Source organism: Eutrigla gurnardus, assembly GCF_963514095.1.
Source record: "Eutrigla gurnardus genome assembly, chromosome: 16".
Taxonomy (NCBI): Eukaryota; Metazoa; Chordata; class Actinopteri; order Perciformes; family Triglidae; genus Eutrigla; species Eutrigla gurnardus.
This window is the reverse complement of record NC_139927.1, coordinates 7,610,257-7,671,204: the sequence shown is the minus strand read 5'-3', so window position 1 is coordinate 7,671,204 and position 60,948 is coordinate 7,610,257. Positions and strand designations below refer to the sequence as shown.

Below are 60,948 nucleotides of genomic sequence, written 5' to 3'. Positions count from 1 at the left end.
TGGATGGAGACAGAACTGCAACCAGCAATATAAAAATGCTGCTTACGTTCATGATCATTAACGTACTTTTACTTCACATTTTCACAGCACTTTGACTCTTTATTTGTCGTGTCTTATAGACTTAAACCACCGCCATCAGTTCAGGTTTCTGTTCTCTTGTCACTCCAGCCCTGAACTGATAAATCCTCATATAAAGTTTCTATCAGGGTATAAAACACAACGCCGTAGCTCGATATTGCTCGAATCATTTTCATTCCATCATCGCGTTATACACCCGCGACGATGACAGGATGACTAGAATAACAGGGAATCATATTATTAGCTCCTTTGCTGCCACAACATATCTGATACGTGTCCCTCAACACCTCCGACTCCCCGGAGAAGAGACATTCTGCATGCCCCACAGCCACCTGTGTGCCACGAGTTTATGTTTCTAAATAGTGGCACAGCTCAGTGCAGGGTGGCATACATGTAGGAGGAGGAGGAGGAGGAGGAGGAGGAGGAAGGGGGGTTATGGTGGATTTAGGCGATTCGGGGCTCTCAAAACGTCAGTGTTAATGACCACATGGAGTCCAGGGAACAGTGAAACCATTGTAACTGCTGAAGCGTAGCATTGCAGAGCCCGTGCCCATGCTACCGTCTGAATGCATACAAATCCGGGGCTTGACGGGGCACCTGTTGCAGATTCTTGCCCTTGACACCGCTCCGGGTCTGCTGGGTTGGTGGGTGTTGTTTGGTCTCGTTCTGACCCAGACGTGAACTCCCTCACAGCTGTCCCTGCTGCACACTGCTATTCCAAACTCCTCTGGCACAGAAAGCAGGACTGGCTGCCACAACGAGGGAGAGGGAAGGGGAGCGAGTGAAAGATGTCTAGAAATCAGTGCATTTTCAACGTGGAGATGACCTTTATTAATGAATATGTTTCTTCCTTTATGCTGTTCCTCATACAGGATGCATGTTTATTAAAATAAATGCATTTCAGTGACAAATAACTTTTTGGGGGGCAAGTTCATTTGTTGAAAGTTCTAAAGTACATTTACTTACTTGTACTTTTCTGACGCCACTTTCTTTATTTTGACAGCTGTAGTAACTGGAATAACACAGAGGATCAGTTAAAGCTACTAATATACCAGATTGGGAGCTAGATGGTGGCTGTAACGCCGTGTGAGAGTGGTGCTGAGACAGTGGGGCTCACTCACATGCATGAACAGGCCGTTAAAATCACACGCAGCCGGCCCGGCTATGTCAACAATGGGAGAAGCTCAGATTAAACACACACAGACGGAGAGGGGCTTTATTGCTAACAGTTAACTGCTGCTACATTAATGCGCTGAATCCCGTGTATTGCACCTTTAATAAAATATGATGCAAGTTAAATGACCCAGCACTTTGATATATAATAATATACATGTATGTACATTTTGGTAATGATACTTTTCTTGAGTAGCATACGAATGCAGGACTTTAGCGTAATAAACATTTACACTACCTTACTGCCACTTTTACTCATGGATTTGAATACTTTTCTGATGACTTTTACTTGTGTCTTCAAGGGCTCGCAGAGTTTTAAAATGTGGGCTACATCGCAGCTGGTGGTTCTGTTGCAATGATGCTGGAAATGTCAACAAAGGGGAGCCATGCCTGCCAAATTCCAAAAGCAAAGCCGCTCATGATCTGCATTCATACAAGAGATTTCTCAGACCAAAAACCAAACTTCACTGTCTTCAACAACTCTTTTATTATATATCTGGAACTTGGATGTCAGAACTGATGGCCATTAAAAACTGTATAAGTTCATAAGTTTATCATTGATTCATTATTTGTGGCACACACACAAACATGTTTTGTTATTAATATTTATGAATCTACCTTTAAAGTAAAAACAAGGCTGGGCTTTTTAAAGTCAGTTTACAGTGATATGAACTGTTTTTTTAATTAGCTTGTGGTGCCATCTGCTGGTCAGACGGTGTAAGTGCACCACTACACCGCCAGATAACAGTTGAGTGAAGACGCCTGAAAAATAGTGGGACAATATCGTGCAAGGTAAGACTCATATAATAAAATATATGTAATATATATATATATAATATAATATATAATAAAATACCCACATTTAAGTGAAACGCACACAAAATGCCATAGGCTACCAAGTGTGTATATTAAAGTAAAAATACTCGTTATTTTAAACTAAAAACTTAAATTACACGACGAATTTAAGCGTTTTGCTATTAGCAAGATTTGGAAATTAACTTTTTGCCTGTTTCTGAAAGGTAACAGAACTCTCGCGAGACTGGCCACACAGACGCAAGAAACGGGGCACGACGCTTCCCCCCCTCTGCATTGCAAACGTTTGAAGTTTGCGGGGAAAAATCAGGAGGCCGTCCGCCATGTTGCTGGTTTATGAGGTCCGACATGAGGAAGTGGGCCCACCTGACGGCAAGCTGCACAGGTGAGGGAGTGGCCTCCTGCCACCTCCTGCTTACTGGAGTGAAACTGTCAGGCCCGGACTCTCCCGGAGGAATTACACGCTCTGTCAGGCTTTTATTCTTCGAGGAATCACACCAGAATCAGGTAAGACACGAAGCTCAATAGATAATCATGTTGTTTTTTATCAGCAGAGGGACTTTACAACTTCTGCGTAGGAGAGTCGTTACAACTAACAGTGCTCGCTTGCAAAGAGGCCCACCTTCATAGAGGATAAACAAGCATTCAAACCACCACACGAGCTTTAACGTTCACATTTTATGTTTAAGTGGTTATAAAAGTCACATTTTTTCCTTTTTAATAATGTTTTCCTATTTGTCTTTGAAGCTTTAATGGCTACTTTTATTGTCAAGGTGATAATATTGACTATAAAGGCACAATGTGGAGAAGTAGCTGGCTAGGGAGAGAGAGAGCAGAGAGAGAACTTTGTTCATTATCAAAGCAAGTCTGTGCAGGTGAGGAAGCAGCCTGCCACATTCCAGCGCCCGGGGGTCATGACAGTGCGGTGTGCAGACCCTCTACTGTACAGACAGCAGGGCCTGCTGTGTGCATGCATACCTGCCCCTGTTGACAAGCAGCACAAAAGAGGCTTCACTGCAACCACTGTCCTTTTATAAGTTCACACCGTTTAATTCAGGCATCAGATTTTCATTTCCTTGTCTAAAATAAGCCGCTCCAGTTGGAGGGAGCATGGGTGTGTTGTGATTCCTGACGGTTTTCACACAATGTCCACACAAAAAAAACCCCATCTGATGACACTTCTTGATGGAATGGATACTCATGTCAAGTGTACAAGTCATGACAGATTCTGGCAAAGGCAGTGTGTGTTGTTGCGCCACATGCAGCCTACTTTGAGAGAGACGGCAGAGAAACAGTCAAAGGTTCCACCTGGTTTACAACTACGACCCCACAGATCCTTATTCACATTAATCCAATAATGATATGCAGTATCGGCCTGCTGCGATATATTTTATGGAAACATTAATTTATTTTAAGGTTGCGAACAAGATGTATGCTGAGTGGGACACGACTCAGTCATTTTTCTTGCGGTGGACAAACTTATTAAAAGTAAAAAAGTTTGTTGTCAACTAATCGGCCATTTGGGTCGAATCCATGTTTCCATAGTCGATCAATGATTTTTAATTTGTCTTTTTCATGCTCTTTCACATCTCTGGTAAACACAAGATTTAAAGTAGTGCTTTTGTTTGTTTGTGTCTTTATGGAGGTGCTCAGGTTTTCTTTATCTGTCGATTAAGTCAACCATTAGTCAGCAAAATTGTAGACGACTAAGAATTTATTTGGCTGAGGACACCACACATTTTACGTATAATTAATAAATATTAATTAGTAACTGGTAACTATGATATAAAGTGTGATATAAAACAGAAAAGCGACGAACATAAAAATGAAATCTTTGTGTTTTTGCTGAAATGAATCTTAAATAATTGACTATAAAATAGTAACCTTTGCCCCAAATGTCTCCCGCGACCCTTAACAGGATAAGTGGTGATGGATGATGGACATAATAGCAGAATATTATCTTTTAATCCACTATTATTCAACCAATTGCTCTAGACAAAGACACGACACTGATTTATCTGCAGATAATGAGCGATTTTATTGGTCTCCTGTGCAGCCTGGTTCAAGGTCGTAGCTTCTCTGCTGTGGAATTTAATTCTAATTTGTCACAATCCGTCAGCCTGAATCGTCCCCCGTCACTCACCTTCTGTACATCTCCAACAAAACACAAGAGTTCAGATAAACAAAAATGTGGCAGCAGGAATCCTTAGCTTGATAAATGTCTGGGTACTGGATATTATGAGTGTTCAATCCACCTTGTTTTCAATCTCCCTCTGGGGCAGTTGTTACCATAACAACTCAAGTGCCTGCATGACAGCGTGTGAGAGGCAACAAAACTTACGTGGCCGAGAAAGTGTCGCTTTTGTTCGAGAGCTTTTACAAACGCGTAGAAGGAAGCACTTCGTGGCCGTCAGTGAGTTTACATTACAAATTACAACACAAGCATGACTTCCAATACCTGAATGAGATCGGCATGGATGCTTTCACGAGAAGAAATCAAATGAACTCGTTAAAAACAGAAGAGCTCAAATGTTAAAGCCTTTAAAATGCAAAATTAGACAGAAGAGGACAGATGGTAACTTTGACATTTTCTTTCTGTGACGCAATAAAATATTTGTTTCTTAACAAAGGTAAAGTGATTCCAGTATGTTTACATTATTAGACTAGAGATTTGCTTTAATCATATTTGATAATTATCTATTATCGTGCATCGCGATTATTTTGGTCAGGATAATCGTGAAATGAGCTTTACATATCGTCGCATGCCTAACCGTGATATTTACAAAGCGTATAAGAATAACACTTAATAAAAGACACTCATATGTTCGCTGTTTTTACATTTTTATGTTCATGTGTCTGTAAAATCTCCAGTAGCAAATAACATGAAATGAAAATGTATAAATGAGGATGAAATAATAGGAAATTAGCTTAAATTGAAACTTATTTTCGAGCATTTCTCAGAGGAGTCTTCTATGCTCCATTGTTCAGTGTTTTAACGTTTAAGTGTTAAAAAGTAAAACTAGACAAAGTCTCGCACACTTGTTAACTGAAGTCGACTGGAGGTCACAGACGACAGGTCCAAAGCTTCACCATTCATCAGTCGGGCCAGACTCCTTTCCTTGTTTTGCCCACAAATACCTGTAGCGATCTGTGATGTCGCCGTGTTGACTCATTGTTTCTTCCCCGCCGTGAGGCGAGGGTTGTATTTCTGCGTCCGCATACTTCAACTCAGTGGAAGTTTAGTTTATCTTCCAAGAAGTAATCTTAAACTTCACCCTCTGCCTCCTCAATCCCCTCTTGTCAGGCCTCCCACACCCAGGTGATGGTGCAACACGCCGGCCACGCTGCACACTCATCTTCTCCTTCCCTTTCTCCCTGCACACACACACACACACACACACACACACACTTGCACACAAACACACCCACACAGCCCTGCTGGGGAATTCATGGCCTCAGGCTAACAAAACACCACCTCGTCCAACAGCGACGGAAAAGCCCTGAGAGAACCGAACTCGGCTCCGTCGCAGCGTCCAGACAGCAACTTTCTGAGCAAATGTACGTTATGACGGTTGGGAGGTGGGTACCGGACACAAATCTCTACCGTAGCTCCGTGTGTTGTCACGGGTTCTTGTTTAAAAAGTGTTTAGCTCACTCTTCTGTTTGCTGAGTCAACACGCACTCAGATGTTTGATTGACAAGGAGGAATGTGAGGGGGGGAGAATCAGACTTATGTTCGGATGCTGAAGGTGAGGTGATTTTTTTGTATTATTTTTTATGCTGCATCAGTTGGCTGCCCTTCTCTGCCGTTGATGTAACCTGAAAATTAAATCAAAGCTCGTGCAGGCTTCCAGCCTTTTTTGTCAGCCAGGGAAAAGATTTGACGGTTGACTGTTTCCAGGTGTGGAGTTGTGGCTGCAGGTTTTTCTGATGTTTAGTAACCGCCCGTCACCATGTTTGTTTAAAGCAAAGTGGTGAGAGCAGGATCTCTGGTGCCCCGGGGTCGATTTTGTTGTTGTTGAGGGATTCCTGTCTTAAAGGAATAGTTACACATGTTGGGGAAAAAAACCACTCACTATGAGAAAGTCAATGCCACCATCATTTCTGTCTGTACTGTAAATACATAGCTGGAGCTAACAGCCTGTTACTGTTAAGACTGGAAACAAGGGGAAGCAGCTAGCTGTGCAGAGTTGGGTCAGTCATCCGATTTTGAAGAGTAATCCATAAGTTAGATGGATTTTCTCCATAAAGAATCACACGAAAGCACCTCTTTAAATATTCTTATTATCATACTTGTATTGGAAATGATGCATCCAGCATGAAAAAGCATTTAAAAAAATGACTAGAAAATAAATCCACCAGCAGCTACCAGCTAACTAGTCGAATTGTAAATGAAGAAGTCACTGCACCTGTACAAGAAATGTATAACCCTCCTTTACACTGCAAAACGTTTTAATGTGTCCTGAAGCCTGGAGATGAGTTCACATGTTTGCACTTCCAGTTCCCTCGTCTCAATGAGTTTTTATTTTCTGCAATAATCCAAATCCAATGGAAAAATCCCGTTGGCCTTTTGTCGAGGTAACTAATGGGATGCTAACGGGGTCGGCCTACATAATTCGTCATCCCTGCACCACTCTATTGTCATATTTACTTTCCAGGTTTTTGTACTTATTAAAAACAAGATATAGTGTGTTAATAAATAAGTGAGCTTTAGGGGCGTTTGTAGGAAGATGGCGTGCTGCAGGAATGAGTACTGAAATCTGGAAAGGATTTGTATTTGTATTCACTCTTCTCTAAATCAATGGGGTTTTTTAATAGTATATTTAAAAGTATTTTATTAATTTATTTTACAGCATAAAATACGTCAGTAAATCTCGTTTACATGCGTTAAGTTTGAAGCATTCACGCGTGTCGACTAAACGTCATCACGATGAACGCTAGTCCGCCTTTAGCTTGGCGGCGGTGACGTGAAGTCATGTGACTGGGAACGTTGGCTTATTACTTGCAATAACATCCATGCTTCGAAGAAATCCACAGAGTTTAACTGCAATAATCCAAAATCCCATTGACTTTTTGCCGATGGTTGCAGAAATACATCATTTGTTACCTTCAGGCAGAGCCAGGCTAGCGGTTTCCCTGTTTTGCAGTCTACATGCTAAGCTAAGCTAAGCTAACCATCTCCTGGCTTGAACAGACAGATATGAAAGTGGTGTCAACATCAAATTATTCCCTAGAGAAAGACAGAAGAGCTGCTTCCTTGCTTCATCTACCTCAGGTTTTTGCACAGACAAATCAACACGGGTTTCATAACCGCAGAAAGCTACGAGTCGGTTAGTCATTACTAGACGGATTTAGGTGTCATTTCCGTCGTCATGTTGACCCACTTCAGCCTCTAGAGGGGTGGTTTCCTCCCTTCCACGCTGCACGTAACCACATAAACGCCCACGAAATGTTAAGTCACGTTTTGCATTTGGGGGAGAAGACTTTCTTCTAGAATTTTCAAGGGGTTTTTATAGATGATACAAGTCTCCACACTCTCACAGTTTTGATTCATGAATCACACAGGCCCTCACTTGAAGTCGCGGTGAGGAAGGAATGTAATCAGCCGATCTCAGAATCAAACGGTGTGAGTCACAGACACCACATGGTACAGGAACACAGCATGAAACATAGTAGTACTGTAGTACTACTATGAAGCAAGTCACAGGACAGTGTGCACACTTAAGACTATATCTACATCCTTGCTGAAACAGGCTTTTCCTTCGATTTCACCACCATCAAATTAAAGTCTTTTTTTCCCTTTTGTCTGTCAAAAGCATGATGGTATGATGGTCCCAACCCAACCGTGAGAATGTACGAGGTGATGTCCGGTGACACCCTGTCCTGGAAGGTGCCCAGTCCAAGGACCAACAGCACAGACTCCAACCCCGAATCCTTCTTCGCTGGGGACGGAGGGCCCATCAAGATCCTCAAAGTGTGCTTCTGCACCAACAACAACCTGGGCAAGAACTTCAAGCTGGTTAAATGTGACAGCTCCTGGCAAATTAGGGTGAGAGCAAATCATTGTGGAGAAATCTAAGCTTTTATCTAACTTTAGATTACAAATCGAAAGAAGAGCTGTCAAGATTGAGGGAGGCGTTTTGTATTTTGAGCCAGAGACATGTTTTATTTGGCCTCCTTAAAAAGTTTATCAGTGTACAAATAAGAAATTCTCTCACAGTGTTTCAGCAACGTTTACAGCTAATCTTTTAGCTCGTTAAGGTGAAGCATGCATCAACCATAAAGTGCAATAAATTGAAAGGCTGAGCACAGATTCATGATATGTAAAAGTTGTTGGTTCTCCTTCAGGCCATCATCCGTTCGATACTGATCTGTGGTCGACTGGGGCCGAACATCGAGCACGCCGGATGCTACGGTCTCCTGCTGAAGCACCTGAAGTCAGAAGAACTTCACTGGCTGCATCCGGACCTGACCGTCGGGGAGGTGGAGCAACGCTACGAGAGCCACCACGTAGAAGCCGAGTGGAGGTACCGATGAGCCACATCTTGGGTATTTTTCATTAAAAGCGTGGCCTTTGATAAACTTGCATGGGTTGTGTTCTCCTTTCCAATCCAGGTATGACCTTCGTATCAGATACGTTCCCGTCAATTTCTTGGAAAAATTCAAAGATGACAGATCTACGTTGTTGTATTTTTACCAACAGGTAAGAAGCTACAGATGATTTTATTGTTGATTTAATTTTTTATTTCAATGTATTTTTTCTGTCAATGGATATTTGCCAATAACAGGTGTTGTTTTCACACATAAATGTGTCCAGCATTGTAATAACTTTTTCCTTCGCTGGTTTCTTTTGAATTTAATCTACATACAAGAACGTCAAACTGTCAGTTCTGTAAAACCATGGTTACCATGGATCTGTGGACACAAACTGCATTCATTTACTTGAACTTGGTCTGTTTTGCTGCATTTTTCCTCACCACTGTTTAAAACTAAAGTAGGTTATGGATACACAGGTAAGCAGTCTGTCATCACCTCCTTTCAGCGTTAAGCAGTACATAAAATATATGCTCTTGACCAGTATTGTCAACATAACGATGGTCCGTCATGGGAAGTGGGAATATAAAAATGTATATTTATTTTGCCATTTGTATTTATTGATATATCTGGTTTGATGTTGCAGGTCCGTAGTGATTACATGCAGTATCATGCCTGTAAGGTCAGCGATGGGATGGCGCTGCAGCTCGGTTGTTTGGAGATCAGGTGAGTCACTGCAGTCCTCGCATTCTTTAGCTCTAGCTTTTTTAGTTTGTTTGTTTTAACTTCATTTGTTTAATTGAGCGCGGTGATAACTGTGGTATGTTGGAGTTGGTTAGAGCGTGTACGTTTCATGTTAATGACTTGGGTTTATAATAGATGATATCCAGAGGATGACTGTGGGATAAACTAACATGTTGTTAAGGATGAAGATGTGTTTTTCTGTTCACAGGAGGTTCTACAAAGACATGAACGCCAAAGGGCTGGAGAAGAAGTCCAACTTTGAGCTGCTAGAGTACGTTTTGATCTTCTGTTTTCTTGTAAAGTTTAATTTCTCAGTAATTTCTCTGTATGGGTTGATAGTGAAGCTGGAGATGATGCTACCCATGAAAACCCCATAAAAGCCCCACTGCAAATACCTTGTGGCAGTCGCTGACTGACATTATTGTAGTTTTTAAAAGATGACATTTAGAAGTTTTTATCTGGTAGCAGTATTTTGTTCTTTTTTAATATTCCTACTATTTGTCTGGATTTTCTTTTACAAATGCAGGAAAGAAGTGGGCCTGGACCTCTTCTTCCCTCCACAGCTGATTAACAGCATGAAGGTAAACTCTCCTCGCCACAAATGTATTTTTCATATTCATCAGAGTGTACATGAAATAATATTTAAAATCTCCCCGCTTGCGGTCCAGGCGAAGCAGCTACGGAAGTTGATCCAGCAGACGTTCCAACAGTACGCGACGCTCAAGGAGGACGACTGCATGGTCAGGTTCTTTGAGACCCTCAAAGAGTTCAACAGCTATGACGAGGAGGTTTTCCCATGTGAGCTAGTGGTGAGTAAAATCCTACAGTTACGAACATCAGGAGCGTCCGAGCCTTAATCTGCGAGCCTTTAATCACTCTCGCTTGTCAACAGCAAGGTTGGAGTCTGGCAGTGGAGCTGGTCATCGGTGGGAGGGGCATCCGCCAACGCACACAGAAGGATTCAGCGGTAATTGTGTTGTGTTTTACATCAAATCTGTCTCGTTTGGTTCCGTTGTTTTATTGTGTTTCATGAACGCCTTGAGCAAATATCTTATAAATTTGAATTAATGAACTGGTTAGAATTTTGGGGTCAAAGGTCACTATGACTTCACAAACCTGTTTTTTAATTTTTTTTGCTGTTGCAACTCGAGGAATTCATATGCTAATAAAGACAATTTCACACCAATGTGTCATAGGATGAAATGATTTTGGATATGTGTTGATGTAAACGTCACTCGACTGTGAGGTGGTCATTCTAGCTGCTAACGGAATAGTTTGCATTTTGGGAACGTTTTTCCAGTCCAGACATGACCATCAGTACATCAGTACAGTTTATCTAACACGGCTTGTCAAATGAAATCAGTCCCATCATAATTTAACTCCCTGCATTCCTCTCTTTTGTGCCTCAGCCTGTTTTTCTAGCCGACTTCAAACAGATCAAGAAAATCCAATGCTTATCACAGGGCGACGGCAAGGCTCTCTTAGATCTCAACATAGAGGGGGCCAGACAAGTAAGTACCACAGCACCATCTACCTATTATACAATATTACCTCATGCTAAGGATCAGATAAGTAAATACATTTACGACAGAGAGCGTTTGCACAGGAAATTTAAGGCGGTACGTGTCCTTACATCGGCCCTTTTATGTTTCCGATAGTGTCTATCGATCAATGTGGCCACGGTCCCAATGGCGGAGAACATGATGGACCTTATTGACGGGTACTGCCGCTTGGAAAATGACACAGACGATAGTGTTATCCATCGAACAAATAAAGGTGTGTATGACTCCGCCACTTCCCCCCCTGTTGCAACATAATTTTGGTTCATGCTTACAAAACATCTGTTGTTTTTAAGTATGGAGATGGATGCCTTAGGAGATGCATGGCTTTTAAAATGTATTATCTTAATGTCGTTGTGACGATAAGTGATCTCTCTCCTAGATGCCAATGCGCGGTCTGCCCTACCTGAGATTCCTACAGCGTGAGTAGACGTTGAATGGTTTGGTTCTCTCTCTCCGCTGTAGTCGTTTCCCCCTGTGGTTGTAATATGAAATGGAAAGTTAGAGTTATTGATGAGAAACGCTCTTTTATTGAATCGTTCTGTCGGCGCTCTGAGGAGTCTTAAGGAGAAAATTTATGAGCGGGGTTTTTTTTCTTCTCTTTTCTCCGGAGCAGCAGAGACACCAGCTCAGTCAGACACAGTATGGGTGAGCTGAGAGATTTCCTACTTTCACATCAGCTCAATGTATAATCCAATACAAAGCATCTTCAAAGCCAACAAGTCCAATCATACCGATCTTTATTTCGCATTTTCAGGATCGGATATCTACTGTGAGATTCTCGATGAAAGGCCGACGTCAGGTTCGTTCAGCGTTCGTCTTCATGTCTTTTGCTGAATGATCGCTGTGTGAACTTTGCTTTTAATCCATTTAAATCTTTTTCTGTAGTTATTAAGTACGGGATCGACCGGGATGACATTGTTCTCGGCCGAATCCTCGGTGAGGGTTTTTTTGGGGAAGTCTACGATGGAGTTTACAAAAAAAATGTGAGTGGAACCCGAGTCGAAGTTTATCAATACTAACGGCAAAAACAATTTAAAAATGAAAGTTAAACTATCTATAAACTGACTATAAACACACTTTATTGATGGGAAGCCTGTTGGGGAAATAGAAAGTACTGTATATGTAGTTATAGAGTCCAAAAAATACTAGTTTACTTTCACATAAGACAAAGAAATGCAACAAATTGAGACGCTGGACCCAGAGAATGTTTGATGTTTTTGCTAGAAAAATAAGTTAAACTGTTAATCAATTATCAAAATAGTCTTTTCAAGCTTTATCGTAGGCAACTGGACCTTCTAGTTGCAGATTAACTTCCTGTCGGCCACATTCTGTTTGCCTAAATGCTCTGTCTAGTTGTCATTCCCATGTTCACAGCATGACCAAGTGTTTGATTTCAACAGAACGGCGAAAGGGTTAATGTGGCAGTGAAGACCTGCAAAGACTGTTCACCCGATGTGATGGAGAAGTTCATGAGTGAAGCAGGTAATTAGAGGAAATGTGTTTATTTTTATTTTATTGAACCTTTATTTAACCTTGCCTTGAAGAAACTTTCTGTGAGCCAGTTATGGAGCCTATTCAGTTAAAACATTTACATCTTATGGAATCTTCTTCTTTAACTCTTGATTTAAAAGCTGCTAAAGAGACAAGCTCCTTTATATTCAGATTTTTCTGCAATAAATTCCAGGCCGAGGGAGTAGAATACCAAAAAGCTCTTTTCCCAATTTTTGTCCGAGCATTTGGGACCGAGAGCATGAAAAAGTCCTGGGAGTGCAATTTATATTATCCAGTATTTTTTGGATTGATAAAATCACAAACACAAGAATTTCCTTATATATAAAGGTGTACCAATGTGTGAGCCTACGGGCTGCCAGAGATCCTACCCGGGAGTACAATGATGAGTCAGAGGCTTAGAGTTGGTGATGAACCGTCATGCTGCATTGTAAGGTGTATCCACCGTATGAAGACATTGAGCAGAGGCGTGCGTGTGCAACAGATCACCATAATCTAACATGGGGATAAAAGTTGCTGCAACAAGATGCTTTTTTTTTACATTAAAAGAAAAGCACAACTTTTAGCCTCAGCTTTTTCACAAGGTGTAGTATATGTGGTTTGAAAGTAAGGGAGCTCTATGTCCTTTCCATTCAGGGTGAAATGTGTTGAATATAACAAATTCAATGTGAGAACAATAACGTTTGGCAATGACTTTGTGAACTTTGCGTGTTTGCCAGTGATCATGAAGAACCTCGATAATCAGCACATCGTCAAACTGATCGGCATCATCGAGGACGATCCTGTGTGGATCGTCATGGAGCTTTATCAGCATGGAGAGGTCGGTGCCGAGCTTTAATTTCCTGAGTTCAGTTTAAATTAACAAGTCGTCTTTATTTGTCCAGCACCTTTCGTACGGGTTAGTGCCGTTCGAAGTGCTTCACAGATGACTGACATGAGAACAAAATGGTGAAAACAGAACAATGCAACAAACAAACTGAGTAATTAGATGTTGTTGCAGCTCGGGACCTACCTAGCTGAGAACCAGACTACGTTGACCAGGACGACTCTGGTGCTGTTCAGCCTGCAGATCTGCAAAGCTCTCGTCTACCTCGAAGGGGTCAACATGGTGCACAGGTGAGAGGCGCCTTTTTATTTTGGTGTCGTTATCCTGGAAATGCAGATCTTTTTGTTTGTTTGATTATTTTTCTCTGTTTTTTTTTTAATCACTGGGAAAATTGCTATCACATAGATCATATTTTATTATAATCATGACTCCATTTGTCCGTCCATTTGTCCGTATGGCGCATTATTGCAACATATCAGTTCCCCTTAAAGAGTAAATACCACTTCCTCATACCTCTAGTGACAAGTGACACAAAAAAAAACATGTTTGCTGCTGCCCTGGTGAAAGGGGACAACCTGTGATGTTGTGTCATATAAGGTGATGGCAGTTTTAAACTTTTAGAAATCCTAAGACAACATTATAGAATGACAATGTGAGATGACAGAAAAAAAACATGTCTGCCTCAGTTGTTTCTGCAAAAGGTTATTAACAGATTTCAGGCAGCGAAGCAGCAACTCAGGATTCAATCTCCTGTGAAGAAAAAACACAGAAAAAGGAAATGACTCTCTCCGCCTGTGTGGAAAATGCAAAGATTCCTCTTGAAATATTTTCTGCTCCAGCTGCAGCTACGTTCAGGGCAATCGGAGAGAAGGCTTACTCTGCTCGAGTTCATCTACATTTATATCATCTCCATCTGTATCTGCATGAAGCATAACTTTCCATTCTTCTGCGTGTTTCGTCACAGAGACATTGCTGTGCGAAACGTGTTGGTCGCCAGTCCCGACTGCGTGAAGCTCGGAGACTTCGGCCTGTCGAGATACATCGAGGATGAAGAATACTACAAAGGTAAGAGATTTGCCTGTGGCTCCTTTTATTCTTGACCACTTTATTGTCTAAATTGTAATGCATTTATAAATATATATACTTCCCACATTTGGGAAATGCACCTCTTTATGTCCCTGTTTTTAAAATTGTTGACCACATAAAAGCGACGTCTCCCATTTCTTTCCAGCGTCTGTTACTCGGTTACCAATCAAGTGGATGGCCCCAGAATCAATCAACTTCAGACGTTTCACCACAGCCAGTGACGTCTGGATGTTTGGTGAGCTTGCGATACACTAACACAGGGGTTCCCAAACTTTTCAGCCCACGACCCCCAAAATAACGGTGCCAGAGACTGGAGACCCCCACTATCCCCGGAGGTGATGGAAACACAAGAATGCATGCATACAGGACGCACGCACTAATAGGCGTAACTACAAAACGATCATAACGACAACACAAAAGAACAGAACAGCCTGACAACCATGATATGATTTTACATAAACAATTTACTAGATAAAAGCAGAATATCGCATGTTCCTTATGAGTGAACATTGTTACAACTCAGTTTCGAAACCAGTAAATCCTTTTTTGAGATATTGAATTTTATTCTGTGATACACCGCAGTCGCTCCTACTTCCCTTTGCGGATTTTTCCTTTTTTCACTTCCCTTTTGCTGACATTTTCTTTTTTCACTTCCCCTCTGGTGATATGCATAAATAGCAGTGAGCACAGGTCTAATCACTTCTTTTTCCTGCTCTTTCTTTTGCGGCGCTCCATAGCTGTATGTATGTGGGAGATAATGAGTTTTGGACAGCAGCCGTTTTTCTGGCTGGAGAACAGAGACGTGATCAACCAACTGGAGCAGGGAATCAGGCTGCCCAAGCCAGACAACTGCCCTCCTGCCCTCTACTCGCTAATGACCCGCTGCTGGTCCTACGACCCCAGAGAGAGACCCACCTTCACCGAGCTGGTGGTCAAGATCAGGTAATTCTTCTTTATTCAATATAAAGAGAGCTCGAATGAGGTCCTTCTCATTCATCTACGGCGTAACCCTTTCTGTAATTCAATTAAAAAATCACACACTAAGTGACTTTTCTTGTGAGTTAATGTTTTTGCAACTCTCAAATTGGCTTTTTCAGTTAATGCATGAACAACAAGGACAAAGTGTTATTTGAGCCTTTACAGAGAGGCAGACATTGTCAAATGTAATCAATCCAGTTACCTTCTCAAAGTAAATTAAATATATAGAAGACATGATCCATTGATCGCTGGTTAGTTTTTAAATTGTAAAAATGAATTTAGGAGAAGTAGATTTCCATTCATCCTTGCATTAGAAATGATTGAGCGCGCTGTGTAGCCCAGTAGAATTGGTTTTGGACCACTACTGAGACCTGATATACCGTAACTCGTTGTCTAACATCTGTCAGTGACGTCCACAAGATGGAGAAGGAGCAGGAAGTGGAGAGAGAGAGGGACAGAGCGCGCTCCACGAAATGTTTCGATTCCAAGTTCAACTTCCACGAGCCTCCTCCCAAGGTACAAATCATTATTATTATGTCAGAAAACGGCCCCTTATTCAAATTGAACGTTTAAATTGAGTGTTTAAAATTCATCTTTTTGTTTATTTCCCTGTAGCCTTCGAGGATGAAACCAGGGCGGTTCGGGAACACGCTCAGTATTGGTCTACACATTCAGGTACAGTAGCATATCCAAGTAACCTCCGACCTTTTCCCTCCAAGATTTACTCCTAAAATATAACAACAATGCGTGCACGCGTTTGTGTATCCGTGCAGCTGAACGAGGCTTTGTGTGCCAGCTCGCCCGACCTGGCCAGCCCATGTGACTACCAGTCTCCCGTCGACTCCATGAGCAATCTCGCGTTGCCGGCCATCAGGTCCCCTCGGCGTCGCAGCATGGCGGTAAGAAAGACTTCTTTTGAAGTCGTATATTCAAGCACAGATGAGTTAAAACTAAAAATAAATTAAAAAAAACTTCCACCGAATCTAGGAGGGCGAGCTTTTCCGCGTGGAACCAAACAGCAGGGAGGACGCGGCTCGCCTGTGGCAGACGGAGAGGCAGCACATGCAGCACACTCTCCGCCGGCAGAAAGAGCAGATGATGGAGGACGAGAAGTGGCTGGAGAAGGAGGAGAGACTCCTGGTGGGGAACAGAGCATCATTAGGTTTTGTCAACCCCCTCTCTGTGTCTCTGTGCCCCCCCGCTCAGTTGAACGTGGCCCTGGAGGCTACGTGGAACGAGGCCTCGTTAAACAGTATCGACCCACTCGTTCACTCCCGACGCCCCGCTAGCCGTAAAATAAATGTTCCCCTGATAACCGTTACAAAGGGGGGGTCCATGTCCATACTGTGTAAAATGAACCTGCCTGTTCTTTTGCAGGACCCCATGGGACCAGAGGACACTACCAACCCAGCGGTAGGTGAACGCCTGCACAAGCTGGTTTCACTGTTGACAAATGGTTTTTTGAAGCGTATCTCACATTAGTGTCTGTTCTTTTTGTTTTTTTTTAAGTGTAAATGCAATCACCGGAAGTAAAAAGCTAATGTTAGGCGAGAAATGAACTGCAACACAGCCAGGCTTTGAGGCGGGCTAGTCGCCATGACGACGTTTTGTAGTCCCATTGTTAGAAGTTGCCTTTCTTGAAGACATAAAACTCACAAGAGGGTTGTTTACTGACATATTTTATACCGTAGAACCAAAATCTTTAACCTTAGACCTCGTTTAATGTATCTCACCAAAAACCCTCTGACTTGGAGACGAGGGAACCTATTATTCCTGCTTTTTTAGAAGTTCTCGTATTTCCCAGGATCGCCTCGGCACACTTTTATCTGGGGCGGCCCAAACTTCAGCCCACAGGCCAAATATTGAGAATATTTCATTATGTACATTGCACATCCATTAAATGTCGACTGAATATTGGACTAACACCTTTTACATTTGCAGTATTTTAAGTGGGCCCTCAGGCCAAACACCGAGACTTTAAACGTATTGAATTCATTTAAATTAAACTGGACAGCAGCAGCTACAGAAATCCTCTTTTATAATATGTGACGATGTTTTTCTGAATACGACCCACATTGAAATGGTTTTGGTCACCCCCGGTCTACGGCATCCTACTGTTGATAGTATAAACAGCACTGTTTTATTTTCTAGTCCCCATGAGTTTCTTCTTTTTCTTGTTCTTTTTAGTTCCCTGACACAGAAAATGGTAAGTACTGAAATGAACTTTTATCTCTCTCTTAACCCTCCTTGCTCTTTTCTCATCTCTGTGTCTCATATTGTTAATTTTTCTGGCTTGCAGCAGCTCCAGACAAACCCCCAAGGCTCACAGCAAAGGTAATCTCGGGATAATTTCATTGTATTTGATTGGAGATAAAGAGAATGCATAATGTCTCACTCAAAAAGTAAAAATGACCCTTCAGTTGAAAGGGAATTGATGCCACTGTGCATTAAAAATAGTGCCCGGTGATCCTTGACGGATATTTCCATTATTAAAACACACCATTCCTCTTACTTAGGCTGCGCCCACAGCTGAGCTGGACCGCTCTGACGACAAAGTGTACCACTACGTCATGGACCTGGTCAAAGTTGTCGTCCAGCTCAAGAACGACATCACGGATGCACCACCGGAGAAGTACATCACCATCGTCAAGGTACGCAGAGACACAGTTCTGCCTTTCGCCCCCGTTTTACAGTTTGTTGCTGCTTGAGAGGGAAATGTATGAATTGTAATGGCAAACAAACTTCTTGAGCCTTGCAGACGATTAATCATCTGCGTTGCTCTCTGCCCACAGTCTGTTGGGCTGGCTTTACGAGATCTGATCCGCAGTGTGGATGACATACTGCCCACCTTACACGAGTCTATCAGGACTGAGGTACAGTAAATTCTCTGTCGCCTCTTTGTCTTTTCTCATCTCCGTGCTCCCTTTCTTTATTGATTGTGTTTCCCCCTCCGAAGCTTCTTCTTTGTCCCTGAAATAAAACACACTTCTTCAAACACAGAGAAGCAAAGAGGATATGACCATTAATTACATGTTTTCTATTCTGCCTGAGGACGAGATCCAGAATTTGCATATTTATCAAATAGAGTACAAAGATTTATTCGTATTTAATGCATTTCTTGCTTTCCTGAAACAACCGATATGCACACAGGGGTCAACACAACGTCTGAAACGGACCATACATGTACAAAATATATGGACAAAATAACATGAACGTTTCCAGCAGTGGAGATAAATCAACACATCTCTGTAGTATTTTCAACCAAAACGTGCACACGCTTCACAAAAACTGTGTCTATATATGTGCATTACATGATATTGTACAGGTTTGTTTATAAGCAGAGCTTTTGACCTGTCATGGTAAGAAAAGCACAGGTGTAACTAATACCATTATTAATGGCTCTTTTATATTCACGTGTCCCAGTCAGCCAGCTTGCACAGTACCAGTCTATACATGTGCTTTTCCCTCCTGACATGTCAAAATGCCCTCCATGGAAAAAGGCCAACAGTGCCCATGCATTATGTCTGTCCCCCCCCCCCACACACACACAGATCGAGGGCACCCAGAAGCTGCTGAACAACGACATGGCGGAGCTGATCAGCAAAATGCGGCTGGCCCAGCAGAACGCCATCACCACTTTGAAGGAGGAGTGTAAGAAGCAGATGCTGGCTGCAGCGCACACTCTGGCGATGGACAGCAAGAACATCTTGGATGCCGTGGACCAGGCCAGAGTCCGAGCTAACTTAGCCAAGCCAGTGCTCCCCTAGAGGGCCGTTAGCTTCAGTTTACACATCAAAGCCACATTCTCATCCATCATGTTGGTAATACCGTTAACGTTTGCACACAGTTGAGCGTCTTTTTCCCCGTCGTGATCGAACCGACCGCAGCAGTTCATCAGACCTGTAAGTGTGCGTTGTCAGAGCTGGAGTGCGGAACATTTGTCTCCCCCTTCTGGCACCGAGAGTAATTACACAAACACAGATGATGATGCTACTTATGTTTGCCAGCAGGTGAGCTCGCTGAATCTCACCCACCTTCAGGATTTTTTTTAATCCTCGCTGTCGTTCGCGTTCTTTCTTTTTAAATTTCATCCTTCCTGTGAATGCTGAGTTTACCTGGGGCATCCATTCCAGAAACTTTATTGTGGACACTTCATAGGATAGCCACCAAACCTAGCTCCTGTTCCGTCACTATAGTATCTCTGCCACATTCCCGCCCCCTTTAGCTCTGACTGCTCAACATAAAAAGCACACTGAAGGGGTGGATTTTAACCCCAAAATGATCTTTTAACCCCCCCCAAAATATTTTGCTAATCCTAACTAAGTAGGTTTGTTGGACATTTCCTCTTTTCCCATGTGCACAAAAACACATCACCAGTGTTCCAGCACAGGAGAATCGCCATAGCTACCGGATCACGGCCACCAGGAAGGATGGTGGGAGATCTGGTTCATTTTATCTGAATTTTAATTCTTTTTTTTTTTTACTTCACGCGCCACTCGGCAGCTTTCATGGGAGCGAACAGGGCCCCGCCTCCTACGCTGTATCCACTTCTCTTGATACAGCCGTGCACCAGACCACCAAGACGATGCTTAATCAGCATCGTGTGAACCTGAATGACTCGACGGTCATTTATATGTAAAAGTCCCGCACTCCAGCTTTAAGTTAAACTCGGAAGAAAAGTGGACGTGCATCATATTTACAATGTCGCCACTCCAGACAAACTGTTCTTTTGTGTTCACTGGTTGTGATTGGCACGTTTTAATTGGATTATCCTTGTAAATATAAAATGTGTCTTATGACTAGTACAATTCACGGCAGATAAAAAGATAAAATCATGTAATTCAAATGAAAACGCGTGTAAATGGTTGACTCTTTCAAACGGTAACCTGAGTGAAATGTAAAGAAAGCCGGTTATTCAGCCAAGTGTTTTACAGTACATGACTATAATAATGCTTTATGTTATAATCATGAGGTGAAGACTACTAAGGTATGTCAGGTACTCGTGAACGAAAAAAAGGGTTTGTATTAAGTTCATTATCATTATTATAAAGTATGAGATTCTAGCAATAGATCAAGTGATTTTAAAAATAAATATGTCTACTATTGTACTGTAATGCCTGTTCATTGAAGATTGCATTTAATATTTAAATCTGGGTGTTCTGCGTTAGGTCTCATTTACACACCACTCAATGAATGCTATGTAGAAGAGCTTTTAACGGTTTCATGAGGGCATTTATTACATAGTATGATCATTCAAAAATCATCATGGCAGCCTGGGCAGGAATTAGAAACAATAAGAAGAAGAAAAAGAAGGGAATTCTTTCCAAACCAGTGTATAATAGTCTCCCAGTACAGCATGCTATTGACATTTTAGATGTAATGAAGTTTCTGACATCAGCAGCGTTACCCGGGCCAAGACATCGGAGGTATTTAGCTTCTGTTAACAGCTAGAACCAGTTCCATTACTGATCTCTAGATCACTAGAAAATAATCCAGTAATAATTAGTAAAATTATAATTCTCCAAAACAAAGAAATGAATCATATTACTGTAACTCCTTATCCGACAAAGACGCTGGCTCCGTGCTATTTAACTAGCATGTTGCACTAACTGTCATGCTAAAAGTGACGACATTATAATTGGCTCACATGTCGTTATCTTATGCAACATTTGCATGTTAACAAATGCCAACTCTGGGTGTGTTCACATGCTAATGTTAGCATTGGGGTCGAACTCAACCTCGGTAAGATTACAGGTGAGGGGCGAGGGAGAACACCTGAGGACGTTCAGCTTAAATGGATCAACGCTGAGTCAAGCTGAATCTGAGATATCCTATCCTTCTGGGGAGTCATATGCTTCAAAAAATTAGCTAAATTTGGGTTTGGGGTGCATTATGAGCCTCATGAGGCTAAAACAGCGTCGCATAAACTTGTCTTGAAGGAGAGTTTGGCTACATTTTGAATGTCGGACTGAATAGTGGTGGTTATGGATTCCTCACACCAGTTAGATCATGCCGGCCAGCCAGGGGGGTAGGAAGAGTCCAATGGTCCCAAGCAGGCACACAATGATGAACATCCACAGGAAGATGCGGTCAATCACCATGGCGACATACTTCCAATCCTCTTTCACCTGTGCAGGATTGAGATCAACAGGAATTAAAAGATGAAAGTTGTGCATAAATAGTTGCTCATTTACACATTTAGCATTTAACGGAGCAATATTAATTTGAAATCGTGTTTCAGGCCGCCGGGATAAGGCAAGTTAAATATTCTCTTTCATTTAGCTTTGTTATTGATCTCTACCAACGCATTAGTTGTTCTTTAAGAGCTAAATCACCAGCGAGTTGCTAACTGAGTCTCTTAAATTAAAGAAATCTTAAACGGGGCTGGAGGGAATGACTTGACATTTGTATTCGTGCATCTTATTCTCATTGGCACATAATCCATACATGGTGAGGAAGTGTGCGCAGGCCAACGGTGATGTAATGACCTGTTAAGTGTCATTCTGATAATAGTGCATGTGCTATTTTATTGATACTCACACTGAAGTCGGCATCCTCGGCCCTCAGGTGGTCTGCGATGTAGTGCACCCCCTCCAGAGCTCGTATCACACTTGGCGAGAGCAGGAATGTTGGATCTGATACTGTGTTATCCACTTTAGTGGGCCTCTGACTGGGATTGGCCCTGGCCCCCGTTAAATGTCTGTTTGTCCCCGTGGGCCCCTCCTGTTGCTTCTGGCTGTGGGGGGTTTTCTGTTGCGGTGGGGGAGTCGACCCCGGAGGTCTGGGCGAAGGTGGGCGGAAGGAGAAATATGACGTCAGTGTCCCCAGCTCTAAATCCTCATACGAGCTTCTCTCCGGGTCTGACGTGGTCCCGTCTCTCAACCAGGTCGCCGAGGTGCTGAGGCAGTTGCCAGATTTGTACCCGGCCGGCCGGCCCTGCCGCCGCTCCACCGCCGCCTCCTGCTGCAGAAACAGCAGCCTGCGACGCCGGCCGTCCGGGGCGGGCCGCCGCATGAACAGCCAGCGCGGGATCAGGTCCAGGAACACGGAGTGGACCCAGCGGGGCATCTTGTGGGTGCTGGGAGAGCGATGGTGCACGTTGAGCACGAAGACGGTGATGACGATGGAGAGGGTGACAAAAATCATGGTGAAGAGGAGGTACTCGCCGATGAGCGGGATGACGAGGGACGTGGACGGTATGATCTCGGTGATGAGGAGGAGGAAAACGGTGAGGGACAACAGCACGGAGATGCACAGGGTGATCTTCTCGCCGCAGTCCGAGGGCAGATAGAAGACCAGGACGGTGAGGCAGGAGATCAGCAAGCAGGGGATGATGAGGTTGATGGTGTAAAACAAGGGCAGCCTTCGGATGATGAAGAAGTAGGTGATGTCCGGGTAGATCTCGTGGCAGCAGTCGTATTTCTTCGTATTGTAGGTCCCCACGGCGTTGATGATGGCCCACTCGCCACTCTCCCAGTAGTTGTTCAGGTCCACCGTGTTCTCCGTCCGCTCCAGGTCGATCTTGGCCTTGTCGTACGTCCAGGAGCCAAACTTCATTTTACAGTTCTGCTGATCGAAGGGGAAGAAGGTGACGTCGATGCTGCAGGAGCTCTTGTAAATGGCGGGAGGGACCCAGCGGACTTTACCCGTGTGGAATAGGTGGGCTTTCGTCATGTGGGTCACGGCAAACTCTCCATCAGCGCTGGAAAACAGAAGATATCACACGATGAGAGTTTGAGACCTCGGGTTTTTTCACTATCTGGCAACAAGGGCTGGAATATCTGATCATCATATCCTGCTTCAACTACCCCGTGGGCAGAGAAAAGTCCCTTCTTACTTTAGTTAGTGTAAAAGTATTGATTTCCCCATAGTAATCTTCTCCAGTAATCTCCCCCTCCATTCATCGCATTAATGGCGATAATAGCTTCTGCTGAAATGATGAGTCGTTATCGTTCGATCGGTTTCACACCTTTTTTTTTTTTTTCACATACAGAACGTGATCACTCCGGCTCGACGGAGCAGAACTCCATCATCTACTCTCGGCTTTTTAATCTCCATGAGGCGGATTTAGGAGAATGGAGAGGTTTTCTCAATTTCCTACTAAAGCAAATTTGACGGCATCAACATAGATTAACAGAGATTGACGATACAGAGGTTGTTTATAGAAATGTCTAAGTTTGATCCTAATTTGACTAAAAGTTATTTTCCAATGTGACGGTTTAGACAGTTTATCAACACTAGATGGCGCCATTTCACACCTTACACCACCCAGTGAGGAGACATCAATTAAAACCAGCATGCAGCAGACAGAAATAATTTGCTTGACCTGATCACCGGATTGATTAAATAACATGCTTATGTTAAATAGATTTGTCAATAAATCGCTTTTCTGATTGCCAGAGCATTTTAATAATCAATTTATCATTTAAACCACGGAAATGCAAAAAAGCATGATGTGGTTGAATCATGCTTGGATTTATTTATCCTTTTCAGGTTATTTTAGTCTCATATCACTCTTACTTGTTGTAGAGGACAATGTCTGGTACCCATATGAGCTCCGACGGCACTCGTATGGACGTCACATTGTCATAGTCGGATGGTTTCCAGCGAAGTTTGTAGTCGTTCCACTCCTGAGAGATTCAAACAAAAACAAAAATATGTTTCCAGTCTTAATTGTCATTCAGTTCCTCCTAAACTCCAAACTATAGAGGTAGGTTTTAATATCCTTAAATTTTAATATCACCAGATCTCCTCTGAGAAAAAAAAAATCTGAATAATAAATCAGCGGTGACACATTTTTCTAACCTGTTTAAGCCACACGTTGGTTGTCATCATTTGGTTCTTCTCATCCTAGCAGACAAACGAGAGAGAGACTGAGTTAAGGCTGTCAACTAAGGCCAGAGGAATATATGACAGTTCTTGGAGGTTTGTCAAAGTAGACCCAAATATAGCTCGCAGCAACTTTACTTCAACTACTTGATGGAAGGGTTCTGTCACGCGTTTCCGTCACAGGGCCGAGGGTGCACGATGTAGTTGAGTTTTTTTTTTTTTTTTCCTACAATATATACAAATGTCAAAACATTCTGTTGAAAGACCACATATGCTGTAAAACTGACGAGGACGCAGAGTTTAGCAGCCTGGAGGCTTTTTGTCGATGTGGCCTTCAACTTTTCAATTTTTATAATACAATCGAGGAAATACGGTAGTACTGCATGTTTCCCCAGTGGGATTGTTGCCAAGAACACCCAGTTTGTAATAACGTAAATATATAAAAATACTTTCCAGCATTGAGCATTAGGCTCAATCACCATTGTGTCACTCTTGTGTAAGTGACATTTCATTATTATTAGTATTAATAATACTACTTAAATATAGGGATATGTTTTTCTCAAAGTGAAATCTATCTTCTACTGAAACTTGTCACATTTTGGTCACAAGTAATTAATTTAAATAAACGTTATCTGACGGCCAACGCCGTTCCCTGACAGGATGCAATCTGCAACCTCACCACTAGATGCCAGCACATCTCCCGCCCTGCTCCTTTAAAAGCAGCCGCTGCCATGCCGCCAACAATGGCTTGAGTTTAAACATCTCTACGACTGCTCTGGGGAAGACGTGCGCGGCGACTCACCACGTCGATGAGCTGTGCTATGGACAGCCCGAACTTGACGATGACCACGTCGGAGATGTTCGGCACGGGTCTCGACCACTTGTTGTAACCAGCGAACAGCGTCTTGAAGAGCTCATCCTCGGCGTGCGAGTGGGTCTTCTCGTGACAAAGCACTGCGGATACATTTTGAAAAAAGCAAGTTAAATGAGTGTCTTCTCCCTTTTTCAGCACCAAACGCACGCATTTATATATGCATTTTGATAGTACTTACTTTTTCAACATTTAAAGAAATGGAAACCATCATTTAGGCAGTTTTCTTTGTTTCGTTGGCATTCAACAGCTCATATTTGATGGTATACTAACAAATGCATGGAAGGTGAGGGCTGTGGCTGAGCACACAGTGAGTTTGCACAGTGTGGATCCACGTTCTCTCATCCTCTAATCCTCGCTTAACAAACAGCGGTAAATCAGGCCGGCGCGATACTGTGGCTTTTGGGAGTGAAGGTGAGTGCGAACAACTCATGTTTCAGCCAAGAAGCCTCCTCTAAACATCTAAGACCTTTCTCGGTAAAGTCTATCGACTTTTCCCACATCCTAGCAAATCTTTTGATCTCTTGATCGGCGCTCCCCATGTGGGTCGTCTGCTAAAAACCTCTTAAGGTGAGCGGGTGGAGACGGGGGGGAAGTGTTTCCGTCGGCTGCTGCAACACCATTTCAGCCGCATCCTCTCCCTTCATCGCTCCAAACATTATTATTGTGTACGTGTTGCTCCGCCATGAGAAGTGGCTTAATCAAATTGATTTTGAATATGCAGTCTAGACAGATTTGCGTACAAGCTCAGGCTGAATCGCTGCAGTATTTCTCCCGCAGAATGAATTGCATGGAAGTAGACGGTAAATCCCCCCTCTCGGGGATTACCGCTTCCACCTTCATCAACGTAGTCAGAGTCAATTACACACATCATTGCTTGCTTGTGTTAAGTGGAGGTGAGCTAATTTCTCACCAGAGAAGGGTGTTTATTGTGGAGCTGCCTGCCACTCTGTGTTACAGATTCATAAAACGATTAACGCAGCTTTCACTTGAGGCGGAGGGCCATGACGGCGTGTTTGCATCTCTGTGAACCATATCCTGACCAATACTGGATTTTTGAAAACCATATTTGATATTTAACACTTAAAAAAAAAAAAAATCAGATGATCATGTTGGATAAGGTTGTTTTTCTAAAGAATTGCAACCAGATACATACTGGGCCAACTTACATTTAACTGAAGTAGAGGTCGATGTTTTACAAAACTATTGGTAGAACTGGGCTCAAATAGTGGCTGACGGCTGCAGAAAGTAATTCTCCACTTTATTATTTAAGAATTATGCTTCCGACAGAGAAAAAGTGGCTAAAACTTTGTGGTCAGGAACAGCTGATGTCAAGCAAACCGGTCCAAACTATCGGAAATTATACTATCTTTGAAAACCCTCTATCACTCAAACTCTAAACTAAACTGTGTATTGGCACCACTGTTTATTACTGGGTTTACTGTGGTGTATTTCTTCTTACCTATAGACTCTAGACATCACCGATAACTGCAGTAAGCCAAATTATCTGCCAAAATATCGGTCCTGCTCTCGTGTGTGAACCTGCATTAGTCATTCAATCATGCAGGAAATGTATTCATTGTTTAACGTACAGAAAGGGAACTTAATATAAAACAAATACATCATGGCAGCTTCTCGTTAGTGATTAATGAAAGGGATTGTTGAAGTACAGCATCACACAAGAAATCAATTTTTAAAAGAAATTAAGAGACGCCATTGGGTTTACATGCCATTAACGCCCATTCCCTCTGGATCTCTGTTTGAATGCAACCCAAGGAAGTGTGCTTCCATCAAAGACCCTAAGACGAGACCTTGGACCATCTGCGCCAGGCAGCAGTCTAATGGTTGCTCAGCCAAGGCTGAATTATTACCCAACGATGGATGAGTTGTAGTTCTGGTGACCACATTGACAAGTATTCACAACCCACATGGAGTTACCCTGAGGGCGACATGCAAATGTGTTTACATGATTTATTGCCCATGGTAATTCCTTGGCCTGAGGCCACCTCTACGTAACATGGCAGTGTTACAACGGGGTCTTCAGGTATCATATGAGGTGACAATGTAGGCAAAATAATTGTTTAAGCAGTAGTTTATGAAGGAAGAAAGAAAGAAGGAAAGAAAGAAAGAAAGACGGCATTAGAGATGGATGAATTCAGAGTTAATTTGCCCATGGTGCACTTGGGCCCATCTCCTGCCATCACGGACTAATTTCATTCTGGCAAACAAGCATGCACCAGAGACTTCTTATCTTGACAGTCGGGGCGGTGCACGCTCATCTGTCCGTGCATCTGGGAAGGACCAGATGTGGAGGCGGTAAAAAAAAGAAAAAAAAGGCTCTTGGGTGCCATAGATCAAAGGCTCATCCTGCTAGAGGAGACTTGAAATGAAATGACACCTCCGACACCCAGCAACACTGGGGCGTGCGTGTTTGGGACCGTGGCCAACCCCCTTGGCGAGGTGGGCGAAACACTGACCAGTTCAGATGATCGAGTCAGCAGGATCTCAAGCCAGAGGTGCTCTTGTGAAATTGGGCTGTCAAATATTTAAAAAAAGTTCATTCCAAAAAAAAAAAAAAACACAACAACAAAAATTGCAGGACATAATGAGATTGGCACGGCATCAAACGGCTGCACAAGAGGACCACCTCACCTCTTAAAGCCTCTCACGTATGCCACAATTAGACACATATTACCTTGGACCTCTTATTGAGCACATACAACCATTACTTACATTTGAGGGAACTCATAAATTCCCACGTAGAAGCTCATGAATCGATAAATAGAGCGGCCCTTAGTTCTACTGTCAAGCTTGATGGATTTACAGTCAAATGGCTCCTTAGACACTGTTTCTACAAAAAAAAAGGCTCTAATTCTCTTGAAAAAATGTGCACAATGTATGCAGCATAAGAGTGAAGAGAATTACACATTTCAGCTCCCACTTAAGTAAGGATTAATTTTTTGGTCTCGTCATTACTGTTTTTCTGGAAAAAGAATTATGACTGAATTTTTTAACATTTTCTCCCATTTTTTTTTAGGTTTGTACTTTTTGTGTGTGTGAAGTGACCAATTACCATTACCGGTATACACCTGCTTTGGTCTCTAATGGGAACCGGAAGCTAACTGGTCCATTCGCCTCACGTGCTCGTTAAAGCTAGTGTTGCATGTTTCAATTAAACTAAAAAAAATAAAAATTTAAAAAAATTGCTGAAAGTTGGAGGAGTCCCTACATCTACACAGTAGTTAATGTAATAAACTAGCGAAATAAATAAATAATATAAATCAATAAACGAGCTGTTACGTTAACCTGGGACACAGGCGCGAGGCGTAATTAAATAGGAGAGAGGCATTGTAGGAGTTTTGGTTAAAAAGCAAGCAAGCAAGCAGGTGTTTTCAAAGGTAAGTTTATGTTTAGCTACTTTTAAGCTTGTATTAACTCGAAGCTTATCAATTAAAAGCGTGCAAACGTGCTTTTTTAACAGTCTGTTAGTGGAAAAGTGAACACATTTCTGTGTTAAAGTGAAATTAAACACGACATTTTTCACCCATATCGACTTCTCCGTTCGCGAATGGAGCCACTTAAAAAGATAAAAGTGCTTACCCGACGTACAGAAGAGCAGCGAGCAGAGGACCGCCGTCCTCGCGGAGAACAGGTGGTCGCGTCCCATTTTGCACTCTTCCGACTTCACCGGAGCGTTTCCCGTCCGCCGTCAAAGCGTTACCTTGAGACGGAGACCCGGGAGCCAACTCTGTCATCTTCGCGGCTGGGAGGCATCTCAGGGGGGGGGCAACTTCACTGTACTGTCTTCTCTCGAAAGCTTCGCGTCGACGTGTAAATGTGCGTCACACTCGAGCCTCGCGCCTAGAGAGCGAGTGCCGTACCTCCTTTCTTGGCGCGCTCCAAAAGGCTGTCCGCGCACCGGCGAGCCATCCGGTGCCGAGTCGGGGAGCGGCTCACCTCTGGTGTACTTGCAGATTTAACAACCAGTTCACATTACGGACCAAATCAGATCGCAAGAAATTAATTTAGTGGAAAAAAGTCCGATGTGTTTTCCATCTTTTTTTTTTTTTTTTTACGCACGGTGCCAAGAATTTACGCGTCCTTGGTGGCTAATCTAAGATTCCATATCCGTTTTGAACAGACTCCTTTTCCTTTCCACGATGGGAAGCATCATCACCCACCAGAACCGCATCATCCACTGTGAGAAGACAGGAGACATCTGAGTACTTCACGTCTTTCATGTGGGACCCAAAACAGTCCCTCCTCCCCTCTCTCTCTCTCTCTCTCCCTCTCTCTCTCTCGTTCTCACACACACACACACGCACACACACACACACACACACACACACAGAAGTCCCTGTAAAAGTGGCGACTTGTTATGTGTGGGACATTAATCGAACAATAACTCAACTTACTTCCCGTTTGCTCCAAAATAGTTGGGACAGATTCTTTTTATTAGTTCTGTTAGACAGGTTTGTGTAACAAAGTGCCAGATCCAACTGAAAGATCCGTGGGATATTTCTGTGGGAGACAGCTAGAGGGCAGACTAGGTGAATAAATATGCCTTGAGGAAGTTTCACTCTCATGATATGAGATCTGAGCACACGGCAAAACGCATGCAGAGAACAAAATAAATAAATAAAAACAGGTTTCATACCATGCACAGTACAAATTGATGTTATTGCACATTTTGTGATTCCAGACATGAAAGCGTTCTCCATCGCGAGTCCTGGCAGGGTTGAAGAGAGAATAGCACAATGGAGCTGGATGCACAACAAAAGCCTGCTTCTCACAGTTGAATGGTTAAATCCAGACCTACAAATAGTTTCTCTTTTATGGATTTCGGCTTCACCTTCTGTGTAAAATCTCGCTTGCATTCCTTATAATCACTGTGCAGATAGAGAGGTTCTATGTTTTAAGAGCTTCATCACGTTTTTTTACGGTGTGTTTCCTGCTTATTTCTTCCTAATCACAGGAATATTTTGCTTTTAATATATTCATCCACAAGTTATTGCAACATCGCTTCAACAATGCTTTCCAGGATGTGTTCTTCTCTTTTGCTTTTCTTTTTTTTGTTGCAAAAACAAATCGTCTGCAGGAACACACCAGTCACCCTAAGCGTGTCCCGGTCTCCATCCTCACCCTGGAACCAGATGGCCGATCCATAGCTTCTCCTGGAGAAGACTAACAGAGCCATTACATTTGGTCTCTGACGGCCAATCTAGGCTGAGCCATAAACACTCACACTTGGCTTAGACCTGCACCACATACTGTTACCACATTTGGCTTCACACGATTCCACAAATAATGCCTGGTTACAAAATATTATTATATGGATTATTTTTTTTTGTATTGTTTTTTTGCATTTTCGCTGTGTTCTCTCATCTCAGCTCAACATTCCTGTCACCTTTTAGCCACATTGATTTCTACAGTAACGGCTGACCTTGATGCTTTGTTATATCTCAGTGCTCTCAAGCATGCACAGATAAACACATTAGAAATATAGAATTGCAGGAATGTTTATTTCCTCGTTTTGAGTCTCGCCCAAGACTCCAAACATCCTCAACCTTGCTGGAAGACGACACGAGAGCAAAAACACATCCTTAGCGATGCATTTTGGCGATGTCTTTCAGCTGCTTGGCGAAGGAAGCATGCAGGGCCTGCGATGAGGTCTCCAGCCTGTTGGCGATGTCCGCTGCAGCGCGGAGCATGTCTTCGAAGGCCACGGACTCTTCTCTGATTCTGCTTCGGAAAAGAAGAACAATCTAGGTCACCAGGTGGAGCGCCGAGTGGAGGAAACGGGGGCAGATGTGGAGTAAGAGTGAGTGAAAGCAGAGCTGTGGATGTTAAATACAATATAAGGGGGGTACTGCATATGGTTCCTGTTAAAGTTGGTTATGTAATAGGAAATACTGTGTAATGGGGAATGCATATGACAGAGAAAACAAGAGGATAAAATAGCCACTATACCATATATAGCAATATCTGTATGTGTAGACATCCTCTTTAGTATTCATGTGGTAAACAGAAACCTTGATACCAATCTAGACCGCAAGCAGAGACACAATGAGGGAGCTCTGCATCATGATATTAATACTCTTTGCTCATTTCTTTTGATTGACATGTAACGAAAGACGGGATGCAACGGTTGACATCAACAAAGTCGTCTTTACTCCAATAAGAGGTAAAATATTCCTCGTCTCGGCCATCATTTGAACACTGATCTGAACACAATCCGTTGCCAGTTTTGTTTACGTCTTCAGGACGCCAGCTAAACAAGAACGGACCTTTTCTTAGCTGCCCTCATTACATTTCAGCCTTGACCTCTCACCTTCCATGAAAAACAGATTAATTGCACTCACTTCTGCATTCCAACGCTCAACACTTCCCCTTCCAGCTGCTTTTCCATATCTTCTTCAGCTTTCTCCACCACCTCGTGGCAAATCTTGTTGTCCTCTTGGATGCCGATGAGGTTCTCCTTTATCACGTTCTCGTAGCTCTGGTCTTCCAGCTCTGCCCCCACAAACTGCACCAGGTTCTCTATCACGGCCTTGTTTCCTTGCTGGATGGCCTGCAGATAGGCCACCTCCTCCTTCTCGGCCTTCAGCCTCCGAGCCAAAGCGGCGTTGGTGCTGAAGTGGACCGAGCACTTGTCTGGTTGAGGCTCGTGCTGCAGCGTAGGTGAGGCCGACGGAGAGAAAGCGGCCGACGTGATCCAGTCTTGTTTGTTTCCCATCCTCACAGGCTCATCGCCAACGGTCTGAGATGTGTCATTGGTGGTTATCGGAGAGTAGACGTCAAAGCCTGAACCCCAATCTCCACTTTGGCAGAGCGTCGGAGTTGCCATGGATACCCAGGCCAAGATAAAGGACATCCAACAACGCCACATGGTAACCTGGAAAGAGGAGGAGGAGGAGGTGAGTGATGCTGAAACACTTCTGTCAACTTGATCAATAGGAGCCTTAAAAGAGTGGTCGGACATGTTGGGAAATATTCGTATTCGCTTTCTTGTCGAAAAAAAGATTGACCTCTGCTCTCATGTCGTTACGGTAATTGGGAGGCTCCAGCCAGCAGCAGCTTATCTTATCTTAGCATGAAGACTGGAAACAGCTAGCCTGTCTTTGTCCAAAGATATTAAAGATCAAAATCCGCCTCCCAGCACCATGAAGCTCAATAACTAAAAAACGGCACCCAGACAAGTAATGGTACAAAATGTCATTTTTATTCTTTGGATTTGTCAAACAGCATGCTCGTCTGTAACCTGTTTATATACATATATAGGGAATGAACTCATTCACTGAATGGCTCCGGTGGTAATCACCAAAAAAGGTCAAGGTGCTAAGATAAATAAATTTAAATTCATGTTTAAAGACATCTTTAAAAAAGTCAATATCTCTGCAGAACTTTGGAGCAGCGAGGGAATATTAAGTGTGGACCCTCATTTGTACACTGTCACCTCCTTTAAATCAAAGCTTCTCCCCTCTGCCCCCTTTAGTAATCAGGGATAAACACTTTAATTCAAACATGATTATACTGTGAATCCAAAGAACCACGGGCTGTTTTTTAATAGGTATTAGCACAGCTTAAACGCTAATCTTATGCCGCTTTCACACTACAAACAACAAAAGCGACAAATCAGCCAAGCGTGGGTCGCTTGTTTGAGAGCTCATTGATATGTTGTTAAAAAGCACTGAGAAGTGGCTAAATGAAATCACACAAACACAGGGGAGAGTTATTATGCCAATAGAAAGGTGCTCTGGTGGCCTTCAAGGCTGAACCACATTAATGGGACTCAACTCTGACCTCTCATGACCTTTAGACATTTATTGCATTTCCCCCATCGTCTTTCTGACACACTGTACCTTTAAGTCACATAGAAATGGCTTCTATTTAATATTGCAGTGGCTCAAAAGTACGACATCATTTCATACCAATATGGACTTTTTCACTTTTGGCACTGACTCCTTTTGTATAATGGTATAAAATAATAATAAATATTTAAAAGAAAAATTACATTTGGTCAGAGAAGCAGGCTGCTGTACTTTTTGTTTAAATTAAGGAACCAAACTTGAGAAAACAAGATGACAAATTCAAACTTGGTGCTTAAATTTCATCCAATTTAAGAAACTTGAGTTTTTGACCTGGATTTTTAGATCTGAATTTGACGAATTGGAGTCATTGAATATTGTTTAAATAACAGACTTTTGAATAAATCAAGCTTTTTAAATGATTTAAACAAAGTAAGGAGTTCAAATCACATAAACTCAATAGAGTTTTTTTTTTATATTATCATTAAGTGTTGGTATTAATTATGAAGTCATTTTTCTTTTGCAGTTAAATATTTCTCATAAGATTCTTATTATTACAGCAATAACTTGCTCCCATGTAAATCCACATGACAACTTTAATTGTGCTTTTGAAGAATAAATACACAACTTTCCTAGAGAAGTTTAATTTATTCATGCTCTTCATGTTTTCCTGTGTTGTGTTTGAATACTGGAGATCGCCTCGCATGTTGTGGTTTGGCCACGGCTTAGCAGATGCATGAGGCGTGTAGCGCTAGCTCCCTCAAAGCTGACATAACCCTTTTGCAGCAGGGTGTTTGTTGTTTTTGGTAACTAGCGGCTGTCTGGGGATCTTTCATAACATCCATTCACCTCGTAAAGCCTTAGAACTCATGAGCACAGAACAGGAAGGGAGCTGCTTTTTGCAAAGCACAAAAAATTGTCACAAATGGGGTTTTGTTTTCTCAAACTGCCCCTCCAGCATGTCTTACAGCCAACAGTGTCACTTCGCCATTTTGCAGACTGCCAGTCTGTTTTTCGGTCTTGTGCATCTGGAAATCTATTTAAAACCCCAACCAGGCCTGTGAGGTAAGAGGCTTTGCAGAGCACAATAGTTTCAGCTGCAGATGACCTTTTACAGCAGCGTTCAACTTCTAATTGCTGGAGTGAGAATTTAAGTTGGTACATAATGCAATGTTTTGTTTGTAGTCATGCTTGCTAGAACAGACACCATAAGTGTTTTATTTATTTTAAGATGAGTTGGGGTGTGTCACAGAGCCATAAAACAACCAACTGTTGGCCTCCCTCCCTCCCTCTCTCTCTTTCTGATTACTTTCCATGGTGACCTCACATATGTTACAGCAGCTATAAGACAAGTAGCAAGCCTGAAACCTTCAACCCATCCTGACTGCAAGTAGAGACACAGTCAAAGAGCTTTGCATCATGACGTTGGAGTAATAAATATGCTAATTCATCTTGATTGACATATGCATTGTAAGTGACGGGCTGATATGACCAACTTCAAAGAAAAACTATTTAATGAGTTATTTCCAGAGGTGACACGTGTCACGAGGAATTGGACAGATTGAATATTTCGGGTATTATTTCCTCCATGAGCATTTACAACTCTAATAGATGTAGCTTAATCATTCTTTGTCCATTTGAAAAGTCTACATTTTGTGTAACTCTAATTGCAGATCTGGAGAAACGGCATCTCCCAAACCTTTTATTCCTCTGAACTTTTGCTGCACTTCTGTTGTACGTATATAAATCAACACCATATGTGACAACACGTTCAAGCCTTATGACAGAATGCAACCAATGGAAATATAATTAATCCTAAAATATAACTTTAAGAGTGTCTGGTTTCAATTACACTTGCAGCAGCAAAAGGCAAGTCAAAAGGACATTTGGTGACATTACTCAGTTCCTTCAAGGCCTGCCGACTGGAAGCACACATGCTGCTCTCTATGTCACAGATTGGCAGGAGCGGTGGCCTTTGTCTTCGGAAAGTAGCTGCACAATTTCCACAATGGTTTAGTTAAAGCTGTGTTTGTGTTGCTCTTTGTGGCCTGTAGTGGCCCTTTTTTTTTTTTTTTTGGCTTTGCGGTGAAGGATCTGTCATTGTAACGTGACTTTTATAGGCTGACTTTTCTTTTGGCTTAAAATAGCGAAAGCACGCCTGTGGAGGGAAAGAAGTCCACTGCCAACAGCTCAGAACAGGATTTGGCAATTTCAGATCTGGTTAGTAATCTTGAAAGAAATGCACTTTGTTTAGTGGTTCTTAATTCAAATACATTCTTCCATTCTGTTGTTGTTCATATTTGTTAATCAGTTCTTTCTCAATCGATCGTTTAATCCTAAAAATGCTCAAGTTTTCAAATTGTTTGTTTATTTTTACCAACAACTCAAAAGTGAAAGCTATTCAATTTATGACAAAAAAACCAGCAACTCGACGTGATTCTGGAACAAGGGAACGTTGGACATATTTGCCTGAAAATAGTTGTTAAAAGTGCATTCATAATTTGATACTCATCCCTGGAAACATCCTTAGCTGCGGTTCAGAGCTAATCTGAGTGTTTGTGTTGTAGCGGCAGCTCAACCCTGTGGCCACTCTTGTCAAAGCCCAAACAGGTGGGTTTCACAGGTGTCGCAACACTCCACCGATCCAATGTTGTTATAACAACTAGGCCTTACAGGTTCTGTGTTGCTATACAGTTAAAACGTAGGTAATCATGTAAATCTGGAGAGATATTTGGCATCATAAACACACACATGTATATCTCAACGCACAGAAAAAAGGTCACTTCTCTAGTTCTCTTACCTGCATTTCTGTTCAACCATCCACATCAATACCAGTATTCCACAAGCAAACGCCAACTTAATTATCTGTATATAATACATACACATGCCATATAACTTCAAGTTATACTTCTCTCCTTCTACCAGTGGAGTGCCACGTGAGAAAACCCCAGCTTCCCATTCTACAAATAAAGTTTTAAAAAACCCCAAAACCAAACTTACCAATCTCCAGTTATTTTTTTTTCACAGCTAAATTCTGCCACCTCCACTTTTTCAGTCAAGCAAACCGATCGAAAAAGGCTCGGGACGACCATTCACAGGCACAGAGAACAAATACTCACTTGGTTTCCTTCTTCATGTCAGGGAAAAAAATGCAGACACACGCACACACAATTAGGGTTTGGCTGGAGAGTGTGGTCGTCTGTGTGCCCCCGTCTGCCGTTGGAGGGGAAGGTAGGGGAGGTTTTCTTTTTTTTTTCTTTTCTTTTTTTTTTAGGAAAGGCTGAAAGTGAATGATTTCTTTCTTTGCAGTGGAAAGAGGGGCTGGCAAAAGGAGGGGTAACGAGGGGGAGTAATCTACTTCACATCTGGTGGGGGACAGAGGAAGCAGGAGGGTTCTTTGGTATGGGGGGAAACGTCTTTTATAACCAAGACGGATATACATTGTATTTGTCCTAGGAAGTATGTACCGGTAATTTTAAAAATATGACAAAAAATACCAGAATACCTTTTTTAAAATACCGTCATCCCAGCAGATGACTTCCAAACAAAGACAATGCGCTGTAGGGATGGATTAAAAATGCACTGACAAGTTGAGTTGTGATTTTTAAAAAAAGAGAGAGAAATTACTTGTGATACTAAAAAACTATTCCTTTAAACTTCATAGTTTTGCGTTAAATTCCCTAAACCAACCTGTCGATTTTATGAATGGCCATATGCAAAGGTATACGGGTGTCTTATTGGAAGTTACACAACATGCAGTCAACTTTCATCACATTAACATGGCGGTATTACACGGTCATTTTATGCCTTCATTACATACATTACCTATGCCACTTATTTTACTGATAATCGCATGATTTTCTTCTGTTTTTGTGGTTTAATATTGTTATTTAAATGTTTCCCTTAATTCCTTCTCTCTTTGTCATGGCTTCAGATCCAGGTCATTACAGTTTGGGGGGGTCGTCCATCCTTTTTGGTCCATTTTGCGCTCCCTTATGTAGCTTTGATGGTCTATTGGAGCGGCTCCTGCATGTGTTTGTGATGGTTTGGTCATAGTTTGTTCCACTTTGTTGGTAGCATGTTTTGCTTAATGATTTTGGGATGGTTTCCCTGAGGATTCCCTATAGTGCTGTCCTCCCTTTTGAAGAGCAGAGTTTGCGTCCTAATTATAAATCTGCAATGAACGTGTATTTTTGTAAGTGTTTAACAGAATTTGACCAACAATTTCCATATCGTACCAAAGTTTAGTTGTCAAATCCATTCCCTGTCCTTGTCTTTGTAGAGTCGTTTCACTAGCATCGTAAATGGAGAAGCTGTCACAGTTCCCAGCAGCTGCACAACACATTTGGATAAAATAACCACGATTACAGAAGAGCAATAAAAGACGATACTTACCATTTAGATTAAAATAGAAATGGAACGGTTTCTCATCTAATGATGGAGCCGTGTTTGTTTTGTTGACAATTCTCCATCCACATTGTTTTTTTTAACGCCAGGTATGAATGAGAATCTTTTTCATTTCCTCTCCCCCTCGCTGCACAGATGTTTTTGTCTCTCCGATGCAGAATAATAGACAGCCCAAATGCTAGAAGAGGTTATGCACATGTTTCTGGAATAGTGCCACAGGCAGGTGGGTTAACTGAAAAATAAAAATAAATTAAGTTTTTAATCTCGGAGATACATGACAGCTGCTCATGGCAACCAGTAATCCAGATCAGCAGTGATTTGAATGATTCATGATACCTACTGCAGAACAATGTATCACCAGAGGCTGAATTTTAAAAGGGCGTGGATGAGATCTATGATTTTTATCGACTTCTAATCGGCAACCGAGACGTAACGAAATTGACAGGTCTCTGGCACATGTAAGATATCTAAGAAGAGGATTAAAAGCATTTAATTCATATCCGATAAAGGCACGTGGCATCTGAGCGACTGGTTGTTGCTTTTATAATATAAAATAAATAAATTATTGAATGCAAATTTGATACATTGTCATATTTTTTACTCTAACATTTCAAAGAATCTTGAAAAATCACTCGACACCAACACGTTTGAGTCACATGTTACCGTCCTATAGCAGAAGACCAGATGGTCTTGTCAAACATCGCAGTGTTAAAAGCCCTCAGCCATGTTTAGACATGCATGTAGCATGTCCAGGTTCAGGAGGCACCATATGGGAGCTGTTTTTCATTCTCAATGCAAACCATGTACTTCTATTCTCAATGCGGCAGCTTCCATTACGTGGGTAAAATGTTTTAGAGGCACGTTTTTGAATTCTACAACAGGTAGAAAATGCTGCATTTCATAGCCGAGTGAGGATTTCTTTGGAGGGGAAATGAATTACCGAACTAAATGTCCTTAAATCCTCAAAGTGATCTGCTTTTTCTGAGACATAGAGGATTTGTCTTATGTGACATGTTTTGACGATTAAAGCTTAACAATGGTAATTTCTTTAAAAAAAAGTAATCACTGCACTGCAAAACAGAGTAAATTCATCTGATGCAAATCTCTAAAATATGTATGCTCATGTTCAGGAAAATTGTTTTGTCTTTCTCAATATATTGCAATAGGATTTGTCCACATTTGTTCCAACACTATCTACTATACCATCTTTAATTTCAAATGATGCATTAAATATGGATTCACACACAGCATTCCACTGGAGTGTTTACAGAATACATAGATTGACTATGACCTTGAATATGTTTGACCGAGAAACCGTTTCAGCGTTTTCTAATTGACCAGCACCGTGTGTGCCCCGAGGGCTGTTATTGACCAAGGCCGAGGACTCGGCGCTCTCTGCAGCCACTTAGCCACAGCGGTGCACAAGCAATGAGTGCAACAGTGTGCTGGTGCTGATAAACTGCTAATCCACTGTGGGAGCTCCTCTCAGCGCTCAGAACCAGTGTGCTCTGCCACTTTATCCATGTTCCATTCTACAGCTCAGATTGGGGAGCTTTGGGGACTAACAGGCGGGGATTTTTGCCCGTGTTCATATCTAAAACGTGTCAAATTGTGTGCAACAATTAATAAATCTATCACTGGAAATGTTCTGTGAAATTTAGAGGTGTTGCCAGTGGATATTCTGTAACAGTGACATATGACATTCCTGAGGGCGCTGACACACCAGACTGACCTCATATAACAAGCAGCAACAAAGGCCTGATAATGGAGTAGCACTCGAAACGCTTCGCAGTGACATGCGTGTATATCCTGACATGAGCAAACGCATGAGAGGAAATGCAGAAAGCAACAAAGCAACATTTGAATCCAAAAAGCAAAAATAAACACGATAATCTGCCTCGTTGTATGTTGACTGTATGAATCGAGGATATTTCTAATGAAAAGTTGCATTTGGAGGTTTAGAGTGATACCTTTTTTGTATAAAATAAAGCAAAAAAAGGAATTTAAATTATATTTAACTACTATTTCCAGTTCCTTTTGGACATTTCTCGATAGACAGCCATCAAAATGGCTAAATACATTTTTACTATACCAGTAAATCAGGTTACACTGTAACTCTTACTGGCATCTCTCCGCTTGCATGCTTAATGAAAGCCTTCAGTACATTGACTCCTTACTGTAAAGCTGCACAGTTCCACTGCCTTGCCTTGATTCAATCTTGTGCAGCCAGCATCAGGATGTTCAACAACCACACACACTTTTGTTTGTTTTCAGTTTCTGCAGCTCCTGGAGATGGTGATATCCTCCAGATGCACCAAAATATGTTGTAGACTATTATGATCTTAAATAACATTGTGCTTCCTTATATTACGCACATTTTTGAGAGAATTTGACCTGAAAAAAATGAGTTTGCTCTTTTTTACCAAATTGTCAGTGTGTTGCTGTACATACTGTAAGAGCGGTGCATTCAAAGGCACAAGATGAGCTGTGATTGGCTATGATTGATGTAAGCCCGTAGCACACCCGCTGCTTCTGTGTGATACTGGTCCCTTCTAATCCCACCGCATTACCAAGAGGGCCACAGGTAAAAAAAAAGATACCAAAAGTTCTCATCAAGCCTCTGCAAACTTGCACACTTGACTGCACTTAACGCTGCACATCTTGTTCCCCTAAAAAAAAAAACCAGCACCTTAATCCCTCAATGGTGCTTAAACTGCAGGTCCATAAGTTGCATCCCCGTTGCAGCCAAAGGCACTTGGTTCTGCACAAGCTGCCTGGGCTTTGTTAAGTGTTTCACAACAGATGCCACCCGCTAAAAAGAAAACACAGACCTCCATCCAGACCTCATTATACAAGTCAAGCAGCAGGAAATGAGACAGCCTGAGGATATTGTGAATACATATCAATCAGACCGACGCTGATTTGGACCAATGGAAACCCGCACATCAGACGCCGTGTTCTTTTACATCCCAGTTTTCTTAGCTTACGTTAACGTGATTATATATCCCTGGATAAATATGAGATCAATGGTTAGAAGGCAAGTCAAAATTTAATCAGGCAAACATAATTAGCCAGTTTGTATGCTTCCCGGAGACAACAAGGACAGAATAGATGGCTTAATAACGTCATCTCACAGTTATGTCACCACTTAATGGAAAGGCTACAAAACTATATTGCATTTACATTTAATGATGGACCTGAATATTATATTACTAAGTAACACCAGCACAATGTCATTAAGATATTAAGTTAGTAAGATGTTCGCATATAGAAGGATTTTCTTTATTATTAAATCATTTTACATCCTGTCTGGTATGTTTGCTTCCATATTCTATAACATTATTTTGTATTTTTGGAATTAATGTAACGTCTGAAAAGTGAAGTTGTGCTCTTAATTCAGACAACTTTGCACATTACTGACTATTTAACTACAACGTCATTAAAGGCTCGGTCGTCTTCCACAGTGTCACTGATCATTAAATTCAAGGGAAATAACACTCAGTTGACTCCTTGCCCATTTCTTTCCTATTGTTCTTTTATTGATTTATGTGGTTTAAGGGAGACGGCAGGAGGGGAATAAACTCCCGGAGAGGAGCCAGAAGAAGCTCTGATTACCTCCACATACTGAGACCTATAAAGTAAATGGGGTGTCAGTTGTTTCACATTACTAATTTCAAAAGAACGGTATAAAGTCAGTAAATCTTAAGTGGATCTATTACTGAGTATATGGTTTGGTTAAATGTCTCATCCAAATTATTGTGGTCTTAGTTTTGGGTCTTGCCTGTGGGTTTACTAACTTATTCTAGGACTAAGTCGCACAATCTTGACCAGAAGGATTCAGCAAAATAGGCTTGAAGCTCTGACCCCTATTTTGAAAATGACCATGAATTGTGTTGAATGGGATAACTGTGTCCATTGCTGGTGGTTTTCGTTGGACTTCCTGTCCTGGAACTAGCCAGTAGCTGTAAATGAAAACGCCTACCTTGCATGTTTTGCTTATTTAAAGTAGCTGTGACGGCAATGATTTGAGGAGTGGTGATAAAAAAAAATAATAAATGGATAAAAAATGCTTTCCCTGATGGAATATTTATGTGGTGAGGAAGTGAAAGTATTGAAAGCTGGCACCTGATGGTTTGGGACCCAGAAGTTGCAGAGCAGTCATCTTTATCATCTTCTTACTGTGAAATTATGCTTTTCTTTATGTCAAATGAACAATCCACATTAATCACTTTTCCTGAAACTGTGCCAGTGTTGGCGAGCCGGCTAATTTTTAAATTGCAGTCATTTGGCAAAATGTAAAAAAACATACAAACAATGAATGGCTTTTTAAGAAAAAACAAAACATAAGATAATATGACGGCGACACTCAACATCCACCATTCAGTACAAGCAGCCATGCAAAGCATTATAAAGCAACATAATGGGGACAAGCAATACTTTTATTAACATATTGCACTCTAATAAGACCAAAATACAATCAAGCTGTTTATCAGCTGAACTAAAGATGTATTTTTCTACATTGTGCACAGCTGAGGTTCAGTTCAGACCTCTGGCCATTAAGCTTGATGTAGTCCTTGCCGTAAATAGGAGAAACCAAAGCAGGATAGGACATAACTCTAAAGAAAACAACATTTAAGAGCTCTTGGTGTTCATTCGCCACGGTCAAGCCGAAACAAATCTCAAATAGCAAAGTAAAGTTTTTAATCTCCTGCAGTCTCCAACACACGAATCCCTATTTTTGGTCCTATTTTCTTTTACCCTCCTTCACTTCTTGTCTCCCCCTCTCCGAGCAAATATCCATGAAGTTAAGAATATTGTTAGAAAAGCGATAAGGGGACCTTTAGGCAACAATTTACTCAATATAGCAAGTAAAGAACTGTGTCAGTCATACCATGTAAGTCACAGTTGGAGATTCCCTCGCTGAGGTTGTTAGATTAAGGTCACACACATTGATCCTTTTTTTCTCCCCGATTATGATACCTTTGATCTTTTCCATACATCTACTGTACATGGACAGAATATTTGGGAGTCGTAATGTGTAAGAGAGGAAGTCATGGATTGATGCGTTTGATTTTATCTGGGGGGGGAAATTAACTCAATGAACAGTTTTCCTCTCAGATGGTTTTAATTGAAGTATTTTAGAACTCTAAGGAAGTGAGAATATCTAGTACAACATAGGGGAAAAGATACATTTACATATTTTTTCCTTTCATATCCCCCTTGATCATCACATCTTAAAAAAATCTCCATCTTATCAAGTCTGTATTCAGTTGTAAATCCCTCATTTCCTTAAGACACAACCTTCGCTGCTCTGGCTTGGTCTTGAAGAATTGAAAACCGTATTAATTTGTTAAATATATGCAACGAGTTGATTGAGTTTGGAAAAAATAGCTTGTAATCTGCGTGAAATGGACATTTGTGAAACCATATCAAGAAGGATAACTGGGGTCAGCTGAAGTCAATCCCGCTTGTGTCGCTCTGTGAGTCTGCTGTCGGTAATGGAAGGAGGTCAGTCGGAGAAAAGTGAGTATCAAGACCCCAGCTGTGCTTTCATCCAAGCAGGGTCTCCTAATCAATACCAGGCAGTCAAAAGAGTCATGTAGAGAAATGGCGAGGGTCAGGGTTGCAGATATCGAGCCAGCCTTGTGTGTCAAATTGAACTCTGGGATTCCAGGGGCGCAGAGGGCCTTTGGGTGCTGATCCATCCGAATGAAGAAGAACAGAAAGAATTCATTTTATTTCTCCCACTGTAACTCAAATATGATCTTCAAATTTCATCATAAATAAGTTATGGAAGGAGGGTTTTTTTTACCTTTTATCCTCTGCCCCAGTATTTGATTGCAGGAAAAACACTCAATTCCATCCTTAATTCGTCCTTTTCCTCGATGTTGGTGTTCAGACGGACAGGCTGCTCTGCTGCCATGCCATTGGCATTCAGATCACACCGGTGCCGAATGCACTCAAGATAGCTCTGAGGGAATCGGGCTGTCCTTCAGGCTCCCGTCAGTTTACCTTAATAATGGGATTTCCACACATTACATACAAACTCACTCAACGCTAATGTGGGAGAATAATATTTCCGGGGAGACGGTGCACTCGAGTCCCAAATTGAATTTATAACGTTACATTGACTTTTAAAAAAAGGGCTGTGGCACGTGTAATGCCCAGGAAATAATAGCCTGCTCCAGTGAGCGGCCAAGCACCAAGCAGAGGATTAAATGGTGGTGATGCTCTGGATTTGCCTCACGCTGGGACACTCCTTTGTTCAAAATATGAACACTGATTTTAGCTTACTGTAAACATGTTGTAGTTGAACACTTTCAGTGCTGTTATCCAGACGCGTGCTGGGTCTGGAATCTCTGGTGTTTTCGTCTTCTTAATCCTCATTTCCTTTGTGTTTCCTGCTCTCTCACCTTCGCACACACACACACACACACAAATACACTCGCACGATCATTATTGACACAATATTTCATGAAATTTGACATCGGCTGATTTCGCTCAGTGGTCGCATTAACACCTGTATACAAAGCTCCGTCTAAAGCGTCACACAGACGCACAAAAGTCAGCCGTTTCATTTTAATGAATTGCTTGATCTCTGGAGGTGGAGGGAACTACTCCCCAGATTGTTGAATGCAAAGTAATTCAGCGTAGATATTGCTTTGTTTGAAAATCGCTGATAAAGCATCGTCCAAACAAACATCTGTAAGCGATTTCTTGATGTGCATTGTATAGTTTTGTATGATTATGGAGAGTGTCACTCATACATCTTTCATGTCTCATTTGAGGATTACTGTGTCAGCTTTCCTGCTAGAATCCTAAATGTTACTGTTTGCATGAGCAGATGGGCTGATGGTGCTGTGTTCAGACACCTCCACCTGCTCTCACCACCCGCTGAGGTGATTTAGTTGTTCATTAGGTGGTTTCTTCCAAATTCAGGAGACAAACGGACATCTAGCTCAAATATGTTTTATGGGCTTCACAGAGGGAGGCTTTATATTGATGATGTAAGTACTTAGTACTGTGTGTGTGTGTGTGTGTGTGTGTGTGTGTGTGTGTGTGTGTGTGTGTGTGTGTGTGTGTGTGTGTGTGTGTGTGTGTGTGTGTGTCCTGAACTCCTGATGACTCTGCAGCCTGTTACCGGATGATGAGACACCGTCACAGCCGCTTATAGTTTTGACTCTGCTAAAAAGTAACCGTACAAGCTTTTTCGCATCGGTACTTTTCATTTAGTGATTTTGTAAATAAGCACTTAAATGTTAGCACAACTACGAAATGTAATTTTATCACTATGCTTCAAGAGTGTGCTGACATCAAATGTGTGGCAGGACTAGTCAATTGCAACTATGGTGTGCACACCATTTTTTTTTTAAATTGCCTTGAATAGCTGCTGGAGGAAGTGATACACTGTGCATTTGTTATGTTGTGTTACAACCATCAATGAAAACCATTGAAACTAGGGATGATTCTGTTGATGTTGCTTCCTTTAGCCCCACTGTTAAATTAAAGATGTTTCAAGGAGGATTGTAAATAAGACATTCATGCTCCCCTGCATGGCCTTTTGTACCTGTAGCACCACCTGCGGGACAAATTTAACCGTAACACTGTTGAGGCTCTAACGGAAGCAAAATCACGAGTATGTCGTTGTACAAATAATTTCACAAATAAGTTGGACCTTTTTTCGTTGAGAAGTAATCTCTCCGAGATCAAGTATAAAGTTGCAGCTTCTATGGGCCGCTAGCATGGATTTAGACATTTAACATTGTTCTTGTCATATTTTAAGATGTCTGATATACATTGTGTGTGTTTGTCTGTCAGTGCTGCAGTTCAGCAAGCAGTTAGCATCAGAAACTGTAACTATCAAGGCCAACAGTGAGAACCCACTGCAGGGTTCGCTGATGCAAAATGTTAATAAGAAGTTATTAAATCTACTTGAAGCACAAACAACTCTTAATAACATTAGTTTATAATTGTTTTGCTTTCATATGACGCCTCAGCTGTGGCTCCACACCACAGAGAAGCTGTGTTTGCTGTGACTCGCTGAATCCCCGTCAGTCTTCCTCTCAATGTTAACAGCCTCCCTCCAGCTTGCTGTAAAACCGTCCTCAAAGATTGGACATGCTTTATGTGATCATTAAGTTGGTTGCATGGAAGGCACGCGCCTAATTGAACAAATGATATAACGTGTCATTGTAAAGCCACGTGGTCCGCTGGCGAGAAGCGAACACAAACAACGGCAAAGTGTCATAATTGATGCCAAGGTCAAGGTGTCCTGTCAACGGTTTAAAGCCGTCTCTTTTACAATGGTGGTCTATGGGGAAAATCTTTTTTTTTTTCTTCTTTTTTTTTCTTTTTTTTCACTATAATAGCAATGACAAACCCGAGGCCAATGGAAAAAATTGGAAGCAAGCCTGAGCGGTGGCACCGTATCCAGCTCTTATCATTCAGTACGTTCAAGAACAGATAAAGACGGACAGAACGGGACATATTTATTTTATCAATGGACGTTATTCGTCATCGTTTGAAACGCACACACTTCCCAGCTCAGGACCCAAGGGAGTTGTAGTGTTGAGTGTGAAGTTGTTTGGATGGGCGATTATCGAGAAATACCAGAGGCAAAGCAATGGGTCAATTCTGAACAGGCACGTATTGAACAGCCATTGCACTCGTCTAATTAAAATGCTCAGAAAGGTTTGATTGAGTAGGTCAATGCTCTCCAACTTGCATATATTTTTTTCTTTGTGGCCATCATTCTCCACAAAGAATTGTTTTAAAAGACACATTTTTAAGAATGCACTCATTGTCCCCTCCCCTCAGTTATCCTTTGCACTTATGAACTACGGTTCTCCTTAATACCCTTGTCCATTGATGGCAGCACGCACTTTCCAAAAGAGTATGGTGGACATCCCCTTCTGTCTGTGTGTGTGCTGTTCTGGGTCAAGGGCTCAGTTCAGGACAATGCTGTCTTGCTCATCTCACATTACTGTGCTTAGTTACAAAACAAGCTGATGGCATGGCTTTGGTCAGGGTCAAACCCTGTCGTCCAGCTCTATATATCCAATTCCATGTTGATGCAGGGAATAATTGTTTAGCTCTCATTATGGCTCCGTGCTGATGGATGATACAGGTATAGTACGAGGCACTGGTCCACACCTGCATAAAAGTCTGCTTATTTTTGTATGCTTCTACCAGAAAGGTGGATGCCGACTATCATGCTCGCATTTCACAGACAAGGGAAATGGGTAAGATACTGTGTCAACATCGGCCCTCAGTATTTACCTCTGTGTGATGTAATGTTTGTTGGTATGGAGAGTTAATAAGTTTGGTTTGGTTGCTGTCGGACTTTACTGCTCTGTGCCTGAGACCCACTATCTGATTGATTATTGCGATTGCTGGCTTTGGTGTGGTGAATCAGATTTTGTTAGCTCTATTTGGTCACTTCAGACATTATTCCCACTTGCTAGAAAACAACAGCCCAATAGAAACCAAAAGTCACAATCCCATAAAGGTAAGAGGACAGTGATGAGTAGATGAGTCCCAACAAGGGTATTTATTTCGACAAGAATTGTTCAAATCCACAGCTGATTGGTTTTAAACCTGGAAAGGTCGCCGTACTTTGTTCCAGAGTCATTTCAGTTTGCAAACCATTCGTTCATTGCTTTGAGCCCAAAATGTAATACAGAAAATGATCCAATTATGCAAATTGTTATACACGCTTATTAATTTTGAAGGGTATGAACTGAGTTTGTTTATAGAATGTCAAATACACAAACAATGTACTCGTGAAAGGACGATAAGTTTGTTGGCAATTATCTTTTAAAAAGATATATTTTTGTTCGTGCTTGTAATGTGTCGGTGGTTTATTTTTGTGCTGGTTTATAGTTTTGGTCATTAGTGAGGTCGCGGTCACATTTCTTGGCTGCAGCTGTATTATTTTGCCAAGGAGACATCTTTTGTGATGTGTAACATTATACCAGGTTGTAGGGCCGCCAAGTAGTTCGCTCTGCTGGGCAAACTGTCATGACCCAACTTCCGAATTATACTGAAAACAGTTTCCAGTATTAGATTCTTTAGAAATATGTGCATATAGGTCAGTGTTTGTGCCGATATGATACATCTGCGATAAGCTATTATCGGCCAATTCAATTGGTTAGACTCTAGCTATACAGAGGTCTCACTGTCAATCAGGCCGATGCATTAGCTTTTTCCTCACTGCTAGCACCAATGCTAATGCTGTTACAGTGTAAATCTAACAAGCCACCGGCAAATTCTTAATGGATAAAAAAAACAATGTTATGCCATATTTAAAGCTACAAATACTATCAAAGACTACCGCACAAGAGGCTCAAATGAGATGATCTCAAAAAAAAAAATTCAAATAATAACTTTGCTTGAGAAAATTGAGAATTTCTTTTTATTGCACAAACACAGCGGGTCAATTTAAATAACGGGCTTGTTTTCCAAAATGTGAGCAGCGGGAGTGTACAGGAAGAGGTGGTGACAGTTCTGATTTTCTATTTTTAAATTTGTAATTTTCATACTGTGCTCTCGCCATGTGCAACCAATATTTGACATGTCACATGAAACATATTGGTATATGTTCCTTTTAATATACTTCATCTGGCTTTGCATATTCTTGTTTGAAGATCCTGCACTTTTTATATGCAGTTCTTCGTCACACACACACTTTATAGAGGACTTCCAGGGAGCACTCTGCAGCTCTGTGCAATTCCCTAATTCATTTTCATCACAGTAAGTGAATGTGAGAGGACATTTGAATCCCTTAAAGGGGAAGTCAATTAAGAATACCTGGTGATTTATTGTTTGCTACATATACATTTTCTTCTTCTTCTCATTTGACACCAATTTTACAACATATTTTAATTAAGTTGATAGGTTTTGTCATAAGAAGCACTAGTTGGTTGTCAGTCTCACAAACTTCACTAAACAAAGCTTATGACACAGATTTATGATACCGTTGCTGTAATGGAATACAAACCATCCATCTCATCTATCTATAACATCTCAATCGTATCAAAATGTGTCTGAGCCAATTTGTCAAATGAACTAAAAGTAAACAACGTAACAGGCCTGTCTAATGTAGATCAGATGATTACCGCTGTTGTATGCAGATTAATGCTGCTCTTTCAGTAAAAGTTTCGGATATGATTATCGAGTGACAAATGAGAAACTTAGAAATGACTCGGACCATAATGGTGAGATTGAGTTTTTTATGGTTCTATCAAATCTCAGAATAAATGTAGACCAAAAAGAATCAAATACTACCATTTTGAAACACATTAATCACAGTCTATCAAAGGTCTCCATGCTGCTGTAGTGTGACAAATGGACCTATTAGGTGCTAATTAGACCTAGGTTAATGCGATGGAAAGCAATGACAGAGTGAAGGATGTACTTCCACTGCGAGGAGCCACAGGGGGCATGACTAATAATGTTTTTAGTCCTTAAGTCTCGCTCCTGACTGACAGTTTTGATCGCCTCCAGTCTTCGCCATCAATAGAGATGTTTCCCACCCCAGAGAGGTCATTTCTCCCAAGAATGAGACATTAATTAAACATAGAAAAGCCCCCATGACAGTGTTAGTGTCTCTTGCCTGTGTTTATATTTTACAAAGTGAGGGGGGCCTCAGTCTTATTAGTATTAGGAGGCCTAACACAAACTTTTTCTGTAGTTTTCTATGACCTCAATGTTTACTGGCAGTGATGTAGAGCTAGTTTTCACTGCCACAGTGTAGCAATTTATGTAGTAGACATTCATGGTGACCAGAGGATGAACCTGAATTACTTTTGGTGATCTCTTGGCTTTTCACCTCATGCTATAATGATGTTGATATTTCGTGATTCATTTTCGATGCTCATGAAATTTGCTACAGACATTCATGGTGACCTGAGGATGAATCCTAATGAATCTGGTGATGTTGTTTTCATCCAGCACCACAATGAGGTTGATCATTGGGGGGTTTGTGGGTGGATAGATTCATCACGTCAACGAGTCACATTTGGGTGCAACGTGGATTTTGCATTATTGTCTTTTATGGTGATAAATACGCACACGTTTTGGTTTAGCCCACACGTGATGACAAGGGAAATATGAGGCTTGATGAGTTACTTCACTCCCACACAGTTACTGTCTTGTAGGCTATAGGCAACCATTGTTTCAGATTTGTCACTGAACCCCTTGCTTTGGGCGACAAAAGATGAATGAATGACAAGATGACTCTTCTTCATTTTTTTTGCAGCGTGGCAAAAAAAAAAAAAAGATATTTTCTGTCGTACCTATGCCAAATGAGCCTCTTTAGAAATATTTCCATGGCTATCTGCAGCTGTGCAGTGTGGCGAAGTGGTGCTCCCTTCAATGATTTGCCTGCAGAAATTCATTATCTTGAAAGCAAGCGTGGCAAAGACCGTGGGCAGGTGGTGTGGGGTAATTTCACATTTCTCCTGTGTCCTGTGAGTGAAGATGCCACTTTGTATTACCTCTGTGTAGTGGAAGAGCACATCGGCGTGATCTGGCCAACTGTCAGTGCAGCTGAAACAAGTTGGCGTTGATAGCCAACTGATTAAACGAGGAGTTCGAAAGTCCACTGCAGTAATCCGTCTTCACTTTCTAATTGCAACTCGGAGAGGACGTTGGTAATATGTTTTTGATTGGGTTTCGTAATTAATATGTAACGTCATGTATTTTCAAGGATGCAATGGTCACAAGTTTGTTTTTTTTTCTTCTTGTGGTTGTGAAGTTTCTACTGAAATCCCAACAGAGGGAACTCATTTGAAGACGTGTGGAGTGATGTGAGCCGTATTGATCTTATCACACTGAGAGCCATTTCACTAGAAAGTCGTTGAACAATATTAGCCAGCGATGACACTCCACCTGTGCTTCGTAGGTGAACTGATGCAAAAAGAAAGAGAAACTCTGAGCAGTGTGTGGTTGTGTTTTAAAAGAAAGTGTTGCAAGATCAGTCTCTAACATCTGCAGCAGCGTGTCATCATTATCTTAAGCTGTATCACAGGAGGATTATTACTATTGTTTTAAAAAACCTGCCAAATGTGTGATGAGCTGCCTCACCAGAGCTACTGTAAACATGCCCCCCTATTTTGATCATGCTATATTTGGCTCCGCAACAATAATAGATCTCATATCATCATAGATTTTCACAGTAATCTTGAAAGCATGACAACACATGTGTGGGAACCACAGGTGCACATAGGAGACGTGACGTGTGTCACGGGTGGGAATTCATTGCTGTCTTTCATCATCACTCAGTCAACACACACTCATACTGAACACAAACACACACAGTGTGGGCTCTCTTCTGCTGATTCTCAGAGTTGGCACCATTAAAGCCGACTCTGCTGCCGTGGACACTTCTCCTTTCCAGAGTTTAGACTGGAGCAGCGGAGTGATCGTGCTAATCAGGTGTGGAAAACACCCTCGACACTAACTGCCTCTGCTGCCGAGCAGTCAACTCAGAGATTAGAGGACGATACGTCCCAGCTCCTATTGTTTGCTGTGATTGGGAATCCAATTTCGGGTGTCCGATAAAATTTGTCTCTTTTAGAAAGACGTCAATACAAAGTCTCTGCGTGTAGCAAAGTTTTTAACATTTAGAAATGATATAAATGTGCAATAAATCTTCTGTGTTCTGTTTCGATACAAATCAAGGATGATGAAATGAATGCTTGCAAGCCAATATACTGATATACTTTTCATAAAATACAATTCAAATCTTAATATATATTACATAATTCAGTAATAAGGAAGCAACGATGCTGAGGAAAAATCTAGAATTGGGGGGAAAAAAGGGAAACCACATAATGTATGTTATGTCTAGTAAAACTCATCCAATCTAAACTTGGCCTCAAGCGGAGATGGAGAACGGCAAGCACGGTTTCTCATTAGCTAGGTGTCTTTTCCACCCTTTGTGGGTATGTAAATAAGGAACACTGGAGGGGGAATAATAATAATAATAATAACCTGAAATTAAATTTGTTTTCCCAATATCATATCTGTGTTTGCTAGTGCACCATGGTGTAATATTGCAGACCATGAATGAAAGATATTCGAGGCTGGCCAAGGGGTCACTATCTCATCAGCAGTGTCCTACTGCAGGATGTCATTATTAAAAAAATAATGAATGTTAGTTTGAATGACAAACATCAAAGTATATATTGATTTTCTAAGCAAGCGCACCTTAGTACACATGGTGCTGCAGAGTCTGGTTAGCAGATGTAACAAAGTGTCTTTCAAAGACAGTAATACTGTGAAATGTGCTGCCGTCTTGAGATCCTATTGAACATGTTTGTAAAGGCATTTGTAGTATTTGTCATGGCTTTGATAAGTGGACCTCATGATCCTTTCATGACACAAGGTCACTGGCTCTTGGCTGATCAGAGAGAAACAGCATTGAAAAGGAATACAAGCAGTTATAATTGAACAGTAAATTGACTGCATTTATATTTATATAGCGCCTTTCTATCTTACTGGACAATACAGGATAAGAGGTAGACGATGGATGGATGGAGTTGCACATTCATACACACATTCATACACACATCCATTCAAACACACAATCATACACGCATTCATACCATTCCAATGGTGGCAGAGCTGCAAAGCAAGATGCTGATCCGCGCAGCAGGAGCAACTTGGGATTTAGTGTCTTGCTCAAGGACACCCCTTTAATTTTGTTACATAGTGATTTGTAATCATTGGATTTGTTGCTCTGTCCTTTATTTATTTATTTATTTATGTATCAGAAGTATTTTTTAGGTTACATGGTGTCTTGTAAATATTTGATATTTTCTACTTTAGTACAAATGACCTATACTGGTAATTTGACTCAATCCTGATTGGGGTCTTCATGTAAAGCTATTAAAAAGGTAATGTTTTCCAGTCATACGGCCACATTACATTTCCGAATTGATTTTATGGCTGCGGTCAACACTGAAGAGTTAAGCCATTATTCTGAATGCCATATTCGTCGGGCCTGAAAGTTATAATAGGTTTTATTAAATTGACTTTGCGCTTTAAACAGGGAAGAATACATTAGACGCATACTGACACACCTTTAATCAGTAACTGATTAATTTTGCATCTAATATAAGAATTGAATCAGAGGGGTATATATAGTGTGTCTGTAGGGACCAAGGGGCAGAGGAAAATATATATATATATATAAATATATTCAAATATTTTAAGGAAAAATGAAATAAATAAATATATTTGTTTCTTTTTTATATTTAAATATCTAAAGAAAAGTATCATAGTGATATAAACATCCTGTGAATCCAATATTGGTAATGATTGCGGATTTGTTTGACCAGATAGCACCAGTAAGGGTTAGGGTTGGGCTTAGGTTTAGAGTTAGGGTTAGGGTTAAGTTTAGGTGAAGGGGGTTAGGGGTTATGGTAGGGGTGCAACTACCCGGTGTCAGAGGGGTAAGCAGCAACAATTTTGGCCAATTCCAACTCTATGTAACATTAAGGGACTGCAGAGATGATTTAGAAAGGCACAACAGCAGCTTAACATCGAAAATACAAAAAAAAAAAAAAAATGAATTTCATATAATGAAAGGCATCTGTGAGCCTTGTTAATGACAGAGAGCCACAGGTCTAAGGACACAGGAGTTGTTGCTTGGATTCCGGTTGCTTACGAACCCAAAGTTGACCATCAACCTGAAGTTTGTCTAATTAGCGTTACCAAGGTAACCTAATATGGCTCGACAGACAAGAGAGAGTTTTATCCTTCTGAAATACTTTGTGTCGTGTGTGGGTTCACCCTACTCCTCTTAGCAACAGATCATGTTCTCTGCTGTCATGTGCGGAGCAATGCCGTATATTTTGTTTTGTATTCTCTCTGGACTGCGAGGCCTTGAGAGTAAAGGCTATCTCCAGCAAAATAAATGCGTGAAGGCAGACCTGTAAATGTCTGTGAGTCACCGCATTGTAAAAAAATCTTAACTTCAGAGGGGAGAAGGAGGATGAGCCACTATCTCATGACATGTCAATTATTCCATCCCTCCCACCTCCACGCTTATTATCTGTGGCTACTTGCCATAAAACACCACCAACCAGCGGCCATCTCAGACTTCTGGAGGCCTTCTGGAGGTTTTTTCTGGACCAGACTCGTGATTGATGTACAGTCCACCTCCCTCGTCACCCGGGGCCGGGATTTCTCTTGATCTGAATAATTCACCCAACCTGTTTGTAATCGTCATCACTCTAACTTTGAGGCTCGGGTAGCTGTTAAATTGGAAAGCCTCGAGTCGCCGGCCGTCCGTTTCTTCTCTCCGACACGTGAACAGCTTTGATTACAATTACAGGTAATTGCGTCTTTTTTTTTAAATGGATGTGGGAGGCCGACGATATTGGCGTTTCATCAGGGCGACATCACAGTCGGTCAGTGAGGTGACTGGTGTCATAGCAACACACCACATCAAACCCCCCCTGTCTAAAAGGCTGCTTTAAAAACATGCTGCTGTTTGCAGTTTGCTGTATGCTATGTGAGATGCTTAGCTGTCATTTTGTGTGCAATGCTTACAAGGGGAACGAAATTCACAGAGGAGAAGTTTAGTGACTTAATACCCGCTCAACCTTGCCAAACAAACACTATTCATCCGTGATGCAGTTCCAGCGTTCATTTAAGCAGTTTTGTCGAAGCTATTTAGCAGCAGTTGATATCGAACACTTCTTATAATGTCTCACTTTCCAATAAAAAGTTGTTGTTGGGTGCAAAATGAGAATTAGAGGAAGTAAATTCTTTCCACAAGTGTAACAATATTCCTCTTAATCACATTCATTTGGCTCGATATGAATCACCCCAGAAGCAGCTGTTGGCTGTTATTGACAGTGTGGGATTGTATATGGTCCTGTAGCCGTGATATGACTTACTGCTTGAATAGGAGGCGGGCCATTTTGGATGAAGAACGGATAATAAGTTGATGATCGCGTATTTTATCTGCTGATCTGCTGAGACAGTAATCGATGGCTTAACCAGAGGAGTCATATATTACAGGACAATCGATGGGTTTGCACCCTGATTCAGTATCGGTGTCATAGATAATGGAGAGAGAGAGCTACATAAACATGCAAACTATGATGACTTTTATGACACGTATAGTAGAACAAGAACAACTTTCCTTCTCTGTCCTCTCAGAACCAGGTTTTTAGGAAACACGACTAACATCCATGTGCGTTCAAGGCCCCAAACTCTAACTATCTCCTGATCTGTCAGTAACTTAGCTCAGTATGATAGCGAGGCATGGCTCCAGTCAGCATTCATCCCAGGCTCAGGTTGAACAAGAAAGAAGTCATCTGTATTCTCAAATGCCTTTTCAAGAGCATCACCCAATATGTAATTTAATACACAGGCACCTATAACCTTACCAAAGGGACGGGAATATTTCATCAACATTGACAGGAAGCCTCTGGAAATCTGTCAAATACAATCACAAGTTTATAGGAGAATTTTACGCTCCGTATAAACAGACAAAAAAAAAATCTATGAACTTTAACTCAGGATGAAAGTGCACTTTTTGGATGATTTTTATATTTATATTGGGGTTTTTTGGGGGTAAATTTGTAGCACATCTTTCCAATTTTATGCGTAAAGAATAAAAGCAAAACAAAAAGCTGGCATCGAGAAATGTATTTTTATTTACAGTATATGGCTTGAAGAGGTCAAAGCATTGCAGGTTGAAAAATAGGTGTCACAACCTGTCTCCACACATCACACACAATACACAAACAACCCATCACATCCGTAATGCCACGGTGACATGTACAGAAGAGTGCTGCTTAGCCACAAGGTCAGGCCTCAGCCTTGAGTCACCTCTGCAGACCGCCCAGCTAACACGTATAATTCTTCTGCCAGGGCCCATGATTTAAGAGCGAGCTGTCAACTGCAATACAGAAAAGTGCCAGGAATAGTTAGAAAACACGGTCGATGTTTGTAGTGTGGCTGCCTCGAAAGAAACGTGGAGAAATTCACAAAAAATGTACTTAAAAAATAACTTTTTAATAAAGGCTCAGTTGTGTTGAAGTTATCTGGACCATTATTTCATAATATAGCTATAATTAGTTGGCCATTAATATCAATAGAGAATAGCGTTAATGGTGAATGTTCTTTTAAACTGTTAAATCTATCTAATTTAACGGTGGCTTGTTCAATATCTCTCTTTCTCCTCCTTTCTCGTCTCTCTCCCTGCCTCTCCTCGGGTGTGAGTCTTCACCGCCCGTTTCAAATTAAAAGCCCTTGCCGAGTCGCGTAATTGTGACATTGTGACATTTCATGAAATTCTGAAGCGGCGGCTGCAAAATGTGCATGGAAGCGGAAACTCCCTGTGAAGATGGCATGCGTGTGAGTGCACAGGCATGTGAGGACGTCTACAAAGATAAATCAGCAACCTTGTAACTCTGACAGCAGCCAGTCATCATCTGATCCCTCCGTACGTCTGTGGATCACATGACATAATCTATTGAAAATCCCTCAGAGCAGCAACCAGTAGATACGAGTCCTCCTCCATAAAAACTAGCAGCATAAATAGCAGGTTAGTAATAGAATAATTAAGGCAACATGTGTTGTGTTGTGTTTACAGATGTGAGGTCTCTTTGTTGGAAATGCAGTTTAAGCAGCCTGTTTGAGGAAAAACCCTGAAATACAGGACAGATGGTCACGGACAGTCATGCAAGGCAGACAATAAAGCTGCAATGTGTTAATTTTCTGCTCTCTGCTCTCTGTAAGCAGGTGCAAGCTGTAAACACCAACACTGACATATTGTCCACCTTTAAATTTGATGAGGCAAACGTGTTAGCCTATTCACACATCTGCCAGATGTGTGATTGTGCCTACCTGCTCAATGGAAGTCCAATATCCCGTTCTTATTTAGCTCGTTTCCGTCTCCAGCTCAGAAATGAACTGAACGCTCTGTGTTCTCTAGCAAGGCGCTACTGGAGTTTACTGTGTATCATTTAGAGGAAATGCTCTGAACTGTGACATTTTCATCCAAATAACCTACAGGTATTGATTGTAGCTGCTTTAACCATGTCTTAGTTGGCACATGAATGTCAGTGAAAAATATAGGCAGTAAATATTCTGCACATATGCTCCAAATTAACATTGTGCCTGGAAAAACAACAATCTGCCAACATTATGTTTCAAAACATTATTTATAGATCTAAACATTGTTTCTATCTCATTGTCACATTTGAGGTCTCCGTTGGCAGGCTTTAATTTGCCATTTCCAATCACTGATTACTGAGTGTGATCAATGATTGAGCAACAATAGCTTCTTAACAGACTGAGAGTGTAACAGGCATTGAAAAATGGCTTGTATGTAAAACAGTTACCCCATCCCATTTTTTTGTTTTATTACATATAAACCTAATGGTACGAAGTTATATCTTCATGCCACTAGATGGCACTGTTGTGCGGTGGCACCTAGTGGGTTGTCATGGAGACCGTAGCTCAAGAACTCAGAATATAAACGCTGTTTACTTGAGAAAGACATAACTTGTGTTGCTCTCCACTTCCTTTAACCCACAGGTATGTTTTTGAACTGTTTTAACTGTGACTAATATAGCAAACAAATCTGTAAGCAATACGTTCGCTCTTGTAATGCTTGGAGAGCTCTGTGGTGATTTTTAAGTGTTTTGGATGTTGTTGCTGAGGTTGTTGCCGGCGAGCTAACAGAGGCTGCTTGTCGTTGGCCAGCCGCCGTCAGTGAAGGTTCCGTTCTCTTGTCATGTTAATGTTTAAGTGTATGTAAAATGTATGTGAAGTTTTCCTGTACTTTGTATCGTTTTGTTTGTCCAGCCAGTGCTCTGTGCCGACTTATGTCAGTTTCGTTTGTCGGACACTGTCAATGTAGCAGTTATTGCCGTTAGTGTCTTCACTAACGGGCTTGTGTGCGCATGCATGTAAACGCCGGCTGCCGTTCGCGTCGTCAGTTGGTGTGCGCGTTCATGTGAGCGCCGGCTGCCGGCAGTGTCGTCAATTGGTGTGCGCATTCACGTGAACACAAGACGTGATGTTCGTTCGGCATCGTATTCTATGTGCCACTTTGAAGCATGTTATTAATTTATTATACTATGATGTTTGTTCTGTATTTGTACTGCTGTGAGTTTCATGATCTTCTCTATTTAAAGGGTTCTGTTGTGTGTGAGATGTATTGTGTAGGATATATATTATTGATCTACTTGTGTATTTGTTTTTATGATCTTCCACTGCCATTTACAGTATATATAATTGTTGTTGTTGATATTTACTATAATGATGTTCAAATATTTACTTGATCTTGACCTGAGAATATAAACGCTGTTTACTTGAGAAAGACATAACTTGTGTTGCTCTCCACTTCCTTTAACCCACAGCGCAATCCAGCCTGTGGTCTTTTTACCTGCCCAGATACCCCCTAGGTCTGGTGCCGGTAACAATTGGGGGCTCGTCCGGGATTTAGCATCCAAGAGCAGGGTGAGCGGTCACTGTGACAGTGAGACCAGGTGTCCCAGCTTCAGGGAAGGCTGCTGCGTTGAGCGTCATCCAGAGAGCGTCAGTCACCGGTGAGACATCACGATGGCCAAAGTTACTCCACGGCGGATGCTGATCTTCCAGATCCACAAAAGACTTCCAGCGCTGAATTCCAGTCAACTGCAGTTGGTTGCCAGTTCGGTTGAAGATGGCAGCGAGAGCACTGAGGACTTCAGTGAACCAGAGCTGTATGACTTCATCGTCGACTACACCAAGAGCGAGAGGTTGAAAGCGATGGAAGATGAAGGCATGGCTCAACTCCTCTCCCTCCAGGACCTGCTGCATGAACTGACATCGACAGACGCTGGGCCTTCTGAGGTTCCTGTTTCCACCGTTCACATGGACGGCACAGGTGACATTCACACACACCCGTCGTCCAAGGACATGCATATACACACATCACCCATGGACATTCAGGCACCAGACACTCTGGGGATGCCAGCCCAGCCGAGTTTCGCTGGTAACCGCAGTGTCCACCATGGTAGGTCAAGCTTGTCCTCCAGTGTAACAGATCAGGTTGTAAGGTTGTCTGATGTTACTGCTCTGCTACCACGCAGAGAGTGTAAAATGCATGGTGGTCAGATATCTGATACAGGTTCTGACATGTCTTTTAAGGGTCTTTGTAAGCAGATTGATACTGCTTCACAAGAAGGGTTTATTGAGGCTGAGGTTATTAGAGCAGTTCTCAAAATAATTAAACCTGGTACATTTAGAGAAATGCTAACTAACCATGATGACCTAACCGTTAATGGGTTAAAAAGGTTCCTCCGCTCTCACATCAGAGATCAAAGTGTAAGTGAGCTCTTCCAAGAGTTAAGCAATGCTAGACAGCACGACAGGGAGAGTCCACAGCAATTCCTGTATAGGCTTATGGGGTTGAAACAGAGAGTTCTTTTTGAGTCACAGCAGCCTGGTGTAGAGTTTAGCTACGACAAAAGGCTTGTACAGGGTACATTTCTACACACACTCTACCAAGGTCTAAACGAGAGAAACAGCTATGTCAGACATGACATCAAAACGTTTGTTACTGACCAGCAGATTAGTGATGACTTTCTGTTACAACAAATGACTAGGTCAATGATTGAGGAAGAGGGGAGGTTAAAGCGACTGGGTGCTGTAGCTAAGTGTAGACCAGTGACGGTAAGCGTTGCTCAACATGACGGTGGACAGGCTGACATGATTACACCGACTCTAGTTGATGCCGAGTTACAGGCTAACCGTGAAGCTATCAGGCAACTGACTGCACAAGTGTCTTCACTGACCAGACACATGACTCTAGTTGACAGGTCGGCAGAACACATGCAGTCTGGCAGCCATAATACCTCATCTAGTCGTCTCCAGCCACTGTCAGTCGACAAAAAGGGTAGATGCCAGGACTGTTTATCAAGCGGAACCATGAGCTGTCCCCATTGCTTTGTCTGTGGCCAGGCAGGACACCGAGCCATTGGCTGTTTACAAAGAAGGTCATCGGGAAACGGGAAGAGGTCACAGGAGAAGGGCAGCCAGTGACCGTGAACAGTGTTATGCCCTCAGTTAAGCTCAAGACGTCAGTCTCACCATGCCTATCAGACCCAAAGAAACGTATTGCACAGCTCATAGGAAAACGTTGTACCGTCTCCTGCAACATCAACGGTCTACCTATTGAGATGCTTCTAGACTCAGGCGCTCAGGTGACGATGGTCAGCAAAACCTGGATAGACAGTGCATCACCCCATGTCAAAATCCAACCACTTCAGTCCCTCTTTGCCGATCAGCCTCTTGAAATTTCAGCAGCAAATGGTACACAAGTTCCCCTGGATGGCTGGGCTGAGGTTGACCTCCAGATTTGTAGTGAGCACCATGGGTCTGTGACAATTAGAGTGCCCCTACTTGTCAGTCCAAGCTGTCACTGTCCCCTGTTAGGTAGCAACGTAATAGCCGAGATCGTCAAAGAGCATGATAACACCCTTAATGTGACTGCGATCCTGACAGATGCTTTAAGTGTCCCCGAGAACACCGTTGAGGCTTTAGTCTGTGCCCTCCAGATCCCAAACACTGACGAGACAGCCTTGCGTACTGTGCGTACCGGCAGGAAAGGTGTCACTATCCCTGCTGGTCAGGTCTACGAAATCAGATGCCGGGTCAGGGGGTTGTCAGAGAATCGTACCATGCTGTTCCAGCCTCTCATAGAGAACAACTGCCCTGAGGGTCTTGAACTGTTTCCTGCTCTAGTTGACATTCCTTGTGGGCCAACAAAATGCATTAAAATTCCCATCCAGAATGCAGCCCGACATGCCATTTATCTCACCCAGAGAACCGCTCTCGGCACTCTTGAAGAGGTGGCTGTTGTGAAACCGATCATGAGCCCTGAACGCACTCAGTGTGAAGTTGTCCAAACCTTTTCAGCTCAGATAAACACAGATCCAGCTACTTACCTGAATGATGAGCAAAACAGACAGACTTTGCCTAAAATCAAAGACAGATGGCACCCCCCTGTTGACGTATCCCATCTGGAAGAGGATGAACAGAGAGTAGTGAAGGAAATGTTGTTCGAGGAGTCAGACGTGTTTGCCAAAGACGATGCTGACATTGGTTGTATTCCTAACCTACAACTTAGAATCAACCTCACAGATGATACACCTGTTCAAAAGTCTTATAATGCCATTCCAAAGCCCTTGTACCGAGAGGTAAAAGACTATGTTCAGAACTTGCTTGACCGTGGTTGGATTAGGAAATCCACCTCAGCTTACTCTTCTCCGGTGGTCTGTGTAAGGAAAAAGGACATGAGCCTGCGGCTCTGTGTTGACTTCCGTGGGCTGAACAGCAAGACCATCCCCGACCGTCATCCACTTCCACGCATCCAAGACCTTCTGGACAACTTAGGAGGCAACTCATGGTTCTCCATACTTGACCAGGGCAGTGCCTACCACCAAGGCTTTGTTGAAGAGAGCTGCCGTCACCTCACTGCTTTCAGTACACCTTGGGGTTTTTACGAGTGGGCACGCCTCCCATTTGGCCTCACCAACGCCCCAGCAGCATTTCAGCGCTGCATGGAAGACATACTGGCTGGTCTGAGAGATGAATGCTGTTCTCCGTACTTGGATGATGTCCTCTGCTTTTCCAAGACGCTCCATGGGCATGTTGAGGACTTGAGACGAGTGCTGTGTCGCCTACGAGAGCATGGTGTGAAGCTGCGCCCGAAAA

The 60,948-nt window shown here is 42.0% G+C and overlaps 3 protein-coding genes across 6 annotated transcripts; 1 reads left to right on the top strand and 2 right to left on the bottom strand.

The window, feature by feature from the left end:
- The first annotated feature begins 2,410 nt into the window (after positions 1–2,410).
- On the top strand, positions 2,411–19,779 carry ptk2bb (protein tyrosine kinase 2 beta, b). Of its 2 annotated transcripts, XM_084030552.1 has the most exons (31): positions 2,411–2,571; positions 7,881–8,113; positions 8,413–8,591; positions 8,680–8,767; positions 9,245–9,324; positions 9,551–9,613; positions 9,869–9,923; positions 10,011–10,151; positions 10,235–10,309; positions 10,752–10,853; positions 11,001–11,118; positions 11,284–11,323; positions 11,518–11,549; positions 11,659–11,703; positions 11,790–11,887; positions 12,305–12,386; positions 13,133–13,233; positions 13,414–13,529; positions 14,204–14,304; positions 14,471–14,560; positions 15,063–15,267; positions 15,711–15,819; positions 15,919–15,978; positions 16,077–16,202; positions 16,291–16,443; positions 16,681–16,716; positions 17,491–17,509; positions 17,603–17,637; positions 17,820–17,954; positions 18,096–18,176; positions 18,855–19,779. In XM_084030552.1, the coding sequence occupies exons 2-31, from the start codon at positions 7,916–7,918 to the stop codon at positions 19,068–19,070; spliced, it is 2,979 nt and encodes a 992-aa protein (XP_083886678.1). In that variant the 5' UTR covers positions 2,411–2,571; positions 7,881–7,915; the 3' UTR covers positions 19,071–19,779. The 2 variants fall into 2 exon arrangements, with proteins under 2 accessions (XP_083886678.1, XP_083886677.1); XM_084030551.1 differs by having other exon boundaries at positions 16,291–16,716.
- chrna2b (cholinergic receptor, nicotinic, alpha 2b (neuronal)) lies at positions 19,749–29,013 on the bottom strand. Its single transcript, XM_084030554.1, has 6 exons — positions 28,604–29,013; positions 24,935–25,086; positions 24,109–24,153; positions 23,824–23,933; positions 21,844–23,005; positions 19,749–21,431 (listed from the first exon to the last, which is right to left on the bottom strand). Exons 1-6 carry the CDS (start codon positions 28,668–28,670, stop codon positions 21,306–21,308), a joined length of 1,662 nt encoding a protein of 553 aa, XP_083886680.1. The 5' UTR covers positions 28,671–29,013; the 3' UTR covers positions 19,749–21,305.
- A 420-nt stretch (positions 29,014–29,433) lies between these two features.
- On the bottom strand, positions 29,434–36,150 carry LOC311026594 (uncharacterized protein). 3 transcript variants are annotated; one of them, XM_084030247.1, is made up of 3 exons: positions 35,931–36,150; positions 31,366–31,898; positions 29,434–30,748 (listed from the first exon to the last, which is right to left on the bottom strand). In XM_084030247.1, the coding sequence occupies exons 2-3, from the start codon at positions 31,890–31,892 to the stop codon at positions 30,607–30,609; spliced, it is 669 nt and encodes a 222-aa protein (XP_083886373.1). In that variant the 5' UTR covers positions 31,893–31,898; positions 35,931–36,150; the 3' UTR covers positions 29,434–30,606. The 3 variants fall into 3 exon arrangements, with proteins under 3 accessions (XP_083886373.1, XP_083886375.1, XP_083886374.1); XM_084030249.1 differs by having other exon boundaries at positions 29,434–30,745; positions 35,931–36,144; XM_084030248.1 differs by having other exon boundaries at positions 35,812–35,941.
- Positions 36,151–60,948: the final 24,798 nt, after the last annotated feature.

Coding starts and splice junctions, on each gene's coding strand:
- ptk2bb (XM_084030551.1), top strand. CDS start 7,916: ATGTACGAGGTGATGTCCGGTGACACCCTGTCCTGGAAGGTGCCCAGT. Junction 8,114..8,412: donor ACAGCTCCTGGCAAATTAGG/GTGAGAGCAAAT, acceptor GTTCTCCTTCAG/GCCATCATCCGTTCGATACT. Junction 15,268..15,710: donor GAGCTGGTGGTCAAGATCAG/GTAATTCTTCTT, acceptor AACATCTGTCAG/TGACGTCCACAAGATGGAGA.
- chrna2b (XM_084030554.1), bottom strand. CDS start 28,670: ATGGGACGCGACCACCTGTTCTCCGCGAGGACGGCGGTCCTCTGCTCG. Junction 23,934..24,108: donor CCAACGTGTGGCTTAAACAG/GTTAGAAAAATG, acceptor TGAATCTCTCAG/GAGTGGAACGACTACAAACT. Junction 21,432..21,843: donor CCGAGGATGCCGACTTCAGT/GTGAGTATCAAT, acceptor AATCCTGCACAG/GTGAAAGAGGATTGGAAGTA.
- LOC311026594 (XM_084030247.1), bottom strand. CDS start 31,892: ATGTGGCGTTGTTGGATGTCCTTTATCTTGGCCTGGGTATCCATGGCA. Junction 30,749..31,365: donor TTGAGCGTTGGAATGCAGAA/GTGAGTGCAATT, acceptor TCTTTTCCGAAG/CAGAATCAGAGAAGAGTCCG.